Source organism: Prinia subflava, assembly GCF_021018805.1.
Source record: "Prinia subflava isolate CZ2003 ecotype Zambia chromosome W unlocalized genomic scaffold, Cam_Psub_1.2 scaffold_32_NEW, whole genome shotgun sequence".
In the NCBI taxonomy this organism is placed as follows: Eukaryota; Metazoa; Chordata; class Aves; order Passeriformes; family Cisticolidae; genus Prinia; species Prinia subflava.
Genome location: NW_026960609.1, coordinates 1,326,329 through 1,398,417, shown reverse-complemented (window position 1 = coordinate 1,398,417; position 72,089 = coordinate 1,326,329). Strand labels below are relative to the sequence as shown.

The following is a 72,089-nucleotide window of genomic DNA, read 5'->3' as shown; positions in this document are numbered from 1 at the left end:
AAAGGAGACCTTGTTCAGATGCAAGGAATGATGGACTCCGGGTCAAATGTAACTCTTATTCCACCACACAAATGGCCATCACAATTGGAGCTGCAACCCGTGGCTAGCAAGGTTTCAGGCATCGGGGGACGAAATTGGCCAAGAGATCTAAGAGCATTGTTCAAATGGAAGGGCCGGATGGAAAAATGGCTTGTTTATGTCTTTTTGTTGTTGATTCTGGTTATACCCTCTGGGGAAGACATGCCATGTCTCAATTTCGGGTTGTATTACAAATTCAGAAAAAAACGCAGGATTTTTAGTTGCGGCCACTGAAGAGCGCCCCATCCAAAAACACAATTGGCTGACAGATACTCCAGTTTGGCTGGACCACTGGCCACTGCACAAGCAAAAATTGAGGGCACTCAATGAACTCATGGAGGAGCAACTAGCTAAAGGTCACATTGTCGAAACTAACAGCCCATGGAATTCTCCAGTGTTTGTCATCAAAAAGGGGGGAAACACAAGTGGTGTCTCCTCCACGGTCTGCGAAAAATCAGTGATGCCACTGAGGACAGGGGGTCCCTATAACTGGGTATGCTATCCCCTCCAATGCTCCCCCAAAATTGCAATCTAGTTGTCATCGATATAAAAGATTGTTTCTTCCAAATTCCCCTAGACCCAGCCAATGCTCTGCAGTTTGCTTTCTCTGTTCCTTCCATCAATAGGGAAGCTCCCTGGAAGTGCTACCACTGGAAGGTTTTGCATCATGGAATGGAAAACAGTCCAAATAATTTTCAGTGGTTTGTTGCCAAAATACTGTCCCCAGTGCGTGCCAAAGCAGAAGAAGCTGTCATTCTTCACTATATGGATGACGTGCTAGTATGTGCCCCTAATAGTGACATGCTCGCAGAAGTACTAGATGAAACTATTACTGCTCTGACTGCTGCGGGATTTGAGTTGCAGCCAGAAAAGGTGAAAAGGCTGCCGCCTTGGAAGTACTTAGGGCTTGAGATTGCCAACCGAACAATAACACCCCAAAACTTGGTGATCAGTGATAGGCCTAAGACTTTGAGAGACCTCCAACAGCTGTGTGGGTCCTTGAATTGGGTCAGGCCCTGGCTAGGCCTCACTACAGAAGACTTAGCCCCCCTCTTCAATTTGTTAAAGGGGGGAGAAGAGCTAGATTCTCCGAGGGCTCTTGTTGTTGAACTCTGGAAAGACTGGGGACTAGAGTAACGTGAGACCAAACCAGTATGGTTTCCAGCACGAACTCTGCTTTATTCTGCGAGATGGCTGGTTAAGTACAGAGCAGATAGTTTACAGTAGCAGGTGCATTGTGATAGGCAGTGAGCATACAGAAGTATGTAAGCAATCTAGGATTAAGGTGGCTACGGAGATCTAGTGCCATTACTTCTATGCTGCGAGTGGCTATACCTTAACACATACCTAGTAGGAGATAAGGTTATCTGCTACTACGTACTCGGAACGTTCCGCGGCCTACTAGGCCCAGGCCTGAGGCCTAGTTTGGCCTAGTCTGGAATAGCTCAAATGGTATCTGTGAGCATATCATGCCCACGATACCTGAGAAACTCGGCCACAGTTCTCTCTTTTTCTTTTTGGGCTATCTAAACTGACGTTAAGGCACGGTCAGCTAATTTGCGCATGCATTGTATCAAGCAAGGCACTATTGTCAAAACTACTATGACAGCAATAAAGATCATTATACTAAAACGAATTAAATCTACAATCTACTCAGTGAGATTCCAAGACTTCAGCCAAGTGTCAAACGGAGTGTTCTCAACTACAAGATGTTTCATGTTGTCCCTCAACTGCGCTAACTGCTGATGTATTGACCGTGAGTGGTTTGATAAATTCATGCAGCACATGCCTTTAAACTCTTCGCATCTATGCTTCTGAGCTAAAAGAAGGAAGTTAATCGCGGCTCGGTTCTGGAGCACTGAATGGCGAATGCCACTAACATCTTTAGCAAGCTCACTTAACAACTTCGTCGTTATGTTAATCTGTTTTTTTGTCTAGTAGGCTAAATGTTTCAGTTGTGTGAGGGCTTGTGCTGAAGCAACTCTTGGGGCAAAAATGGATGCTGAGATCACGGCTGGAGGCTGCTATAATGTAACTTGATCTTTGCAGTTGGGACTTAGTTGAGACATACTGCGCTTGACTCGTTGAGCTTTCTTTGGCAAGCTTAGAACTTGGTGAATGTTAGGTGCGAACAGAGTTAGTTTGCTAAAATAACACGGTTCTCTGACACTGTTTTGAGGTACTGTGGACTACGCTCTATCTCTGCAAACTAAAAAGATTCTTGGTGGCAATCTCTTAGCAGCTGTTGTCAATTGCGTGACAGATCTGACCTAACTATTACAATACTCAGAGTAATTGTAATACAAAAGTGAATGAGGGGACAGCCACGTAGCGTGGCCTTTTAATTGCTGCTCATCTATGATTAATAGACTAGAATTCACTGCAAAGCGCCTAAAGACAAGACAATAGTTTCCTGGCACAGAACTTAAAAGATCAAGCTCTTGAGGTTTTGGACTAGCTGCTCGAAGGTTTCGCGCTATGGCAGCAGCTTGTGGCCCTAAATTACCTTTTGGGTCAATCCTGACAGGAGTTAAAGACTTGAACTCTGCCATGGAGGTCAGTGGAACTCCAATCAAGCAGGTTCTAAAAGGATTGGATGGCGTCGCTAGAGATAGACAAAAGGAATCTTGTTTAGTTTGTTTGGCCCAAGTAACCCACATGTTCTCCTTTGTGTCAATGTCAAACATTCTTGCTCTTATTTTTACTACTACACTGATTAAAACTAACACTTTCATGCTTAACATTTCACCCATTGTGAAAAGCACACAGTGTAGCACACAGGCTATCAACTTAAAACTCTAACTAATAACTTATCGTGCCTCTAAGTGTCACACAACAACAGTGCAATGATATAGTATTAAAACAGTCAATTTTTAGCACTCTCCGCGTCTTTTTGAGGTGCTTCAGGTAAGTTGTCGCTGTCTCTGTGAGTGTCACCGCCGGTTGGTATCTTTTCTTGTGGACACGCACGGGTAAAGCGACTCGGTACCCAGACAGGTCCTGCTTCTCTTGCAGAAACACACATATAACTGCGACCATTAAACAAGACTGGACTGGGTCCCTGCTATTCACCCGTTCGCATGTCTTTATGATATACGTAAAGTCTTGGAATTGCTTGTGGTCTCCCTTCTTTCACAGCCTGGTGGTGGATGACAACTGCAGGCTCTTCTCGCCCTTCTGCTAGGCATAAGTAATTTAAAGTGAACAGTACTTTAGATAAACGATTGGTCACATCTAGGTCATTGCCTTGCTTCTGCTTTGCGAGATACTCTTTCAGCGTCCGATGAGCCTGTTCTACAATGGCTTGGCCAGTCGGAGAGTGAGGAATCTCGGTAGTATGTTTGACTCCCCACTTTTGCAGAAACCTAGCAACTCGTTGTCTCACATAAGCTGGACTATTGTCAGTTTTGATTTCTGCAGGCACTCCCATCACCGAAAAGCAAACAGTCAAATGTCTCTCAACGTGCAGAGCTCTTTCCCCAGTTTGTGCTGTGGCCCAAATGAATTTGGAGTAGGTGTCAATAGTGACATGAACATATTTCAACTTTCTAAACTCTGGGATGTGTGTTACATCCATTTGCTACAGTTCCAGGGCTTTCATTCCTCGAGGATTCGTGCCTAGGCCAAGACCTGGCCCGTGATGACTGCATTGAGGGCAGGCACGCACAATCCCCTGTGCATCGTTCATAGATATTTGAAATTGACGACGCAAAGCTCTAGCATTCTGATGGAAGTTCTCGTGGCTGTTGCGAGCTCTGACAAATTTGCTTTCAGGAGGGACATGGGCAACGCAACTGACTGCAGCATCTGCCCGTGCATTGCCTTCTCCCAAACCATTGTTGCACTGATGACTACGAATGTGCATCACGCAAAAGGCATGCTGACGCTGTTTGAGTATGCTCCTCAGTCGCAGAAATAGTTCTCTGAGGCGCTGATTCTGAGTGGTCTTAATGAGTGTATCTTCAATTCTTTGTACTACTCTAACTACATACAAAGAATCTGACACCACATTAAGAGGTTCCTTGTTCTAGGTTTGCAAAGCCCAACACACTGCTCCCAGCTCCATGGTCTGCAAGCTGTCTCTGGCTTCACTGTGGATTAAATGCTGCTTCTATTCTCCTTGCTGTTTCTACACACACACAGCTCTTTGTGTCTTTCGGCCGGCATCTGTATAAACTGTTCTGCTGTCCACAGGTGTCATGGAACACAAAGGCTTCTCCAGCCACTGATGGCGTGCAATCAGAGTCTACATCGGACCTTTTGGCTGTCGGTTGTGAACCACACCTGTAAAACCTAACAATGCTTCTTGCAGCTCCACAGAATGTCTCAGTTTCCAGTCTAGATCTTCATTTCTGATCGGAACACTGATATCTGCCGGTTCTTCCCCATCGATCTCTAAGATCCTATCTCTCCCTTTCTTGATGAGCGCGGCAAGGGCTTCTGTTCTTGTCATAACACGACTCTTCGGCTGCACTGGCAAGAACACCCATTCAATCACACCAGCCGTCGATTTTAACCCAGACTGGTGTTCCCCCTTTTTCTTTTGCCATTGAAAGATGATGGCAAACGGACAGGCATCTGCGTTGGAGAGGAACAGTGACAGTGGCAGGTGTTTTATGCGGCGAATGCTTTAACTCCGTTGCAGCTTCTCTGATACTTTAACTAAGGCTTGTTGCTGTTCAGGGGTACATTGTCGAAGGCTACTGGCATTATTACTGTGTAGCTATGATAGAAACGGTTGTAAGTCTTCATTGGTGATTCCTACAATGGGACGAACCCATTGCAGGTCTCTAAAAAGTTTCTGAGCATCATATAACGTTGAAATGTTGGTATGTAAAGTAATTTTCTGTGGCCGGACTTGTGCACTCGTGATCAGCCACCCTAAGTACTTCTACGGGGCTGATCGCTGTATCTTTTCCGGGGCCACAGTCAGACCACGATGTTTTAATTGCGTGATCAACTAGTCTAAGTCCTCTGTGGGCAGAGGCTCTTTAGTAGCAACAAGGATGTCATTGACGTAGTGATAAATCATTGCATTGGAAAAACGCTGACGAATCGGCTGCAAAGCCCAATTGACGAATATCTGGCACATGGTAGGCGAGGTACGACTTCCCTGAGGAAGAGTTACTCATTCATACTGTTGTGCTGGCGCTGCTCTGTTAATAGATGGCACAGTGAAGGCAAAGCGCTGAGTATCTTGAGGGTGGAGTGGGATTGTGAAAAAACAGTCCTTCAAATCGATGATCACAATGTCCCACCCTTGCGGAATCATGGTCGGTGCTGGCAAGCCTGGTTGCAAAGCACCCATCGCTTGCATCTGCTCATTAACCTTACGAAGGTCATGTAGCAGTTTCTATTTCTCTGATTTTTTAGGGATGACAAAAATCGGTGTGTTCTATGGACTCACTGAGGGTCGAATGTGACCTGCTTCTAATTGTTCCTGCACTAATTGCTTGGTAATTCGCAGCCTCTTCTCTGTCATTGGCTACTGCTTAACCCACACAGGGGTATCTGTCAACTAGGTGATTTTTAAAATGGGTGGCTGCTCTGCAGTGGCCACTAAGGAAAATGCCGGTCAGTAGTCAAAACCATCCCTATTTGGGAAAGCACATCTCTACTTAGGAGTCTTAGAATCTCTTGATGCATTGGCACAACATATAGATGCGCCACAACCACTTGTCTATCTTCAAAGATGATCCGAATAGGATCTGCACTTATTGAGGGAACAGTCAGGCCTCCTACACCCACAACGCGGGTATAGGGGGATGTCAAAGGCCAATGAGAAGGCTAATGCAATTTGTTAATTAAAGATATGTCTGCGCCGGTGTCTGGAAGTGGTTCGATGCCGATAATTTCATCGCCTCGTTGCAGTTTCACTGCAATCCGTGGCCGCTCGTGTAAATCCACTGTAAGGAAAACACTGTGTCTCATAGAGCCAAAGCTCTCAGCTCCGCCTTCGGCTTCCGCAGGCTGCTTTTGGGACTGACGACGTGGCAGGATGTTCTCAAAGGGGATGATCTGAGCAATCTTGCTCCCCTTTGGGATTGTTACAGGAGGCTGCAGGGCATAAACTATTACTTTTAACTGTCTAGTGTAATTAGCATTGATGACTCCTGGCACTACTATAATACCCTGTTTGCTCGTGGAGGCTCCTCCTAAGATCAAACCTCCAGCTGAGGAAACTGTATTATAGATGGGTTCAGAGACATCAGTCGGGATTAGAGTGACTTCCTTATCTTGCAAGGTGACTTCTTCTGCTGCTGTTATGTCCACACCAACACTTCTCCACGCAGCAGGTCTGGTCTGTCTCAATGACTCTTTTTTGGGGTTTGGTGGGTTGAGGCATTGATTTGTGTCTTGGCGCGCTGCCTCGGCGCGCTGGTCGTGAAGTTTCCCTGTTTCCTGCAGATCTCTGTGGCATGAGTGTCCACATTGCAGTGTTGACACCAAACAGGCTTTTGGCAGGTCCGCCTGAAATGACCCATTTCACCACAGCGGTTGCACTGGGTCTTTGCCGCTGATTTTTTGTTATTAAAACGGTTGAAGGTCTTTCCCGTCAATGCAGCTGCGATAACATGTCCCTGTTGCTGCATTGCATTTTGCATTGCCGCTGTGAAAGCGGCTGTTTGGTTGGACTGTTCTGCTCTCGCTGCTCTCACCAACATTTCGTCTACGCCACAGCCTTGAGGGAGGGAGGCCAGGATGGTTTTCATGCGTGCGCTGGCGTTCTCAAATGCCAGAGAACGAAACAGGTGGTCTCGCACCTCGTCAGGCAAATCTGGGGCATCCCTCAATGCCGTAGAAAGACGATCTATAAATTGAGCAAATGATTCGGTGGCTCCCTGTTTGACGTTGGCATAGGATGGAGGCTTCTTTTTGTCTGGCACCAACAGCAAAGCTCTGTAGGCTAGTGACTGGGAGAGTTGATGGATTTCGATGGGAAAAGTCAGCTGTACATTCGTCGTGGCATAGGCTCCTTGGCCCGTCAGCATGTCTGGCTGAATCCCATAAAATGGATCTCCCACTATTTGATGCCTGTTGGCTTCCTCGGTTGCCAGGCGTCTCTACTCTCTTTCAAAAATGAGAAACTGAGATGGCGTGAGCAGAAGTGTTGCAATGTTAGAACTGTCAGCAGGGCACAAGAGATCAGCAGTGAAGATGTATTGTATAATACTTTTGGAAGCTTCTGCACGAATTCTATACTGACTAACTGTCTGCTTTGCAGATTGTAGTACTTTCTATTTATGTGGTTGCCATCTGGCAACGTTTTGCTCAATCACTACAGGGCACGCTATAACATTGGCTGCGTCAAAGTCTTTATCGAGGATGGCATGTTTTTTAACTTCGGCCTAGCGGTTCAGTAGCGGATCAGTTTGGTTGGCAGGCAGCGCCATCTGCTGGGCATTGGATGGCAACGCCTGCTGGCTCTGTAATGATGACAGAGGTTGTATGGTACATGGTTTCTGCGGGAAAGTTTTGGATAATTCAAATGTCTTTTGTTTCAGCTGACTTTGCTGGTTAGAGAGCTTAGCAAGCTCTGCTATAATTTGCTGCAGCTCTGTTGACTTCTGCGGCTTTTCTGGCGTTTGCGTCGCACAGCTGTTATCTGATTCTAAAGCTTCTTCTTCTGAGTCAGATTCTGGCAGAGGACAGTGAGACGCTCGTGGATGGGTGGCGGGTCTCACTGATGCAGGCTGTGGGGGCGCAGGGATCTCAGGTTGAATTGAACTCGCGTTGTTTGATCTGGTCATGGGCGCCGCCATGTTCTCTGTTTTTGTTTTTGTCATGTGGGCAGCTGACGTCAGCTCCTGTTCCGGTGGGGAGGGGTTTGGCTCCGCTCTGCTGGTGGCACTGCCTCTAAGTCCGCCTCTTGGCTGCGTTACTTGTGCCCGCCCTGCGCTGCTGCTGGTCTTGCCTGCTTCTTCTTTCGCTACGCCCCTCGGGTCTGGCGGCTGGCTCGTCTCTTCCCCCACGCCTTTCTCGCTGAACCGCGGCAAGGACACTTCTGGCCTCTCGCTCGGTCTCTTAACCGCATGGCTGGCTACGTTTACTACATCACGGAGGGAGGAACAGAGGGGGGCCGCATTCTCTTTCACCGGATGCGTGGAATTAATTCTGAAAAATCTCGCAACTCTGGATACTTTTTTCTGCTCTTCTGCTTGGGAAGGAACGGTCTCTGGTTCAGGAGAGCAAGGGGACGTTCTCTCTAATGCGGAAATCGCGGCTTGGGCAGCTCTGCGCTCCGCGGCAAAGGTTTGTAGCGTATTTATAATTTTCTTCTACGTGACGCCTAACTCTGAACAGAGTTTTGCGTCTTTTCCCTGTGAAACTACTGAGTCTCACAGTAAATCTCCGATCTCTTTCTATTCTGTCTCGCTAAACAAAAGCGAGGGCTGCTGTAACTTGCTTTTCTTTTTAGCCCATTGGGCCAGCTGATTTATATCAGAATCTCTGATCTTTTCGCCCCGTTTCGAGACAATGGACGCTAATAGCTGCGTGGCAGCTATATAGTCGCGTTCCGTGAGTGAATCTATCCGCGCCGCTGCTCTTACTTTCTTTCTACTGACAGCAGGTGGCACTGTCGCTGTCTATTCAATCTAATCAGCTGACGCTCCCCAGCCTGCCTCGGAATTCTGGACTGTAGATCGCAAGCGACACACACACGTCTAAAATCAAGCGAGGACTTCTAGCATTTAAGCTAAATCATACACAGCATTAAAGCTAAATAATCTACAGCATTGAAGCTAAATATCACACAGCATCGAAGCTTATATTTCATTAAAATCTAGGGCTCTGTCTCTAAGTTTCGGGCGCCACTGTTGTTGAACTCTGGAAAGACTGGGGACTAGAGTAACGTGAGACTAAACCAGTATGGTTTCTAGCACGAACTCTGCTTTATTCTGCGAGATGGCTGGTTAAGTACAGAGCAGATAGTTTACAGTAGCAGGTGCATTGTGATAGGCAGTGAGCATACAGAAGTATGTAAGCAATCTAGGATTAAGGTGGCTACGGAGATCTAGTGCCATTACTTCTATGCTGCGAGTGGCTATACCTTAACACATACCTAGTAGGAGATAAAGTTATCTGCTACTACGTACTCGGAACGTTCCGCGGCCTACTAGGCCCAGGCCTGAGGCCTAGTTTGGCCTAGTCTGGAATAGCTCAAATGGTATCTGTGAGCATATCATGCCCACGATACCTGAGAAACTCGGCCACAGTTCCCCCTTTTTCTTTTTGGGCTATCCAAACTGACGTTAAGGCACGGTCAGCTAATTTGCGCATGCATTGTATCAAGCAAGGCACTATTGTCAAAACTACTATGACAGCAATAAAGATCATTATACTAAAACGAATTAAATCCACAATCCACCCAGTGAGATTCCAAGACTTCAGCCAAGTGTCAAACGGAGTGTTCTCAACTACAAGATGTTTCATGTTTTCCCTCAGGCTCTGACGCAGGAGGCCCAGCAAGCATTAGAGGAGGTACAGTTAGTAATGTCAAGTCAGCAAGCCCATCGTTGCCAGCCAGACCTCCCATTCAATTTCATCATTCTGGGGAAATTGCCACACCTCCATGGGCTCATTTTTCAGTGGGACAAAGACCAGAAGGACCCTCTCGATCATAGAGTGGGTGTTCCTTGGTCACCAAACGTCCAAAAATATCTCCAAACCACAAGAGTTGATGGCCCAGCTGATCAGCAAAGCTAGGCTCAAAATGTGACTGCTAGCGGGGTGTGTGTTTACATGCATTCATGTACCAATTAAATTGTCAACTGGAAAGTTCACAAATGAAACTTTAGAGCAATTGCTCAGTGAAAATGAAATGTTACAGTTTGCTCTAGACAGCTACCCAGGGAAAATTTCAATTCATTTTCCTGGCCACAAATTGTTCATCTATAAATTTAATTTGATCTCAAAAGAAAAGCAAAGTCGTAAGCCTCTCAAAGCCTTGACAATTTTCACAGATGCGTCCGGAAGGTCCCACAAGTCTGTAATGACTTGGAAAGATCCTCAGACTCAACAGTGGGAAACAGATGTAGAGATAGTTGAGGGTTCCCCTCAAGTTGCTGAGTTGGCCGCAGTAGTCAGGGTCTTTGAGAAGTTCTCTGAACCAGTTAATATTATTACTGGTTCGGCCTATGTAGCAAGGGTAGTGTCAAGAGCTGAAAATGCAGTTCTCAGAGAAGTTTCAAATCCAGTCATTTTTAACTTGCTCTCAAAACTAATCCATCTAGTCTCCCACTGAGAGCAACCGTATTACATAATGCATGTAAGACCACACACAGATCTTCCAGGTTTCATCGCAGAGGGCAGCCGCAGAGCAGATGCCCTAGCCACTCCTGTGCAGCTAGTTGGCCTTCCTAATATCTTCCAACAAGCCAAGTTAAGCCATCAACAGTTCCATCAAAATGTTCCAGGCCTGATCCGCCAATTCTGTCTAAGGCGAGATCAAGCCAAAGCAATCATAGATACTTGTCCAAACTGCCAAAAGTTCTCCCTACCATCGTTAGGCTCAGGAGTTAATCCGAGAGGGCTTGGCAATTGTGAAGTGTGGCAAACAGATGTCACCCACATACCCCAGTTTGGAAAGTTTAAATACGTCCACGTTTCAGTTGATACCTTCTCTGGTGCACTTTATGCCTCAGCCCACACAGGAGAGAAGACCACAGATGCACAGAAACACCTTGTGCAGGCCTTCTCCACTTTGGGGATCCCCAAAATGATCAAAACTGATAATGGTCCGGCTTATGCCTCCAAGGAGTTCAGTAATTTCCTGCAAGAGTGGGGGGTTGAACATCACAAGGGTATCCTTTACTCCCCCACCGGTCAAGCAGTAATAGAAAGAACCCATCACACTCTCAAGAAAACCCTAGAACAACAGAGAGGAGATGTCAAAATCAACAGTCCACACCAACGACTTTGTAAAGCTCTTTTTACAATGAACTTTCTCAGCTGTTCATTTGAAAATCTCAACCCTCCTGTTGTCAGGCATTTCAACCAGAGTCAGCAGTTGAAGTTTGAAGAGAGACCACCAGTCCTGGTGAAAGACCCTGAGACCTGGAAGGTCCAGGGGCCCTTTGATTTAGTCACTTGGGGTCAAGGATATGCCTGCGTGTCCACCCCCTCAGGTTTGAAATGGGTCAAACCTTATGTTCCACCTAAAGAACAAGACACCCTAAATGCAGATTCACCTTCACCATCCCTACCCAATGATGTAGCTGTTGCTTCCTCTCAAAGACTATGCAAATGAAGTCAGGAACCTGAATCCTGTGTTTTTCCTGATCCAGAGTGTTTAATAAGTTCTTCTGATCAGTGTTAAACATTATTATCCTCCTTACATGTGTATGTTATTTTTAGACATACTCCTATTCCCCAAAATGAGGCCAGATCTCCTGTGGTTTTTGATCCTGCTAACGCTGTCATCAGCGTATGAACAAGAGCATGATGACTTCAGAGTGATGCCTTGCCTCAATTTATTCAGCAGAGGCCAAAGCATCTTCGATTCCATCCAAGAAATGAAGAACATGATTGAAGAAATTAAGCAAGAATCAGGAGACTGGCTGAAAAACATCTTTAGAGACTGGGGGTGTCCAGGGTGGATGTCATCAGTTCTAAAAGATATTCTAATAATTTTTCTCATTATCCTTTTGATTTCCCTAACCTTTAAAGTGCTAAAAGGAGTTCTAGCTAAAAGAGCCAAAAAACCATCTCCTCCAAATTCACTGTGGCTGCCATTGGAAGATGGTGGGAAGAGCCACAGACAGGAGTTGGAAGAGTTAGTTCTCTCTCTCTTTTCATTTCAAATTAAACAAAAAAGGAGGAATTGTGGTGGTAGGTTTTGGCTAAGCTGTTTTGAGTTCTGTATCACAATGGTTCTTCCCTGTTTCTCCCCGCTCGATGCATTGGGTGCTGTCCAGGCATGTCCCCCTTTTTGTACCTCTCCTACCCCTGCCCTGTCCCTAGAAGCTTCAGTCAGCTGTCCATCTTTCCCCTGACCCTGCCCTATCTTATGGAAAACCCCCTGTCCATCAGTCCTGGGACCAGTCACCTGCTTGTTCCACACCCCCCACCCCTCAGTTTTAAAAGCGGGCGTGGACTTTGTTCCTGGCTCCTTTTTGTACCCCCCTCTTGGGGAGTAAAGGTCTCTGAGAAATAGTATGAAAAAGAGTCTTCTCTCATCCTTGCTCCGAAGTCTAGGCACCGTAACACCTGTTGCCGTAGAAGAACAGCCTTGTTCTGCACCATTACCTGAACCTGCTGGCAGATTTGGGAGTGACTTTTGGCACAGCCAGGAGTCAGAGCTAGATGGGATTTTACTGGCTGTGTCAATCAGGAAATGAGAAAGAAAAGGAGAGGGAAGGAGGTACTCGATAACTTACTCTGTTGCAAGGGGATCTTTTTCTATAAAGCAGCTTCTAAGTGTTCTACATGCAGGGGAGAAAAACATAAGACCCTGAAACTACATCTCAGAGTAGGAAACACAAATAATCAATATCACATCCTACATTAGCAGCAGCTCCTGCTTTTACCACTCCTAAGCACACAGTGTGCCAACAGACTGCTCTTCACTGACCTACACTGCTTATCTTGCAAGTAAGTGGAAGAGGGAATTTCCATTTACCGAGTGACTCATCTAGTGACTCCGATTCTTCACCTGCTCCTAGAGACATCCATAGAGATCCTAGATACAATGAGAAAGAGGCCAAAGTCCCAATGCATGTTAAGAAACCTCATGGCCCACTATGGAGTCATGCCCCCTTTCAGGGGTAAATTTCCCTGGGTTGGGTCCCTAATGAGGTAAACCCCAAAGATTTCTTACCTTCTTAAATGCCATGGCCCATGCTCACATGTACTCAGCATAACAGGAAACAAGGCCTGCACCAGCTCCTGACTGGTCCCATTGTACCAAAACCACATCTATGGTTTGATGAGTGAGGCAGAACAATTAGTCTCAGCATTTGGAGGGTTATAGAAAGCAGTGATGAAGAAATTGTCATCCGACTGCACTGTTTCAGAACACCACAGGATTATCCATACCCAAGCCCGAGCACCACAGTGGGTTTTCTTCAGGTACGTTCAGCTGAAGCACCAGGTAGCAGCTCTAAGGTCATCACTACTGTTGAACAGCAGCAGCTTTTGGAAGAGATATGGAGCATATGGAGAAGGCGAGTTTTCCTGCTTCCTCTGTTCATGCTATCTTTGCACTGCACTGCCATCAGAGAGCACCTCCAGGTATTAACTGATCTCTTTCTCCACTGTGATTGCAATAAGTTCAAGGGGTTTCAAATGGAACAGGTTAGGTGTCTCCCAAAAATCCATCTTTGCCTGATACATTTTCCCATCTCCGTTTAGTAGCAACACTTGAGTTTTCCTTTTTTGTCCACAGTGCGTACCTCAGGAAGCCCTAATGCAGACATGTGCCACAAATCCTTCTCCAGCCACCTTCCATTTCAGGATCCTCACCAAAATCTGAGCTACCTCAGCTCTGACAAATTTAACACCCTTTAAGCAAATTCAGTGCAGAACAGGCAGTATCTCCACAAACCAAGTAAGTAATATTCTACCATTTTGCCTCAAAACAGCTCAGTCTGGTTATAAATCATGCTTTATTGGATCAGCTTATGCTTAGGCACCAGGATTATACCTAACATGTCTGAAATACTATGTCACCTGCACATACCTACGAGACTTTACATTGAATATTGACTGGTGTGCTTCTACTAAAAAGGCCTTTCATATGTTTTACCTGTTCTAGAATAGTTATTCCAGGCAAGGGCCATAAAAGAAAATTCTGAAGTCATTACTTGGGTATCAATGCTTCTATCACACGTCGTACACCTGTATGGAGTATCCTTACCCAAATTGCTATTCACCAACCTTTCTGTAACTGAGAATTTTTCACCCCTCAGCGTTTTTCTTGAGTCCTAAAAAGGTGATCAATACCTTTACTGTTTTTCAGTGTAATACACAAGAACCCTTATAGGAAAAGTTAGGTCTGTTTTCAAGACAGGCAATACTTTAACCTCATGGCTGATGGTATTGATCTCTTAGTCATCAATTAAAGCCCTTCATCTTATATTCTCAGGAAATATAACTATCACTGACAAGCTAATTGTGCAGTTCTGTGGGCTATGTTGAATCTCAAATAAATATTTTTGCAGGTAGATTTTCTAGACCATTGTATTGTAAAAGACCATTTATTCTCCCTAGGGAGAGCCACCCTAAATTTGCCTGTACTGTCAACATGAAATGGCTGCCATAAGTCTTGCATTTGTACTTTAGTGTAAAACTTTTGAGACAATTTTTATCCAAGCTGTGTTTTCAAGTAAGATGCAAGAACAGGCACCTATCTTGCATCAGGTGCTGCAGTTCACTGACAAACATGCATGAAAAATTTTTCTAGTCTAGTCTAATTTAGTTTTCTATGGTTTTATACTTTACATCCATTCTACACTAGTTGTGCCATAGAGCTCAAAGTCAGTAGCAATTCCATCTTTCTAAGGAGAGTTATAAAAAAAGACAATATTAAAGCTCCATTTTACCTAGTGTTCCTGATGATACTACTCCATTAAAAAACATTACTTTAGTCCAGGCTTAATTGAAAACTATTCTGTTGTGGTTTGTTTGCTTTTGTTCTGGCTTGTTAAGGTTTTTCCTTTCTATGATGTAATCATTAAGAGTTTTTACCCTCCCCTTTATATGTCAATCCTTCCTAATCACCTCCCTTGATCCTGAAAGTTCCATGCCAATCCTCATACCCCCTCCCTGATTTCTTGTCCATCATTTGATGTACCCTTCCCTTCTTCTAGAAGACTCTAAGAAGGGCATAGAGTGATAGGCTGGAAAGCAAGGGTCCCTTCTCTAATCTACCCTCAGTGATTATCCTTACTGTCTGTTATGTACCCTGTTCCCTCCCCAGCCTTTCCCCATTGGCTGATGAGTGGTTCCCCCGCAGTACCCTCCTCCCTGTAAAAGGGGCTGTTGGCTCAGAGCCTGGGGTCAGAACCTCTCTGCACAGCCTCTGCACAGTCTGTACCCTCTGGGTCTAGGGTCTCTCCGGAGACCCCATTAAAGACCTGGACTGATACCACCATGCAGAGTCCTCTTTCAGCCTTTGCTTTCTCCTGACAATAGCCTTCCCATGCATGGGGTAACGGCTGTAGCCACCCCTCAGTACCCCAGGACACTGAGGACTGCCCCCAGCTGACGCTGTGCCTGCTAGCCAGGGTTCCCGACCAGGGTGATCGGGAGGCACAGTCTCACTATTCTTTTCCTGTAGTCTTTCACATTATTTTAGGTATTTGAAATAATATTCTTGATTAAAATTAATTCAGCCGTGCCTCTGAAAAAGGAGTCTTTCCTTTTTCTTTCATTTCATATTCACAACCTAATTTTAGGAGTCCTAAAATAGGATCCTTCAGGAATCAATGGACCTCCACAGGTCAGCCCATTCCAGCTCAAGATAGATGTCCAAGGCAGATGGGATAAACAGCCCTCTGGACACATACATCTCTTTCAACTATGTACAGCTGTCATGGTTTTTAGACAGATAAAAGAAGGCAAGATTAAACGCACCATAACCTTTGATCAAGATCTATGCACAACACATTGAGACGGGGTCTTTCTAGGTTGCTTGCTTGAACAGTTTGTAGGTCTTTATTTGTCCAGCATATATTTTACAAAATTATACAATCTCAAAATCTTCTGTTTGGAATGAAAAGAAAAAAAATGAAAAAAAGATAGAATGTGTACTTCTAATAAAGCTTAATTTGAATACATATCAAAGCAGAACTTCATTGTAGACATGCTCGACGTTAGGGAGGAGCTGCCTATTGATAGTGAGAGGATGGTGTAGCCTTGCCTGTAAAGTTAAGGCTGCTCTTTAGATCTTTCTAATTTCAGTCTTTCTACTCACAACTTTTTTGTAGTTTTGTTGGTATGTACAGAGACAGCCACAACATACACTTTTTAAACAGCTGGACCAAGGAAAAAGAAGAACACTTGTAAAAAAGTTTTATGCAGGGCAATTATCATCAAGAGTTGTGAGAAGGCCCATGAGTCAGGCAGTTCTTGTGTCTATACCATGAGAAACATTTGCCTTTATTCCTGAGTGTCTTGGTTTGGAAAGACAGGTATCAGTCAGGGAAAACTGGAGTTTCCCTTGGAATGGAGAATGTAAAAACCCCCTCCCTCTAAATTATTACAATTTTGCAATTAGGAGCTTTCAGGCAAAAATATGGGAAGAGGAATAACAGCTCTTTACTAGGAATATTAAAATGCAAATGCAGTAATACAAAAAACCACAAGCAAGCAAGCAAAAGTCCTAGAAAACCCTGATGGAGTCAGGAATAAGACCTGACACCCTGTCGGCCAGGGTGTTGGAAGCAGTCTAAATAAGTCCTCCTGGAGTGACAGATGTGGTTCTGTTGGAGTAGAGATGATCCTGTAATGGCAGTGAGATGAGACCGGTCTTCCCCAGAGAATCCAGTGGAAAAGAGGATGCTTGGTGTTCCTACAGCTCAGTTTTTATCTTGGTAGGAATGGCTGGCTCCCCCTCCACTGGGTAGAGCATCTCACAATGGGATGATGTAATGTGTCATGTCATTGGTGAGCCTTAATGGCCCATTAACACAAGATATCCCCCGGAGGGTGGACAGTGGTGGAAGAGATAAGAAACACTGCCCCACCTGGTTTCAACAGCTGGCCTATTATCAGAAGGCATCTGCCCCCATCCCCTCTGGAGTTACAAGAGATAAAGGAAAAAAAAACATCTCCCCAACTGGTTTCAACAGATGAAATAGAATACACATTTTTTTTGTTACATAACCCAAGACACTGAGCTTTTAATAAAACAAGTAAACATGATTCAAACATTCTAACATATTTAAAATACCTGTATGAGTGACAAATATTTCTGGAAGAAACAGACCCCGCTGCCAGAGTGCTTTTAATTTAAGAAGTAAAGTGACTCTAAAAACCTAGGCAAAAGCAAGACTTCAATTTCTGTGAAAGCAAGTTTAATTTTGAAACACATAACGATGTAAGAATTCAAGGGAAAATGGCAGCTAGTTTAAATATTAATTGTATTAATGAGAAGAGGGCAAGAATCTTGTCTTCTAAGTGGTTATGACTCAATTCTTCTAATTATAGCATGCACACATCATAGTTCAGTAAAAGAAGAATATAAAGCATCCTCTGGATGGAAGATGCTCAGATATTTGGTGAGCCAGTAGCTGATTAACAGGCAACAGAGCTCATGTGGAAAAAGGAAAATAAAAAAAGTGAGCCTATGTCTTTTCCTATTTATCCTGCCGTAAGCCACAAACAATTCAGCTACTGTCAATGAAATCACTTTATCTTTGAAATGGCATGATGGGGGCAGAACCAATTAAAAAAATCCATTAATTAATTTCTAACTTCATTCAGCTTTCAAAAAAAGAGTACAATTTTAAGAAAACATACACACAACTCCATACTCAAAATAAAGCCAAAAGTCCATTCCCAAAGACATACTCTTAAAAAAAAAACAAACCAAAAAAAAAACCCACCAAAAACCCCCCAAAAAAACAAAAAAAACCCCTTCCCAAATAATGAAGCTCTGAAGTGCAGCCTCTAAAGTGCCAAAGTATAGTTTGCTTTTACCCAGCAGCAGTGGGGCAGAATGATGTGTCCTGTGATGGAGCAGGACCTTCCCATCACCCTCTAGCCCCTAGCTCTGTGTCAAGAGGCCATGGGGACCTTACACGACTGGTTTGCTGCAAGGGCTCCCAGAGATACCCTGTGGGTATTTTGGATTGCACAAAAGCTTCCAGGACTTGCAGAGAAGGCTGGAGAGATGAAACTGTCCCTCTCCAGCAAGCAGAGGCTAGTTCAGATCACGTACTGTATTTCAGAAGACTTCCCAAGGATTTGGACAAAAGGAGAGAGCAACTATTGGTCAGCCTCAGAAATGTCAGTAGGAGAAACAGATGGCCAAAAAGATGAAAAACAAACAAAAACAAAGACTGTTTTTCTGGAAGGACTTTTGCAGATGAGGTGGGACCTACATGACTGAGAAAGCATTGGGTGAAGGCGTGGAGTTTCATCACTACTAGCTCTACCATGAAAGATTTAGGGGTTTTGATTGATTAGTCAGAATTCTGTTCTGCCTCACTCTTATTTTGTGCCACTCCATTTTTTTTGCAGAACTTATAACTGCATCCATCTCTTTGCTTTGAGGTTTTTCTTTCTTTTGTGCATGTTATCAGTAACCTTTCCTTTAGGCTTTATTACCACAGATTTTGTAAGAACCTGAAGCACAGGACAGAGGGATTTGAAATGAGAGCAGGATTTTGAATGCAAAGGGTGACTGAGTACAGGGCTGACTGAACACTGCTGACACCAACTCCAACAGAATCCTCATTGCATACAACACTGACTCCCAAACCTTTTGATCCCTGGGATATTAGCTCAGTTGGTTGGAGCATAGTAATAATAACACCAAGGTTGTGGGTTTGATTTTCACATGGGCCATTCATTTAAGTTCACCTGAGGGTCCCTTCCAACTCAGAACATTCTGTGATTCTGATATTACCAGTCTTCAAACTTCTTTGTACAGCCAGGTCTAGCTGATAAATACCACAATCACTGTTATTCCTGAACATCCCTAGCTAGATCGCTTACCATCAATGATTTAAATATTTTCCTAAACCAGTCATACGTCTCACTCCCAAATACTGACAGCACACACAGTACAGCTGAACAACAGGATCTACAGTACAGCTCTACAGGATCACAGTCTGGGGATTTGCTCTGTAGAGGAATTGTTTGCAATGACTAACCTGTCAGGAACTGAAGATGGGTTTGCTATTGGAAATGACATCCTAAACACTGCTCTTTGAGCTCAGAGAGGGAAACAGACATACATACAAAGGAAACGCTCACCAGTCTTAGGAGAAGTTGTCTTCATAAAAAGAAGTTTGACTCCTTCTTTATCTGACTGGGCCCTGTTGAAGTCAGAAAACATTTAAGCAGTCAGCACACGTTGGTCATCCAGACAAAACTCTAAGATTATGGTCCTGAGGAGGCAGCATCTACTCCAATTTAAACTGGTAGGCTTAAAATGGGCTTTGCATCAGGTCATGTGGTAAAACATACCTTATATCAACATCTCTGAAAATACCTTTCTCTTAAAATATGTAATAAATCAAGTTTCATGACTCCAGGTTTAATCTAGGACTTCACAGAAGAGGTACATCTGGGGGAAATGGAGTAATATTTTTTCTGTCAATGCAAGCCTTTTAGCCATGTTGAATTGCAAAGAAGGACCACTTCAGATGTCCAGGGAGTCAGGGCTACCAAGTAAATTAGCAGCCTAAACGTTGCTTTTGGTCATAAAAGTGGCTACTGCCAGGCTCAGTGGTCTTTAGTTTGTATCTTCCAATGAATCTTTCTCAGTTTCCCTCTCCTCACACTCCTTATGCTACTACTATTTCAACGGAGGCTATGCCAATGGTGCAGTGGAAACAAGATGGGGCAGAGGAACATGAACAAAAGAAGGGGGATGGGAAAAGATGAGGGGATAGAGGAGAGGGATCAATGGGGCAAAAAGTGAAACAAAAAGAAAAAATACTGGGCCAGTGAGTCCTGTGGCACAGCATAAGCTGTTTATCCACTTCAAAAGGATCAATTGCAAAACAGTTGAGAGTCACCACATTTCTATCCATTCTGAAGCAGCTGCTTATCATGCATATAGGTCTACAATAACTGCAAGTGCAGCACTTTCAACAGGATATTTCTCTTTGGGGTGGCAATTGATTACTGTGTTTAAATAAAGATCAAAGAAAATCCTATCCAAAATCTGCTACATTTACAAGTGCCCCTGATAGATCTCAAAGCAATGAAAAGGATTCAACCTACTGTTCAGCACCATTCTCTTGTCTCTCTGGAAGAAGAAAAAAATTTAAATTATTTTGATTGCTGAAATTCAAACCCCAAACATTTAGACATGGCTATTGCAGTTGCTGGCAGAAGGCTCAGTTGCAATTTTGCAGTATTGCATTAAGTTCATAAACACAAACAACCAGTTTGAATAATAATTGTTATTTTTCTGGTCATCTATGGAAGTGAACTGATGTTGCTTGTACAGACACTTCTGGAAACCAGGGAGAATGACATTTGACTGGTCCAAGAGCACAACAGAAGCACATTTTTCCCTGCAGCTCCCAAATCCCTGGGCACAGAGGATGTGAGCATGAGATGGTTCTCGAGTACACAACAACTGAACTAAAAGATACAGGGTAAGGGGACTGAGGGAACAAGGGTGTTCCTGAGGCTGTACCCCCTGGGGGTACAGCCTGGCTTGACATCTGAGAACAGAATTTGTCACCCTCATCGATGAGGAACAGGTTTGTCTCCAAAATGAATCATATGCTGAATGTATTTTATGCTTATGTGCAAGTATGAGCAGATGGAACTGGCCAGGGAGTTACATCAGAGACATGGAACCAAATCCATGGCACCAAGTACAGGGGAAGTGCACTGGCTAGATCTGGGCAAATCCTACAGGAAGCACTACAGGTATCTACTCTATCTTCCAAATGAATTGGCTAATACAGTGCCTGATTACATTTGTGCATAGGGAGGCTGGTAAGGAAATGTTCTTTATCTCATATCTTTATCTCGACTCTGAATATTTGGTAGCTTCCTAAGTAAGGATCACACTTTCCTCTGTTTATCTGGGTCTGTTTTTCCATGTCATTGGCTAAACTGGTTCTGACACTCTGTTTGTCTTGGTTTACAGCTTCAACACCCTATTGTGATTTTGTATTTCCAAGGCCTGGTGATTTCACAGTTCTGCACAGGTCTCCTAAATCATGCCAGCTCACAGGGACAGAAAAACCACAGTCTGGATTCAGATCTGGGTTTTCACTTAATGGAAATTTACAGTTACCTATGGCCTACTTGGGCAACCCTGAAATATTTGGCAAATTGACTTTGATAGAACTATAATCCATTATCTTAAGTATTTAATGGACAGCAGAGAAACAGATACTGGCTTTAGCTGCTCTGTCAAAATGACTATTTCTGAAAATACTGTTTGCTCAAGGATTTTGCTCCATGCACATTATACTGTAACTGGAAAATTTTACTCATGCATCATGTGCAAGTGTGTGTGTATGTATCAGGTATATCCCAAAAGAAAACATTGATATTTCTTTGCCTGTATCTAGAAGAAAGATAAAATAAATGATTTTGTTGAATATCTTCAAATTTAGTTTTCACTGTCTATTTCTGATTGTGTTAGCACAGGTGTTTTTTAGCTCTTTGTAGCTGCAAAAGCATGAACAAAAAGCTTTACAGCATTATATATTCTCCAAAAATAATTTTTGCTCACACTGGTCTTCCTACTGATTTTGAAAATGAAGTATTAGTTTCCCACTTTAGGCAAAACACAAAATACAAAAAGTTTTCCCATCAGACTACCACAACAGTGATGGTTAAGGTAATCCAAAAGAGATCTTTTATTAATAAAAATCACGTTGATTCCCCCCCCCCCCGAGAAAGCAAACCAAATACCTGGAGTTTTCTTCTGGCATATTTTGTACAAAGCCACCAGTGAGAAGACAGAGAGGGTAATAACTATCAGGGTGATGACAATTGGCAAGATAACATCTGCAAAAGAGAGAGAACATAATTTTGGCTGCTGCCTCTGACTTACATTGCCTCTGTGTATAGGTACTTGCACACACTAAGGTGAGAGGCACCTCCAGCTCCACTTCACCAAACATTACCCATTTCTCTAGAGAGGGTAACCTACTGCTCCTCTTATTCTTCCTGCAACCACTGAGCCCCAGGCATGGATGCTTTGTGGAGGGAAGACTTAGATTTCTTCCTTCTCCCACCCTTACTCCATCCCTGACACTCATGCTGCCCTGTGGAACTGGTTTCACCCTTTTTTCAGTAAAAGAACAAGGTTTCAGCACCTGCTCCATTGGGCCTATCATAATTTTGATGAAAACACTCATCATTCAACTGTAGTGTTGATGACCTCCAAAGTTTTTGCGAGCAAGTCATGCTCTAGAAATAATTTTTTTAAACATGCGATTTATTTTTTCCTCTTTTTTGGGGAAAAAAATAAACAAACTCCAAAAAAACCCAACCCTGTCTGAAATTCAGCAACTGAAGCGATTATTGTGCTTTTAACACTGTGCACCCAGAAAGACACCAAGGATTTACATAATTCAGTAACATTCTCCACAGCACTTACAACCAGGGATAGAAAATGCAAGATCTTTTAAAACGAGGACATTTCTTTCTTTTTATTATTTCCCACCATCTGCCATTTCCTGACAGGTTTCCCAGCCAAGAAGCAAAAAAAGAGAAAGAATTATGTAATGAAGAGAAGCTTTCCCTGGGAAATATAGAAGTCCAGATTCTCCCTTTTTATCATTTCTCTGGCAGCAACCAGCCACATTCAAATTCAGCAGGCACTCTCCCGCCTGCTGGCCTAAGCCCTGTGTCAGGGAGGCTGCATGCAATGGCTCTTGATGCAATTAATGTTTAATATTCATGTAGATGTGTCTGTGCATCTGTGGAACTAGAGGGAGACAGTTTACAGTGGGAAAACATCAAACATATTTTGCTTAGTCAGTACTCTGGGTAGGAAATAGCAAAGCTGCAGCAACACTTGCCCCAGAGATGCATAATCTTAAAATGAAAGATTAAGTAGCATGTGTCACGCAAATACCAAGTACTTAAAAAGTCTGCAGAAGACTGCCTCCTAGACCTTCTCTCCCATGGCAATGTGAATAATATATTCATATCACACATTCACAGCAATATATTAATATAAGATGCACAACATGTATATGAACAACTTTTTTATATGTTCCTTTGTGTCTTCTCTAACAGAGGATGACTTTTTTTGGTGGGTTATTTTCAGTTTTACCACTCTGAATCAGTCCTTGGGAATAATTGTGCTGCTCTACAGTGAGAGCAATGTCAACTTACTGAGCTCTGTTTCTCTTTGAGAGGAGTTTTACAACCACCATTTATATTTGGTTTGTAATAGGGCCCAAGTCTGATAAGAATAGAAATAAAACTGCCAGTTTCATTTGTCTGCTACTCCTATCACTCATCAAAAGCAAAACTGATCAACTGAAAACTCAAAAGCCAGACAACAGAGTAAGAATACTCACTAGAATAGCTGATATCACTCCCTGTCTGAGTCTGGTTTCCAGAACTGCTTTTAGGACTTTCAGAAGTTGTCTCTGCAAAAGAAATAATGCCTTTCAGGTAAACATGTTGTAATGATCCGATGGATGGTTGTGATGGTTTGTTTTGATTTAAAAGTGCAAAAAGAGGCAATGAGAACTTATTTTAAGTAAAATCAATGTATCTTTTACTGATACCCACAATTTGCGATAGAGGAAAAAGGAAAGAAAGAGAGAGAGAGAAAAGAGAAAAGAGGGGGTTACAGCTGCCAACAACAGACGTGAGTCCTCGTGACACGGAGCCAACAGACCACCTTCGCAGTCCTCGTGATGTGCGCCAATAGATCCGTCTTGTCTGCCGGGGAGATCTCAGAGGCTCTCTTTTTCAGGGTGCTTATTATAGTCCTTTTTCGAGGTGAGAGGCAACAGGCCAAGAAGGGGGGAAGACCTCATGAGTGTTGCAGGTTTTCTCTCACAAAGAAGAAGCAGGGCAGGCTGGACTCAGTGGTTCAGCACAGTCAGTCCGGAGCAAACACAGCTCCGCAAACACAGCCCAGATACCGTGATGTTACATTCCCCTGTGGGAAGTGACAGTCCCATTGTTTCTGCATGGGTCTCTGAGGGGACGCCTTGGTCCAGTGAATGCACCCACAGGGAGAAACCTGGGTCACACCTTAGTCAGGCCAGAACTCCTGTGTTGTGGTTTAGGGTCATTGGGGTCTCAGCCTCTGTCCTTGTTCGACAGTCGGGAGGCAGATGGAGGGATCTTCAGACCAACTCTTACGCATGTATTGCCAGAATTCCCCAAACAACTCCGTCTGAAAAATTACCCTCCCAAAACAACTTCTGTGTCCCCAGTTCTGGTGCTTCACTTGGTGCTTCACATCTATATTTCTTCTCAATAATACTTGGATAACTTGGCAAGAGGGGTGGAAAAGTTTATCTAGTGTGGCCTAAAGAAACATGCACTTTGTATGGGTGCAGATTGCCCAAGGATCCTCTGCTTGTCCACCTATAGGTTATGAGCTACAAACTTTTTCAGTTTTAGGAGGTTATGGTACTCTTCAGCATTATAAGAGAATTTTTCACAAGTAAATAAACAAGAAAAAGGGTGAAAATTAGACCTGTCTCCAAGAGAAGAAAGATCAATTTATTTCACTGCTAATTAAAAAAAAATGCTAAGAGGAAGTCTGAAGAGGTGCAATATTAGTAGATAGCAAGTTTCTTGAGTGTTGTTATAAAGGAATGTGCCTGCTCTCTGCCCCATTTGGAGAGAGCAATGTTGTGAGCCTCTGGGACATTTTATAGGGCTGGGTTTAAAGGAATGCATTTCTACCTTCAGGTGCTAATCTGAATTTGAGTCAGGTATCAACAATCCAAAATATTTATTACCTTACTGCACACAGCCTATGAAAAAATAATCACTGAACTTCCAGAGAGGAAACAAAATGCAAACATTGGCATTTCCTTAGGTACATTATATAGCACATGGAATTGCATTCCATATTGGATGGAGGCTTAAGTAGACAAGTGCTCACTGCCACTGAAGGAGTCGACCGGCTGGACAGATGTGATGCAAGGTCAAGCATTTCCATTGCCTGGCTAAACATCAGAAGTGGCTCTCAAACAAAGGTGTCTTTGGTCTTCCTGAGGGAAAGGTGAACTGTTAAAAAAGGGTCCTAGCAGAGGTTATAGCTCCATATATAAGTAGTGAGAACATGGTGGCAGCCGCTGAGGTTTTGTTGGTCAGGTACCTACTCACAATCTGCACCTGTAGGATTGCATGGTTCTTCTTCCCAAGAACAGAAGAGGGTGTTCCTCAAATTGTAGGGTGGAAGCTATGAAATTAAGTCATTGAAACCAATGTCCTATGGCCATTTTGAGGTCTAGAATAGAATTTTGTTCTACTAAGTCTCTGAAAGACATGTTCCTATTTTTTACAGTACTTATAACTCTAATCCATGGAGTTACAGTAACAAATAACATCTGTTTGTCCCAACCATGTAGGAATTCCTCTTCCTTGCAAAACTGATTTTAAACTCATGCTCACTATTAAAAAATGTTTTGGTGGTTGTTTTCTTTCCCCCTTCCCCAATCTTCTACCTTCATTTGTCTGGACACAGAGAAGCCTCCTGGAGAAAAATGATCACTTACTAAGTGCTTGTGTGGTGCCTAAACAATACAGTCATAGCTAAGACATTCTGATGCTATAGTGCAGGAAACAATCATTGTCCAAGACTTTATCTCTGAAAAGTCACTATTTCTTTAAAGCAGTTCTCTTTCCCTTGCTGCCTGCATTATCACCCCTGCTGAGGGATGATAATGTAAGGTTGGAAACTGAGCCATCATCAAGTGACTAAAATAATTCCTATGCATTCTTAATTCCATGTGATTGCTTCAGATTTCCTCTCATGGTTGCTTTTCCCTGAGATTCTCCTCGGGGTTGCTGTTCCCTGAGGTAATAAGGTTTTCTCCCAAGGTTGCTGTTCCCTGGGAGTTTCCTCGGGGTTGCTGTTCCCCGAGGTAATAAGGTTTTTCGTCTTCTCTTTGCCCTAAGTGTTTCACACCGAAGGTAGAGACGACAAGCTGAGTCCGCCAGTGCATGTTTCCAAGGTTGTTTATTCTTCATTATCTCAGTTCTTTCTCAGCTCTGCCAGGTCTCCCTGGCAGGGTACCTTATCTTAGTTCTTTCTCAGCTCTGCAAGGCATCCCCAGCAGAGCAGGACACGCAGCGGACTGGGCGGATCAGAGGGTCCTGGACCTTTTGTACCATTCCCCTGATCCAACCACCGTCCAAAATGTACTTTTTATTTACAGAATCATACCAATACTTACTACCTATGTTAACATGTCATTTCTACTCTAAACCAATCCTTGAGATCCAACTCAGCAGAAAATTGGGGACGAGAGCAAGAACAAGGAGCACGGGCCACTCCCCAATTCCTCCATCTTGCCTCTTCAACCCCATATACTGAGAATCCTAGATTCTACATTTACATTCTATGATAAACTAAATACTACTTATTTTGAATTCTCCCAGCTTGTGATTCTTCATACAGTGTGGGCATTCACTCCCATGACCAGGGATCAGAGGCAGTGTCCTCCTGGGCTCTGTGTGAGGCTGGCTGACCCCCTTGTACAGATCCCAGACCCCCCTGTCCAGTCTCCAAACCCTCCAGGGTGGCCAGAGGGATGTTCTAGACTCCGACAATTTCTCAAGGAAATACTACTGCCTTTTTGTTAACTTATCTGGTATCCTACATGATATACAGGGCAAGCAGGCAATTATCACAGCAATGACTTACCCTGGATACTGACTGGAAATGTCAACAGAAACAAACTGCACTGAAAAACAAGAATGCGTATTCCTGCATTTGTGCAGGAGATGTTTGTCTCTCCTCAGGAGAAAAATTGAGGACTGAAATCCACTGGTTTATTTTATTTTTTTTTATCTGTTAATTGAGCAAGATGTGAGTAATTAAAGAGAGAAAAACCCATCGGTTAGCATTTTAACTACTTGTGACCATCAATAAAAATATGACATCTGAAAAGAAACATTACTGAATAAAACAGAGTAAGGAACAAAAACCTTAAGCTCATTTCTCCACTTCTTTCATTAAAGTTTTTCACAAGTCAGCCCCTCCTGCCTTGTTTGTCTGGATCTGGAAGGTATTTTCTAGTTACAGAATAATCTGGGATCAGAATAAAAATGAATTGGAGAAATACATCCACCATGGTAACAGGAGGGCCAAGATTTTGCAGGCAGCAGCTGCAAGAACTGCAGGGACCAGTACAGAAGAGACTGCTTCCTGATAAGCCCAGACAAAGGAAAATAGGACAATACAGGTTCATTAGCACAGGAAACTTGCCTTACTCTGGGACTTACTGCTTCTCTCTACAGGATGAAGAACAAGAGCCACTGACAAGAACAAGCTCCTTGGTAAACACTCTAATTATAACAGCTTCCTATTGCACCACGTAATATGCCAGGCCTGATTTTTTCTGTGGTCCCACCCTGTTTTCTTTCCAGTATCTGCTAGTCCAACATGGTGTTCAGTTGAAATCACAGCAAAATTACTCGGTGCTACAAGTTGAATGTCACTCTTTCACTGCTCTGCACTGTGTTTCAGGTACATTATTCCCCAGATCCTTCTTGCTCCCTGAACATTTCCTTTCCTCAGGCTGTCCTTCTCCCACCCCACACCAGCTTTTTTCATCAGTGTGCATAGGGCAACCCCTTCTATTGCTCTTACTTGTTGAATTTGAGACCTCATGGGAAGGCCTGCAATAAAACAGAAAGAATAGGTTTGTTAGTATCTGTTTTAGATGTCCAGAGTCTTCATATCATGCAAGCTGGCAGAGTCTAGAAACATGCTCAGTAACCCCCACAACAAATGCTGCCTCAGAAGTGACATGCTAACACCGTTCCAAGCCCAGAAAGTCTGAGCTGTAAAAGTCTCCAGCCATCCTTTAAAGATGAGAGCAGAATCTAAAGCCCAGCCTATGCTAGGTTGTTATTCTGCTCAAGAGAAGAAAATCCTGAATTAATTGATACATTCCTTAAAAACTCCTTCCAAAACTGAAAAAGTGCCTGGGAGTGAATAGCTGACATTTAACTGACAAGTAAGCATTTTAATAAAAGAAACTGAGACAGATCTTCAAGAATCACAAAACCCTTTCAAAAGAAATCTTTGTTTATTTTCTTGGTGCTTTTGGCTAGCAGACTGCCAAGCAGCAGAAGCAAGAGGCACTGGTAATGAGGAAGAAATTGACCATACAGAGCTGTGCTAGTTTGAAAGCAAAACCAGTGAGACTCCAAGTCAGAAATACAATTTAATAGAGAGAGAACAAACAACAAGAAAGATAAAAATAAAATAAAAATAAAATAAGACAAATGCAATAGTACAAACGACCACTGACAGAGTCAGAATGCAAACCTGACACCCTGTTGGTCAGGGTGTTGGAAGCAGCCCAAAGTAAGTCCTCCCAGAGTGACAGTTGTGGGGCTGTTGAAGTAGAGATGATCCTCAAGAAAAGGGTTCAGTCGTCCTCTGGGAATCCAGTGGAAACAGACTCCCTTGGTGGTTGGGACTGCTGGTTTTATCTCAGTGGAAAGGCTTTGGCTCCTCCCTCTGGATTCAATGGAATGAGGTAATGTTATCAGTCATGTGAGAGGCCTTAAATGGCCCATTCACAGGTGATGTCCCTCAGAGGAGGATGGGTAGAGGAAGAGATAAGGAGGCACTGCCATATCTGGTGTTATCAATTGTCCCATTAACAGAAGGCATTCGCCCTCTTCCCCCCCCTAGAGTTACAAGAGATAAAGAACAATATCTCCCAACCGGTTTCAACAGATGAAAATAGAATACACATTTTTGGTTACATTTTTCAACCCAGGACAAGAGCACTGGGCACAATGCTTACTGGCTCTACTGTCAGCTTCCCCCAGCTACCTACTAAGTTTTTGGTGCACAACAATTTTTTTTTTGTTACCATGCTGCTTTTTCTGCATGTCTAGACTGTGGCAGGTTTGGGAATTAGAGTGGCTGTGTCCTCTGTGTCCCAGTTGTGCCAGGGTGGGGGATCACCAAGGCAACATCATTAAGGCAGCTGTACTTCCAGGCAGGCATTAAGCCTGTCCCCTCACTGCCTAGGTTGCAATGCTCCTCTAAACCAGTTTCCCCAGGGAGCACAAATCCACTCTTTTACCCTCACTACACTTTCTGTGCTGTGGACTGGTGCTTTGCACAAAGACAGCTCCTACCAGCAGAGCTGTAGCAGACATTGCTCTATTGCTGTAAACATACTCTTTGAAAACCAGAATGCTGCTCTTGTTTTTCCTTCTCTCTACACACAATTAAAACCATGGGTCACTTCAGCCGCTGGGTTGCAAATAACTGCTTTTGCTAATGGTACATGTGACAGAACTTAAACTGCATTTTAATCACAAACATCCATGAAAAGTGTGTTTAGGTTGAAAAGCTTAAGTACTTAAAGTCAACAGTAAGAGTTCTTCTTGAACATATTAAATATTTGTTATGCAAAGTATCCTGAATGTATAGTTACCTCACCCTGGCTTCCTAGAATGGAGAGGAGACTGTTTTCCTAAGCTTTTTGTCATCTCATCAATCCATCTGCAAACAGCAATATCACTGTGCTCTAAGAGGATCTCTGTGATGAATCATTAGGCAATGTTTACAGCATGTTTGGGCAACATTACCAACAAAACCAAGCAAAAGCCTTCAGGAAGTTAATAAATCACTTGTCAAAGGAACAACACACAGCATAGAATGCAGGAGGACACACATCTGGCATTAAGGAAATGTCCAAATATGATATGATTGCTTATTACCAGAATACTGCCTTCAGCCTATAAGGTGTGGGATGCCATGATAAAAATACCATGTGATCACACAGCATGTGGGCAAACTAGCAAACTGTAAGGCCCTGTGTGTTCATATTCTCGAAGAAAGGCAGAAGACTTTGTAAAGTCTTACAAATAGGCCACTTCTCTATGAAGTCACTTTGAACATTGTCTCTCAAGTCTGTGGAACTTTCCTTTGAACGAGTTGCAACATTATAACATAATTGAACATTTTCCTTTACATTCACTCTTACAAACAAGTTGAAGCATCTTGGATCAAATTAAAACAAATAAATAAGTTGAAAAAGCATATGAAGCCCAGGACTGATAGCCAAGTTCACCTCAAAGACTTAATGGCTTTTCAAACTTGAATGCAGGTGACATAAGCACAGGTGACATAAGTCTCTACAAACAGGAAGGGCTGGGAGATATGAGCTTCAGTACCCACTGGCACAACCAAAAGCCATGCAGCTGTCCTGGCCAGACCTTGCCTCTTCAATAAACCCAGACAGCAGAAATTATCCCAGGAAGGAAACATGACAGCAGCCACCTGCCCTCTTTTTCTGGGCTTCTGTTATTTTTTAAGAACTGCACACACCTACACACAATAAAAGTACCAGCATCTTTCCAGAATGTATCTCACCCAAGTTTTGCTAGAGCATGAAAAATTAAATTGGAAAAATCTCATGCCTTCCTCTCTCTTAAATGGTCTCCAGCATGCAAGCAAGGCATTGGTTCACCCTCTGTTCAGAGATTGCTCAGTCCTGCCACACAAACAAAGCTGTGCTTATCGTAGCGATTCAGCAGGTGCTTTCAGTTTGTGTTTTCTAAATAACCATCCAGTGCCCTTTTTGGTGTGGGCTCACAGGCTGCTGGTCTCCAGAAAGAGGACAGAAGGAAAAGCAGCATTTCACTTGGTAACAGTTACTGTAGTTGCTCTAGCTGCCTGTACAGAGCTTGCTACCTCCTTTGGGGCTGCAAGCAAGATGCTCTGCATAAATAATCTGGGAAGATTTCCAGATTCATCATGAAAAGTGAGGTGTGCAACACTGGCTGTGCTGGGTTCCTCCTTGTGCAGTAAGGAGGACAAGGATAAAAAATTTGGCTCATGACCATGGTTTGATTTGAAATTGCCTGCCTGAGTCAGTTCAGCACTGGTGAGAAGCTTGACAGATGGAGAGAGACCAATAACTAAACTCTCCCCACTCTGTTCTCCAACAGCTGCTACCTAAACAGCCTGGATACCCTGCAGTTTGCTACTTCTGGTTTTTGGAGTGCAGTCACATCCAACTGTGTTCACTGCCAAAACAAACACATTTGGCTGATTACTCAGAGGGGATATATCACAATATAAATCAAAGCAAAATTAAAAACTTGAAAAAGCCTTTCTTGCCTTGACCACACCATAGACCCATAATAGTGCTAACTGAGGCTTTGCTATATTTTCCATCTCTCAGAAACTTCTGTTTTCGTGTGCCTCTCTTTGTGAAGGAGCTGAAGATACAGTGGGTAATTTTTATCTAATATCACTATCCAGAGTTCCTGCAGTTTGTGTACAGAAAGATTCAAACTACTAGTCTTACTCATAAAAATTTTTCTTAGGGAGATGCCTCCTGTGAATCAAGTGAGTAGGATTTATAACTGGAGGAGTGCAATAAAGATATCAATAGATGAAGCAGGTTGATTCATCTGACAGTTTATTATAATAGATCATTTAATCTTACCACCCTGCTGGGTGAACTTAAGCTCATCCTGCTTTATGGATTTTTTTTTGTTGTTTAGATCACAGAATAAAAAGCCACAATACTTGTAGTTTCTCAGATGTATTTAGACTCTGTCACAGTGGACACGGGAAGAACTACACGAGGACACGCTGGTGAGTGAAGCAGGAAAAAAAGGCGAGTTTATTTACAAAACCCAGTTTTATACATTTCTCATGGTGCCTGTGGATTGGAGGATGGAATTCCACCTCTCAATCCACGTTGGTTGAGCTAACTGTCAATCACATTTCTCTTCCTACCTAGAAATATGTAAACAATAAAAGACAGTTAGCAAAACATGGCCAGTGTTTATAGTAGAAAATGTGATAAGGTGAAATTTCTGACTCCAATATGAAGAATATAACAGAAGGCTTAAAAAGGTCTTCAAAACCAAAGTGACAAGACTCTAATCCAATTTTTCATTAATTAAAAAAAAGGAGAAAATTAAATATTAGCAAGCAATCCTCTGTGAAGGTGGAGAAGGAGTGGGAGGTATATTCTACATGACAGTTAAAGAAGTGCATGTGTCAATGGCATGCATGCAGGTTGCTCTCTGCTAAAAATAGTCCTTATTGTCTCCTCTAGCCTGGGTGAGCACTATGCAGCACCTCCTCTGTGGCTGGTGCTTTCTATCTCCTTTAATACAGCAATACTGTTCTCTGATGCTCCTACATGTTCTTTCCCAGGCTCCCCCACTCAGCTCAGTTGCTCTCCAGCTCTCTGTAGCACTCCTCCCACATCCTGATCTTTTGATATGGATGATTGGAAATTTCTCTGCAAAATGTGCTTTCTTCTTTTTCTGCATCAGGAAAGGAGACTTTCACCAAAATGGCATTAAAAAAAAATGGAAGATGGTCTCAAAATTAAACAAATTTAGCCAGCTGGATTATTTTGGTTGGGCATACCAAATAAAAATGTTCTGGTTTGGATCCATTTCACATTAATTTGTCTTCCTCTGAGCTCCCACATAGAAGATGTGGCTCAGATACCTCCAGCTTGCAAGCTATTGTATCCCCCAAGGACTGCAGCCTTGGCACAAACCAGCCCCTGCTCTGGTGAGCAAAAGGCATCCAGCCCCTGAATGTGAAATTCTGGAGACCTAGAAATAAATAATCTAATGGCAGTGTGAGAGGTGGCATTTCCTCTAGTCTCAGTACAGGATGAAACAACTGGCTGCACACTTGCATTGCCTTAAAGTTATTAGGGTGCAGCATATGGCTTCCCCTGGGTCTGAGCAATTGCATAGAGAAGAAATCTGTTTACAAGGAACCACGACATTTTTTCTTTTTTAACACACACAGAGAATAAGGGAGCAAGGATGGTCTAAGGCTTAACCATTTGGGATAGGCTACATAACATGTCAGGTGAGAAAGGGGATTTCTTTTATATACAAGCTTTAAGGAAGAAGCAAGGAGCTGGTGCTGTGAGGAGACAGGAAAGGTGATAGTGTGGAAATCCTGGTACCGGCAGAAGTGATTTTGAAATGGCAGTTTTATGGGAACTTGGAGCACTGGCTATGCCAATTGTTATAAATGCATAGCAAATCAAATTAATAAAAATGAATTTTAATAATAATTTACAAAAAAAAAATGGAAACAAAATTTGCAAAAACAAAAAAGCCACAAAGTCAGTGTTGATCCCGGGATCGGCACTGGGTGAACCTAGCTTTGGCTTCTATCGCACCAGAGCTCCCCCATTCACAATTTCAGTCCCAGCAGGGTCAGTTTATATACAGTTTTGGCTGGACAGGGCATTGCTTCATACTTCTTTGTCCTTTTTCAACTCTTTTTCCATATTCATGAAATTCTGTCCTCACTGCCGGACAGTTGATTGGATTTCTGAGAAGAGATGAATACTTGATTCGATTTCGGGGAATCTTGTATTGGGATGCACACCCTGGATGATGAAGTCTAGATCCATATCGAGCGGTAATTGTGGGTCGTGGTCGAGTCCATCTCCGGAGTGGGCTTATCTCTTCTCGTAGTCACCCTCCTTTCTGTTGTAAATCCTGGTCCTTGCCCAAGTTTGACCAAGGGCGTTCACAATTCTTAATCCTTTTACTTTATTTCCAAGCCTGGGTGACTGCTACAGTATTCCCCCTAAAACGTGGCTGAATTTATACCCTCGATACATCATATTACATGAACATGGATGCTTATACATTTATATTGCATGAACACAAATTACATCATATATTATACCAATGATACCTAGACTGACTGCCCCTGGATAGCTGGGTTCTTTCTGTCTCAGCCAGGCAATTATAGTTCTGGCATCTTGGGTAGTCTCTGAGCTCAAGAAGATTTACTGGTTTTACAGCAAACTGAGTAAGATGATGACTTTTGCAAACAGACCCCAGGAAGGTTGTAAAACTTTCTTGACAAATTTCAAGTGTAAAATGTAATTGTATACACAGCATAGTCGGTTGTTGCAGTGTGTTTTTATAGTTTATTCCTGAGCCCCTGGTTCTTCCCCTGCGTTTCTCCTCCCAGCTGTGTCAATTCTTCCTCCTCTCCCCACCCAGGCCCCTGCCAATCTCCAGAACCCTGTCCATCAACGAAAGGGGGTTTCCCCCCTCAGGGGAATTCCAGAAGAGAGCATCAGTGAGTGGCAGATTTAAAAGATGTCCTTCACCTTTTGGGGAAGGTATTGGGCTATCCAGGTATTCTTCTTCCCTTGAGACCCCCCCTCCTCCCCTGCTTGGTTGGTGAGTTTCCTGCCCCTTCCCATCTCCCCTCCCCCCAATAAAACCTACAGGGACTGCATGGCCCGGGGTTCTGCAGGTGCTGTTTGACTGGTTCAAAGCCCATGCTGGGGCTTAAACTCTGGAATAAGAAACCCCCCCCACAGTCCCAGCTTCTTCTTCGCCTAGTCCAGTTTCTCGGGCAAGTAAACATCAAGGGGAAAGCGGTCTCCTTTTCCCAGCTTCCTCAAAGGTCTGCATCTACCAGCCACCATTCCCAGTTTGGGACAAGACAGGACAAGAACTAACATGTGGTTGGGGTGTTGCTGCTTCCAGCCACTGAGCCAAGAGAGGTATCTGTGGGTAACCGCAGCAGCTGTCTCTCTGTGGTGTCAGCTGGAAACAGCAGCCTGAGGGGTCCCGTCCCATTTGCGGTCAAGCAACTCCACAGTAGGTAATTCAATACACATGATGCATAGTCAGATATGCATTACAATTGAATATTAACCTGGAGAATTTACCTGAGTGAAAGACCTTTTAATTAAAAATGTTGTAATTTACTCTTTTATTGCAGTATAGCAGTAGTGAGGTTTCTGTACTATGCCTATATTTGCCAAAAGACATGAAACCTAACAGGAAAGTCAAGTAACCACAGGTCACAGTATATGCATTATGGGGAATGGGCTTATTAAAATAATTGCAAAGACTTCTCTCTGAATCGGTGGCCTTTAGTTGACTTTAACTTCCTTAAAGTGCTTATGTTTTTTGCATGCTTCTAAGCATTTCAGTGCATAGTGAGCATGATATTGCTCCAGTTTTATATCCAATCCTATCCTTTATGAGGAAAAATCATAGTACACACGCATGCTTATCTCCCACAAACACAATCCAGGGATTGCAAAAATAGACTTGTATCCCTTGGGGGATGTTAAACATTACTGTTAATAACAGGGATATGCAAACAAAGACAGTGTCCTTGTTGGATTTGCACACATGTAGCTAAGAGTTAGTACTAAATGAAGTGAAGGCCCAAGAGACCTTAAGGAAACCTCAATAAGTGTTTCTTCAAAACCTAGGAAAGTTAAGCCAGCTAGAAGCATAACAAATGATCATTCATATGACCTGGCATCTGCATTCACCACAGTGTTTCTTAGTGAATGCATACACCAAAACACACCTGGAAAAACAATAAAACTGGACTGGAGTTGGGAAGAATTAATGTATTTTTGACCTTGCATGCAACCATGTTGTACTTTGAACAACATCATTTAATTGGTAATGTGCATTAAATTCCTCTCCAGATTTTTTAATAACTGCAAAAATTATAGCTGTTTCCTCCTTTGTCTCCTCTGCTTTGCAGACAGGGAATTTATCTTGATGACCTCCTCTGACAGTCAATGCTATACAATGACCTCACACAGCATATGTGAAGATTACTATTATCACTTGTAATTTATATCCTCCTATAATGACATCATGTATCTCAACTGAATGTTTGGAAGTTCTCCCATCACTCAACATAACTTCAGGGCTAGATAACATGGACACAGTGTACCCTGCATGAATAAGATGTGGTCCTCATTCCAGAACAATGCACAGCAAATGAAGAAAAGACTCAAAATTATTTGCATCCTTTTACCTGCTTGTATAGAGACAGAAAGTGTACATTTTTAAGACTTACCTGAGGTTCCAGAAGCAGAAGTATTTCTTTCTGGAGAGACCGTAGAAGAAAAAGACAGACCTGTAGTAGGTGGAGCACCCAAATTCTCATTTTGTGCCAGTTGTGTTCCACTTGCTTGTGTAGCTGGAAATGAGAGAGATTTCAGGTAAGAGGCACCTGCACAGACGTCTTAGATCCTGGACCATCCTGCAGACAAATGTTCTGACCATCATAGAAGCGACTTAAGGTAAGAAAGCACTGCATATTCTGGTAACTGCCTCTAAAGGAACAAACCATCCCTATGAAATTGTTGCTACTGGCATAGCTGAGGCACCTTCAAAGCACATTGTAGCAAGAGAAACAGCCTCATATCTGTGCCAGCAGACAACCCAGAGCTCTGAATTGGGACCCTAGAATAGTTAGATGTGGTAAGTAGGGACAGGCACTCAGAAGATCTCGGGATGTAGGGAAAGCGGAACCCTTCCCCCCTCACTTCCCGTGGTATGCAACCCCCTAGCCCCAGTAATTTTCCATTCTGTTACTAACCCTAGTTAGATGACCATCCCTAGCTACCATCCCCCCTGTGACGTAGCATAACGTCCCCCAGACTATATAACCCCACGGTGTAACATAATAAACGCCATTTGACCATCCACCACATTGGCGTCAGTGTGTCAGTGGCCCAAGTGACCCAGGTGGGGCTGGGTTGCCATGCCGTTTTCTTGGGACCAGGTCGCCTGTCTTTCATCAGAAGGCAGCAGTTAGACAGTGTTTCACCAAGAGCAACATGAGCAGAAGAGAGAAGCTCAACTTACTGCCCTCTATATTTTCCTTCATTTTAAAATCAATCAATTAATCAATCAATCAAGCTTCAGTTACAACTGTTACTTAATGTGATACTGTATAAAGTTTAAGGATTACAATTAAGCAAAGAATTAATTATTTCATTCTGTGCCGTTAAGGCCTAGGAAATAACATATCCCTGAATATTAATGTATGAAAAATAAATTGTCTTATTTCTCCTCTCACTCAGTCAACAGGAGATCAAGGCTATTGTGTCAAGATTTACAGCCTAAGGTGAGGCCAAGACAATGGTGCAGGGCATGACCTGAGTCCGTGGAACTGAAGGTCATCGAATGACCAGAAATAATTTAAGATATTCCAGCACTGCCCATAATTCCTACATCTGTACTCAAACTTCAGAAGAACAGGCAAAAGAGTGTCTACTGAATAAAACACAGAGGTGCCCAAGAGTAACCTTATACTTCCTGTCTGATATAAATCAGAGAGGCGACTGAGCTGTAAACTGTTTTCAGTGCCTCTTCATATGAATTTTAAACACAGGAATGAAAACAACTTTAAGACACGTTTCAGTCAGAGAGCAACATCACACACATGCAATATGAAAATCTTGAGGAATGCTTCATCACTCACTTTATCTAGAAACTGATTACCAGTTTGGTCCCTCAAAGAACTCAAAGCTCCCTATTCTAAAACTACACACCTTTAATTTGGCCTTTCCCTTCCCCTCCTGTTCATTAAGTGCAGCACCTTAGAAAGGCAAGTTTCAAAAATCAATAAGCTAAGAAAGAGTGAGCTGAAGCCACTGGAGTCAGGGGATTCATATAATTTTGGAAACTGAGAGAAGCTGGGCAGCCAGGGATGGTGTCTTTCAAGGTTGAGGCATGAAAATGATGCAAAACAACTTAAGTGCCTTAAACTTTCACTGGGATTCTAGTGATGAGAAGCAGAATTTCATGTCAGCTTCCTTCAGAAACTTCAGCATTGTACCCCTTCAATATAAAAGTCTAATCAGTAGAGAGGAGTGTAAAAAGCCCCTCTACCTCATTTTTTACTATGGTATATTGCAAGGATCTGGGAATGTTAACAATTCCTACATTCTCTCCATGGAAGCTTTGAATCAATCTTTAGAAGAAAACTTTTTCAACATTTGATTTTTATTGTTGTGGCTTCAGACTCAAATTTTATATGTTGAATTTTAAAAATGGAAAAAAACCCAAACTGAGGTACCTCCCTCTCCCTATAAGATGCGGAGGCTTGTAGCAGTAACAGCAACTATCTTGTGGTCCCCTTGCCATAGGTTAGTAAAGGATTGCATGGGAAAATGAAAAGTAAGTCAGAATAACAGTGCAGGGACACTCAAACACAAATATGCTTTGTGAATACTGCAAAACAATCAGGTGTGTGGGAGAGAGGAGTAGTGAGGCAGCCAGTTACCCTGTAACACCATAGAGGGCTGTTTTCCCATGGGGATCATTCATTCCATGCATCCTATCAGTCCTGGCAGCAACCCAGCCTCGGGTGCTCCTCTTGTGTTTAGGAGCTGTGAGAACAGATTGTTCTCAGGAACACGGGCTGTGCTCTGGGTATGCTTTGGCAGGGGATCGGGAGGGGAGGGATGCTGGCATTTCCATTTTATTTATTTTTTTTAATTTAGCCTGGGTGAGATTCTCCCAGGGACCCAGCTAGCACCAGGTATGAGTTACACCTTTATCTAGGGCTTGGCATAAAGCTTATTGCATTTATTTTGCCAGACTGCAGAACAGGCTCAGTGCTCTGTGTGTCAAGGGGTAAAGTAGATGTGCTACAGGGCAAAAATCTGTGTGCCAGTTTTCACCGCTTCCAAGATGGAAAACACAACCTGGAGGGTAAGGCTCCCTTAATTCCACTGCAAGATTAAATCCTAGCAACCCAATTCTCTGCTGACTTGTGGCTTTGAAGCAGCTTTTAAGCAGCATCCAAGTCTCACGCCTCCTGCACAGCACAGGCTCCACCAGCAGCACATTCAGCAGATGAGACAGCTTCTGCACCAAAAGCCTGTGGGAACAGAAGCATCCATACCCAGCCACTGCTCATGTACTCAACAGCATGGAACACTTGCTGGAGATGTGCCTTTTAGGTAAATCCTGTAACTCGTAGCTGTGCGAGCTTTAGTTGGGTCTCAGCAGCAGGAAACCGCGCAAGCCCTCGCTGAGGTGCCCTCGCTCCGTGCAGGGACAGGTGGGAGGCTCAGCGCGGGCTCGGTGACTCAGCCCTGCCATCCCCGCTGACACATCGCTGCAGTAATTCATAACGCCTCGCCTCAGCCAGCTGCAGCGCACATTCCTGCCCGCTGCCAGGAGGAGGCCTGGCCTTGCAGAAAAGCAGCACAGTGCAGAAGGGCGGCTACAGCAGCTGCTGCTGCTGTAAAAGCATCATCGGCACGGGTTTGGTGTTAACAGCCGATTATGAATAAAAATGGTAAAGGAGTGCAGAGTGTAAAATAGCTGTCCAAATGGGGATGATTGCTGCAGCAGCAGAACTCTCTGGTGGTGATGTAGCTGTCCCTGCTGATATTTTGGTAAGATAAATGGCAGTGTGTTAACACGTATTTGGCAAAGGGAGAATCAACAACTGGGAACCCGAACCTGCCCTGCAAAGCTGCTGTCTGAGCTTCAGGAATTTCCTTACTCTCTATGCTTTGAAAACCCTTCATTTTCTTTAACCATCTGAAATTCGACACATCCTCACTTGATCTTAGCGTGGCTTTCTACTTAACCTATGTATAACCCATATACATTTTGGTATTTCCTGACAGTACTTTAAATTTTCTTTACAGTAAGCTGCTACCTAGTTAGTTTTGACGTTGTAAGATGATGCAAGTAACCCACAAATACCCTGCATATACTCTGTGCTCTGCAAAGAATGTAGACATCTCTATGTGTGTTGAAACCTTTCTTGACCAATAAATCAATCAAGGAAACACTTTTAAGGGGTAAAATGAACTCCACCCAAACCACATTAAAATACTGTCACAAAAGCTTTCTTAAATGGAAGACTAAAGCTTTTCCCTTGAGCTAGTATTTTGAGCATTAACACATATACAGGCCTTGCCCCCATAATCAGTAGCCTGAAAAGCCATTTGCAATAGTGAGCGCACAAAAGCTTTGAAAAATCCCATTGTAGCAATCCCAACTATATTTGTGCCCATTCAGAGGAACGAAAATTGGCTAGGGAGGTAACCAAACAGATCTCAGTTTTAATGTTTACATCCATAGTTGATTGCATGTGCTGTCTGCAACTTCATGTTTTCTGCTAAGCAAAACCCCAAAGTATTTTAAAATACATTTTTTAAAACTTCTCTCTACATAAAATGTCTCAGCAGCCAACTATACCCAGTGTTTACCTATAGCATGTGCTAACAAACTGAGGAAAACTGAACAACACCTGTTACAAGAATGCTTTTCTGATAGCATTCCTGAAGTAAAACTTACTTTATAATTACCAGTAGTTTAATAAAAAAATAAATACATCCTCCACTGTTTCCCTTTGTCACTTTTTAATATTTAATATACCACTGCACCATAATATATCATCATCCAAGAAAGTGGCATGAGATAACTCAGAAACACAACAGTCAAAAATCCACTCTTATTTGTCACATGACACCTTGAATATTGATCTTACATAAGATGCTTGCACCATGTCCAAGGGAGGAAGAACAGAAATTTTTGTTGCATTTCATTTCTTACACTCTTTGATAACTTCAAGTGTACCAGGATATGAAATCCTGATTGCAGATGCAATTTTCTGTGGTGTGACACTATACATATTCTTGTTTTAAGGGCCTGAACTGCACAAGTGAGGTCACTGATTAATGTGAGCTCTTGGATTTGACATCTTATACTGATAAATAAGAAGGCTAAGGAGACCAGTCTAATGTTGGCTTCTAATAAAATGTCCTGGTTTGAGGGGGAAGTGAGTTTTCCAGGAAGTTGTGGTCAAACCAATCAGTGGTCAGGTTTGAATGCTCGCACCTGGAGTGTCCACTGAGGGGTTGGACACGTCTCTGAGAACACAAGGGATTAAACGCAAGGACTTCCAGAGGGATTTCCTTTTTTGGTTCTGGTTTCAGAAGGGCACGCATCCTCTCCTCCTCCCCTGCACAGCTTAGAAGGCTGGGGGGGGGGGAGGGAAACCATGCGGCCAGGCTGAGGTAGGCCGGTGCCCCAGGGGGAGAAAAGAGTGAAAGGGACTGGAGCTGAGGCAGCCCCATCCAGGATGGAGGGGTGGAGAACTGTGGAGATGCCTTCCATCCCCATTCCCCTCTCCACCCTCCCCTCCCCCCCCCCCGCAAGAGAAATTGCCGCTTCGCAATTGATATTGGCAGCGGCTGGCAGCAGAGAAGGAGCGAGGGGGGGAAAGGTGCCCGGCTGCGTGGGGGAGTGCCCCAGCCTGTGGCCCTGCCAGGAGCCAGAGACATTTAACTCTTTCTTGGCAGAAGAAAACTTTTTCCAGACATTGATTCTCTTGGCTGGTGGTTTGAGAGAAGAGAGAGAGACAGCCTGGGACTGAGATGTCAAACGAAGATGAAAGGAATCCCAGATGGGCAGAGATGAAGAGGAGTGGCTTTTTGGGCTGGACTTTTCTTGCATAATGTTAGCCATAGACTGAACCTGAATCCTCCTGGACATAAATAAGACTGTATTTGGGTGGAAGCAGTTGGCTCGAACCAAAGACTTTGTGGCAGTGATTTGCCACTATAGGAGTGGAGCGAACAGAGAAGAGAGGAAGAGGGTGTGGTGGTGCCCTCTGTCTTGAGGGATGAAGATCTCTGTTCTTGGAACCCTCAGCCCCAGGGGTAAATGTGGGCGGGACTTCTGTCCCAATATGAGAAGATGGCTGGTTTTTGGTACTTGGCCAAGCATCTTTAAAAGAGCCCCATATGCGATTTTGGTCCATGGATGGTGGTGAGAGCACTGGACATGGAAAGGAGGGTGTCACCATGGCAGACTTCTCCAGGCGGTGCCATGGGTGACATGGGAACATGGGAGGGTGGACCTGTGTTTCCTGGGGGGCAGTCTATGGTGCGAGAGAGACTCCTCTCTCCCTTGCTGAATTGAAGATTGGTTTTTTTGAGTGATGATGACTTTGATTGGGAACCCAGGGTTTTGGTTTAAGCAAGTAAGGTGGAAGGCAACGTGTAAGTGTTAAAAGTTGAAGTGTGGAAGGGTGGAAATTAGGGGAGGACAAGAAATGTTCTGGGAGATTTTAATTTCTGTTTTTTGTGTGTTCAGGTGTTTTTTTTTTTCTATTTTCTGTTTTTATGTAGTTTAATAAAGTTTTCTTTCTATTTTCAAGTTTTGGGCCTGCTCTGCTCTGTTCTTGACCACATCTCACAGTAGTTGTTAGGAAAAACATATACTCACGGGTGCACTGGCATCTGGCCAGCGCCAACCCATGACATACAATAAACAGGGCAGGAAGGGAAGCAGGAGAGATTGTACTTGTGGCCTGAAGAGGAAAAGAACATTGAATTTTGAAAAAAAATAAAGGACAAAGATGTTTGCTAGACTTCAGTGTATGGAGCACTGGGCTTTTCCTGAATGTATAATAAAAGGTGACAGCAGCCACAGAAACTGCAGCAGAGACAGGAAGCCCTGTCAAATCTCAGTTGTGTGAATGCAATCATTTGCTGAAGATTTTAGCAGGGATTGAAGTAGAGAAAGGGATGACTTCCATTACAAAACAACAGAGGTGTCTGCTTTTTATTAAAAATCTGGTATAGCAAAAGTAAATTTTGACTTAAATTTTGAAATAAAGGCACCACCAATTTCTGCCTCAGTTTCACACAGCCAGTGTAAAAACAGGGGGAAAAGAGTGCCAGTGAAAAAGAAAGAGACAGCAGCCATCTTTCTTCTCCTGTCCATTTTGAGAGCAGGAGTGTTGCTGTGCCTGTGCTGGCTTCAGGAAGTACAGCTCTGGCAGCCTGGTGCTGCTGCCAGGGTGCCAGCAGGGGCTGGAGCATGCAGTGAATGAAGCCAGGGACATCCTGCTGTGCCCGTGCTGCAGTGGAAACGCAGGGATGGCTCTCACCAGCAGCCGGATGGTGGCCAAGGGGTCTGAGGGCTTTCTGCAAGGCTGGTCACACACACAGAGCCCCGGTGCCATGTATTGTCCCAACACCAACACCTTGTGCCCCATCCCACTCCTTTCTGCTGAAGCTAAGGCTATGATTTTCTGGAAATGTAGATCAAAATTTTGTCATAAAAACCCCACTAAAATTGGTTTTCACATACAGATATTTTCAAGGACTTGTTTTGCATTAAAAGATGATACGATTTTTTTTTTTTAATGCATGGCATTTCCAATGTCCTGGACATGCTGTCCCAGTTTTCCTTCTTACGAATGGGATTGAGAGGCGGGAAAAACCTGGTTTTAGGTTAATTTACCAAGCATTTTTTTTACCACAAGTTTGGGGGGAAAGAGGGGCTTAGCTCAAATGAGGAATTTTAAAACCAAATCTCAACACAAGCAGCTAGGGACTGAACTCTAGCTGGTGGGAAAAGAATGCAAGAGGAATGGAAAGGAAGAACATTGCTGAAAGCTTCTTGCCCAGTCCCATCACACCTCCAGCACCAGTTTTCCAGTTCAGAGCAGTGGCTGGAGCCAAGCTGCACCGGCAGGCATGCCTTTCCTCATTAGCTTTCCTTCCCCCCACCGGGAGCTCTACCTGTTGCCTAGGTTTAGTTCCAGGTGGCTGTGCTGCTCCGGTAGCCACAAGCCAGGAACCTCTGCCAAACTGAAAGGAGCAGGAATTACATCTGTAATGCAACATGCCATGCTGCAGGCTTCTGACAGGCCTGAAGTGCCACAATTGCAAGTTTTAAGAGATTCTTTGGGGCCTTTGGTATCACTTTGAGCAGCTCGTGCAATGGCCAGGCTGTGTGTATTCTGTGACTCATCGACAGTGGCATTTAAAAGCCAAGCCAAAACCCCAAAGATCTTGGGCTGAGAATCAAATCCCTCCTTACACAACACACAGCGGGAAAGCTGCATCAGTAGAAAATGAAACCATGAAGCGAAAGGAGAATAGATCTCCAGGAAACTTAGCAGGCTTGAGTCCATGAGGGGTGGTTTTAAAGGAAAATTTGCACAAAAAAAGCATGCAGCCTGCTTCACAGGAGTACCTTTTCAGACAAATAAGCCAAGGGAAGAGAAGTCCCATTCTAATAATTCGTAACAGTTCAGTATGCTGTAAACATCAATTCTGAATGCATTGGTGTACCACTGACTGCAGAGGTAAATATCTGGAGTATTTTTTAAATTTTTTTAATCAATTAAAAAAAAATTGAGTTCTCCAAAGCTCTGGTTTATCAGAAGTCTGGAGCAAACATTTACAGTGCATATCATAGACAAGGGAGACTGAATTTCATCTTAAGTTTACTGACTTCCTAAAATTAACCCAACTACTTGCTGGGTATGTGGGTTTGATTTTTTGTTTGGTTGGGTTTTTGTTTGGGGGTTTTGTGGGTTTTTTAATTTGTTTGCTTTTGTGGGTTTTTTCTTTTTTTTTTTTTTCTAAAATCCAATCTGATATTCCAACACACATGTTATTCTGAAGATTTATGGGAAATAAAAGTATCTCCTTAGATTAATGCAGAGTAATTAGTACCACCTCTCTTTCAGTACTATGACTTGCAATAATATGAAACATAATAAGAATTGTGTTGTAACACATATAAAAATAAGAAACAAAGGGATGTTGTTCTGACACCATTTTAATCACATAAAATAATTTATTTTTTATTTCACACTTAAAAAAAAAAAAAAACAAACAGAGAAGAAAGTAAAAAATTTAAACCCTTCCAGATATATCTCTCCCAGTCAAACTAAAGGCATAATATTCTTTGTGGAGGATTCCAGGGCAAGCTTCATTAAAGATATATAATATGGTAGGATGAATAGCTCTGCTTCCCCAAACCACCAAACTACTCTTTTTGACCTCCTTTTACTGTTTTGCAGAATTTTACAGAAATGTAGCATTGAATGACTCAGAAATGGCTCAATGAAGTTACTTACTGTTTGTTGTGCTGAGACTTGTACTTGCTGCTGAAGTCACTGCTGGTGGTTGTTTTGTTGTACCTTGTGTTGTTTGTGATGTAGCACTAGGTGAAGAAGACGTGGGGCCTAATACAGGAAAAACATAAAATTTATTTCCTCAATTTTGCAAACATGTATAAAACACACCTACTGACCTTGCAGACTAATTTTAAATTATCAAAATTTAAATTCAAGATCAACAGGGGCAGGGCCACATTGACTGCAGGGAAAGCCACTCCCTGTCCCACACGTGGTCATCCCACTGCAGACAAGCCTGTGATAATGCAGTTGGAAGGCATATCTTGGAGCTTCTTTTAAGCCTGACCAGAAGGAAACTTCTGCACACACCTGTAAGGTTTCACCCAAAAGTACGCTCCCTGTAAAACAAATTCCCAAACCAAGAGGCACTTCTGCCTAATTTCCTCAATGACCACTAGAACAGCATCAATTAACTCAGAGATTTTCACTTACTGCTTGTGATGGTTTCATTTGTTGTCAGCACTGGAGCTGCCAATGTTATTTGTGAAATTGTCATAGTCACAGGTCCCACTACTGCAAGAAAGGCATTCACATCATTATGGAATTATTTTATCATGCCTAAATAAACATCACATTCCTCTAGCCATGTTCTCTTACCAAGGCAGTGAATTTCTGTTTAAAGGCTGGCCCTCACAGAGCTTTATTACCCACACATTTTGAATGAGGATTCAAAGTACATATGGTTGGTTTCAGAGGGGAGATTTGGCCAGTGAACAACATGCAATTGCTTACTGAAAGGTAGCAAATGTACCTTCCAGCCAGCCCCTAAAGGAGAGGCTCATGATCTTTGGGGGTTATACAGAAGTGCTTGGCTTGACTTCCAAAAGCCATTGGAAGTGAGTGGAACAGAGCCTGGTGTGGATGGATGGGTTTTAGACAGAGGAATGGGGATAGGAATAACAGTTCTTTACTAGTATATATGACAAAACAACAAACAAACAACAACTACAGCATTAGTAATAAACAGAACCAAGAACCTTGAGGGCTTTCTTTCACAAAAAGCCCGGGGCAGTTTGATCTCAGTGACCCTGCAGGACTCCAAGAGGCCGAGCTGGAAGGGTGGAAAGTCCCGGGCTGGTGGATGAGATGAGGAGCTCTGCACTGGTAGCTGGAGCGGCAGGGGTGTCCCGGCAGGGCTGGGCAGTGCAGGGCCACAGAGTAGCAGGAAAACCTCAAAGCTCCGAAGAAGCAGCGACGGTGGGGGCAGGGCTGGAGAAAGCGAGCTCAGAATTCCTGGGTACAAGAGCAGATGACGGTAGATTTCTCAGGACGACATGGAGTAATGGCTGTGAACTCTTCCTGCAGCGAGGGGCAGCTTGACTGTCCTCCTTGATGCCAAAAAAGCAAGAGAGCAACTGTCCCCCCAGCTCTGTCTTTTACCTTTCCCAAAGCTCGGGTTATCTCTCCTCTCTGAGGGAAACTCCCAGAGACTCAAAAACAATAGGTGTAGCCTTGTGCTGCCATGTCCTTCAACTACTCCCTTTGTTCTGCCTAAGTACTGTCATTAAGGTTTCTTAGGAACTTATGGGAAAAAATTCTGTAAGTGAAAAAGAGGCAAATCTAACCCCCAACAAGTGGTTTTTGCGATCTCCTCCTCTCCTTGAATACAACCACAGCTTCTCTGAGCCTTCAGGGTGAAGGATTAGCTAAAATAACTGGCCACAGGAGTAAGCAGCCCTTCTCCTGCCTTGAAGTAACAAAATTGTACTAGCTCCCTGGCTAGTACAAGCACTTAAGGAGGGCTTTTCAGCATCACCCTGATCCCAAAATGTGAGAGGAAGAGGAGAATCCCCAGAACATGGCTCGAGAAGTGCCACATTAAGATACTGACTTTCCCCATTGCCCTCAATGCAGTGCTCCAGCTGTTGGGGCTTTACTGCCATAAATGATGCCAGTCTTAAAGTGTTATTACTAGGTGGCTCTTCAATATTACAAAACAAATCATCCAAAAAAGAAACTTCAACAAACAAAAAGCTAAATAATTTCTGTCTCTACTTACTGTGTTGCAAGGTTGTAACATCATAACTCAAAAAGTGGTTTTGGCTTCAAACAAGATTTTCAGTCTTATTGCAGCGGTGTTCATATTTTTCTACTAAAATAAGTTAGCGGGTGTTGAAGGGGGTAAAAAAGCTGCACTGGCTCAGAAACAGGCATTTCTCAACCATTTTAGATTGCTGTGAGACAAGTATGGGTACATTTGTGGAGGAATGGATCAACTCCGTAAGTGAATGGGAGAGGAAAATGGCACAGGCTAATCCCCATGTGCTGTCAGGTTTGAAGCGTGACATCCTGTCAGGCTGCATTAGCATGCTGTAATACAGACATGCTAAAAAGAGTCAGGACAGCATATCAGTATTCTTGTGTGACTCCATTCATGGTAATATCTGCTGGCATTCTCTCTTTTTTTGGCTACAGGGCAGAACAGCCAGTTTTGTTCCCTTTGCTCAGTGTACTGCACTCTGATTAACATTTCACGAGCACCACCAGAAGCCTGCAAGAGCCACAGATCTAACCTGGAAAAAAATAATACATAATACAATTACAGGGGCTCTGCAGAAATGTATTAAGGTCTAACCAGATGAGCCCTTACAAATCCTCTCCAAGCAGTGTGTTACCAGCCCTCTTGGCACCTGCATGTTTCTAATGGGTCTCAGCCCCTTCCCAGTGGGCCCCACTTTCTTGGGCATATTTTCTAGGTATGCTGTTGCCTCCATAATGCCTTGTCATAGCACATGCTGGCCCAGTTTGACATGGGCATATCCTATATAAAATTAAATGAGTCCCCTATGGGCCTGCTGCTGCCCCAGCTCTACTCCCCAGAACACATGGACACAGTCACACCATGCACAGACTCACGCATACTGCATTTAAAATAGAGGTTTTCTTGCCATTTGATTACCCAGTCAGAGTAATGCTTCATAGACTGTTATGATTTTCGGACAGCACAGAAATAACAACATGACTCTCCATGATGGTAAAGATGAGAGCAAACTTTATTCCTCTAAATTCTACTTTTATAGAGTAGTTCAGTACAAAGAACATGATTGGTTATTCCGTGTCTACACCCTTTAGTAAACATTTCTTTCCAGTAAACATGTTGGAAAAAACACCACCTGCAGATGGTTTCTCACTTCTCAAGGTTTGTTTGAATTCCTCCTTAAGATTTCTCAGGCTAACATGAGAAAGTTGCTCGTCTGCCTTTCACACAGACACTGGCAGAGCCTGAAGCCTAAATTCAGACCAATGTCAGGCCTACATCTCCCCCTTTTAGTTTTTGCTGAGGGCAGAGTCTGTGTCTGTGTTCTCTCCTGCAAGGCCCTTGCAAGAGAAAAAAGACAAACATGACACCAGAAGTCCCTTTAGTAATCAAACAATCACTAAATAGAACTTCCATTGGGCACCGACTTAAATGGTCAGGGAAGTTCTCTGGCATTTGGTGTTGACCCTTCACAACCATGTCCATGCACCAGCGTCAAGCTTAGCTATTTACTAATTCTAATACAGAGAAAACCAAAACATCATCAGCCTGTTCAAAAATGGCATTCTAATTCATCAAGATCCATCACTCTAGGAATCATCCTTTCAGATAACAAGGGGTTTTCCTGCCTTTTAGCAAAAGATGGTGGTCCTTGCATCACACCTGCAACAACAAACTGGTTTAATTTTCCAATTATTTGGACAACCTGAGTTGGGCACTTTTTTTTTTTTTTTAAGGCAAAAATGCATGCGTTGTTTGAAGGGGCAGAGACCCACTGCAGGATGTGCAGGATTGGACCATCATTCACTCAGTTGGCCAATGATACCTGTAGGATGTCACCAAGAAAAAAAAAGAAATAATAAGAATGATAAAATTAATAAAATATCAATAGAGAGACATCTGACTCCAAAAAATTTTACATGATCCCAATCACCACAAAGGCAAAAACCACAAAGTGAAACAACAGCCCTTAATAACTACAAAACATACACCAAAGGCATGTGAAATATTACCTAAAATACAACTACTTCTATGTAGGAAAATGTAATGAAACAACATCTACGATAAAATTAAAACACATGAAAAGGAAAGGGTCCATTGAGCCAAGATGTTGATCGTTGGCATCACTGGATGTCTTCTTGAAATCTGAAGCAGGGAGTGACATGAAGAAGATCAACGAAAACAGGATCATGCTGCTGACACAGGACTTTTGTTGTCTCCATAAGTTCCAACCACATGGTCATCTCGTTGCAGTCTGTGTGATAGCCAGAAAGGCTATACAGTGTCCCTTTTCAGTCCTCAAAGGTGATGGGTAACAAGACTGTTGAACCTGCTAATGATAAAACACAGGCACATCTCCTTAAGTTAACAAACTTGTCAGGCTCCACTGCCCTAAACTGACAACTTGTCAGACTCCATTGTCTAAATTCAACATCCATGTCTCAGAATTATTTTTTCTTCAGATTCATAACATAAATGTTACACCATTGCATGTTATCTTTTTGCTAATAATTTTCATCGGCCCAGAAACTGCAAAAGCTGAAGTGCTTCTTTTCCAGTGACAACCTGTAACTCCCTCCCGGGTGAGAGGCTCAAGTTGACCTCAAAGATCAATTCAGCTATTATATTTAAAGGTCAAATTGCTGAGTCAAATAACTCATATGTAATTTCTTGCTAAAACATCTGGGCAAACAGGCAATTCCCATCCAGAGAGAGCCAAGGCATGGCCGGTGCCCAGCTCTAACTGCAGAGGAATCCCTTACACCAATTTAGACAAGCTTCTTAAAAATCTTATAATAAAGACTAATATAATAATTGACACCTCCTAAATTTGTCAGGGTAGAGATGCTCTGAGCTCAGCAGGCTGTTGAGATGGTCTGTGACCAGGATTGGAACTGCATCCCAAACAGTCAGGACAGAGGAGGCATTCTTACAAACTCAGATAACCTTGTCTGGAAATCTGAAAATATTTAGAAAATCATGAATGCAAAACTAGCATAGACAGCTAGAAAAAAAGGAAAAATTCTTGGGTGACAGGCAATTATAGACAAATAGCAAAGTACCTAAGAAGAAGAAGAAGCAGCAGCCGGCTATAGAACTGTGATAATAACTCTATCATATCGGTGAATTCACATTATATAGTCAATATATCATCAACAAATATCTTAAAAGTTGAGATAACACTTAGAACTCATAACTGATAGTTATAATATAGAATTATTAATAATACTTGTGTTATCTGCAAAAGGCAACAAAGGCTGCTCATTTGTTTTTTGTTTTTCTTTTCATTTTCCTTCTATTATGAACAGGCATTTAAAGCTCCAATTCTATTCACTGGAGATGCCTTGAGAAGAAATGTTTTGAGGGAGGGTGGGAGGGAAAAACCCAAACAAAAAATCAACTGTCCCACTAAAAGGAAAAGCTTCTGTTTGGCTCAAAGGCGGCAGAGCTATTTGGCCCTGCCCTGAGTAGGGCTCTGGGAGCTCCAGGGGCCCCAGGGCCCCCTCACATGGCTGCAGTTACACGGGGATGGGGAAAATCCAAACAAACGAGGCCCCCATTTCTCTGTAAAAAAGAACTATACCTTAAATTTGAAACGAAGCAACTCCCACAGCATAATAAGCTGTCTAGAAGCGGCAAACACCCCCTCATGCCCTATTCGCAACGCTGCTCGGTGCACAGGGAAGGAGGGGGGAAGCGAACCCCGCTGCTCATAGCGGGGGGGAAGGGGGAAAAGGAGCGAGGAGATGGCCCCGGTCCTTCCTATGACGGCTTCCTGTGCAAATTCATGCGGGAAGGAAATGAAAACAGCAGCAGCTGTCGTGAAGTGTGTGCCAGCGAGGCAGGGGCTGCTGCCCCTGCTCTCATCACCACTTCACGCGGCGGGGGAAATGGGGAAGGGGCAACCGGGTGGGCTCGGCCCACCCCTGCCGCTGGCCCGCCGCTGCCTCTTTCGAGCAGAGAGCCGGCAGCCCCCCTTCACCGCCCTGGGGGGAAGGGGGGAGGGATGAAGCCGCAAAGCCGGTCCAAGCCGCACATCTCAGCGTCACTGCGCGGGGAAGGGAAGGGACCTGCGCGCCCTCCTGGCCCACATGCCTGCGGGAAGGGGGGAAAAACCAAGTACGGAAAAAGTGAGTGAGAGAGAGAGAGAGATTGCAGCCGCTGCCAGCGCTGGAAATGGCGGTGCCACAGGTCCGGAGTGCCGGCCACCCGCCGGAAAGCTGGAGAGGAAGGCAGGAGCCGATCCGCCTGCAGCATCAGCTGCCAGCTTCCCTCCAGGGCACGGGTCTCCCCTCTCCCACCGCACCCGCGAAACCATGGGGGTGGGGAGAGAATTGCGCGTAGGGAAAACAGAAACCGGGGGGGGAGGGTCTGACCCCATCCCACCGCCACTGCGGGGAGAAAGAGGGGGCTGGACACAGCAAGAGAGAGAGAGAGAAGGCAGAAAGATCGAATCTGCTGCCACGGCCTCTGTCTCACTGCACCCCCCACCCCTGCCGAGGGAAAGAAACAAAGTTAGAACACAGAGAAAAAAAGAAAGACAAACCCTAAACTCACACAGGCAATCATAAAAAACAAGCACAGGTAAAGTTAAAAGCATAAAACACTCATAAGGTGAACTTTTTGCCCTGAACTCACACAAGGATACAGAGGGGATTAAAAGTTTCAATCCCGGTCCCCACCAACCACAGGCCAGGTGTTGGGCCACGCAGAGGAAGGAAGAATCGTTATGTCACACTCAGGGTCCGGGAATCCAACCAGCTGTATCTAGGATGGGCTGGCATCTTTTAAAGTCATGGTAAAGACCAGTTGCAGTGGCTGATAAAGCAGGAACCGCTGCGTAGCCATCCATGATATGAAGAAAAGAGAAGGAAAAAGCCAAGGAAGTGCCTTTTCTGCCGGCCGGGAGAGATGGCTTGCAGACGCTCACTTTGATCTAACCCAGACAGAAGCAGAAGAAGTCGGGGGGGGGGGGGGGGGGGTGCAAGAAGCTGTTGGCAGCGAAGAATTCCAGAATTTTATCCAGGGAGACCTAAAGGCAATCTTATTTCCCTAAACGGCAAGCATTTTTCCACCTCTTCATTCTCATTATGTGCTGCTGACAAAGCTCCTGTAATCCCCCACACCACAAGGCCACAGCACTAGAACAGAATGTTTTTTCAACAGTGCCTACATTTCATATGGTTTTGTTTTAACATATCTCAGTAGCTACCATGTCTGTAATGCCAGCTAAATGTACTAGCTGGCCAATCAGCTCATTCCCAAACTCACTCTTCCAAGACTCTAACAGCATGACTTTGTAGGAGGCTCATTGCAATACTTAGATTATTCATCCTTTAAAGGTGTTCCATTTAATAACCATGTTGATAGGCCACGGTTTCCTCAAAACTAAAAAGAAATGTGAATATAAGTCACAGTTTTATTATGACTCACTATTTGTTGATTTTATCACAGGTTAGAGATACACTGAGGTAAATTCAATTAACAGAGTACAATAGTGTTATGAATTGTTTTCTTTAAATGGTGAATAATTAGGTATACTTTAAAAATAAGTTGAAAACATTCAAAAATGTTTAAAACTGGACAGGATTGTGGGGGGGGAACTGTTTGATTAAAAGATATGATAGAACTAGTGGCTTATTATGCTCTTATTTGCAATGTTAAATTGTAACTAAGGATAATCCTATGGAAAAGAATTTTCACCGTTAGAGACTGCTGATAGACAGAGGGACAGAAATCTTTCATTTTCTGCTCATGTCAGGTTGGCTGCAGCCAATGGAAAACTAAGTTAAGTTACAATTGCTTGGTTATTTAGCAAATTGGAATGCAGTGATCCCTTTGACATGAGAGCACATGGATGTAATCTGATGTAGGAGTAGTCAAAATCTACTCAGCAATTGTTCCCACACAGAAACCCCTGCCATTTGCCGTGTTTGCTGCAATACACCCAGCTAAGAGAGCACAGGCAACCTGTGATGAAGCACCTGTGTGTCTGGAGAACACACGTGGAGCTAAAAGGCTCTCAGACACAACACTTTGCTGAGTAAAGGGGGGGTGCTGGTGGTGGTAAGAACCAGAAAAAAAAACCAAAACAAAAAAACCCCACAAACATGTCTTAAAGCAGATAATAAGGCAAGAAGAACTCCAGACTGGGAGAAACATAACAAGAGAGGAAGAAGAAAAGGGCAGAAACAACTAGAGACAGTAATATAGGGTCACAGGGAAAATATGAAGGAATTAAGAAGAGATCCAAGAACATGTGACACATGGCCACAAAACCAAACTGAAAAGAGAGTAACTGTTGTGGCTTGTTTGGGTTTTTTTTCCAGGTTCACAGAATTTCCATTTGTTGTCTTTTCTAGGTTGGATTTAAATAGTATATTTGTTCTAAAATGAAAGCATCGGTCTTCAGATTTTGAAATGGATGAACTGAAACACAGAATTTACTTTCTTCTTTTAAATTCAGAAGGAGGCCTTGAATTTAGACAGGACTGACCAATGACCACAATTGTCCTCAGAGTGCAGCTTTTGATGTAGGCTTCAGTCTCTCAGATCTGAGCTTGGAGTTCTCATAACCTTTTCTATCTCTCATTATTTTTACCTTTACACTGGAAAGATGAACAGGTTCTGATCTTGTGTTAATTAAGTGCCTGTTATTGCAATAATCAGGACAGAAAAAAAAAGGAATGATTGCATGTTTGTTGGGAAGGATGAAGTAGAAAGACCTTGCAAATATGATGGTTTAGATTCTGGGAGTATGAGTTCAGCAAGCAAGATAGAAATGAAAGCAAGCTTTGAGATTTAGGGCGCGGGGCACAGGGCCATCGGCTAGTGAACAACGATGTGCCAAGCTGAGGGCCATCTCCCTTGATTAAACAATACCCTTCTGCTTGCCTTAGGTAATGGGACATTTCTATTGGCTGTATGTAAATGTTATCTTGTATTAGATTGCTTGGTCCAACTCAGACTATTCAACTTGGAAAGATATTTATTGTACGGTATTCAGAACCTCGTCCTCTTTTCCTGCTCTCCTGGCCTGCTTTAGCTGTGCCTAGCAGCTACAAGCAAGGTCCTCACAATAAACCACGTGCTACTACAGTTGCTTGGCTTATAGAGACACTTTGTCACTGACTGCCGTCACGGAGAAGCTCCTACACGTTATTATAGCATTAGTTCTGTTTATACCTGTCTTGGGTTATGTAACCAGAAAAAAAAAGGTGTATTCTATTTCATCTGTAGTAAGCAGTTGGGGGATAGTTTCTTTTTTTCTTTATCTCTTGTAACTCCAGGGGGGAGGACGGTAGATGCCTTCTGATAATACACCAGCTGTTAAAACCAGGTGGGGTGTTGTAATTTAGGTTTAGGGGGGTCCCCGGGGAAGGTTCCCCGGGAGCCCCCCGGGCCTTATGTTCGTTGGTATTTGCATGCAGGCAGGCAAGGAGACTCCAGACGGTTGGTGAGGTGCTGATGAGATGAGGGTTTATTTGGAGTTCGACCCCAGGAAGGCAGCATGGTCACTGAGGGAGAGGGGGAAGGGAAGGGGAGAGGGAAGGGGAGAGCAGCGGAGCCTCCGGAGGCCTCCAGGGCAAAGAGGACGAGCCCACTTCCCCCTGCACTCTTAACAGGGAGTTTTGAAGTGGGCGCGGTAGGATTCTTCAGCCAATGGTGTTACAGAGACACAATACTGCAGGGAGGTTACAGACTTGGGATAAACCATACATTTTCCAGGGGTGAGCCAGAGCATACCATTTCAGTAAAATGCAATTCCACAGTGGGGCAGTGTTTCTTATCTCTTTCATCAACTTTGTCTCCCCCTCTGGGGGATATCTTCTGCAAATGGGCCATTAAGGTTCACCAATGACATGACACATTACATCATCCCATTGTGAGATGCACCACCCAGTGGGGAGGAGCCAACCATTCCCTACCCAGATAAAATGGGGACACAGGGACCCCAGATCATCCTCTTTTCCACTGGATTCTCAGAGGAAGGCTTGACTTATCTCACCGCCACTTCAGGATCATCTCTACTCCAACAGAACCACATCTGTCACTCCAGGAGGACTTATTTGGACTGCTTCCAACACCCTGGCCGACAGGGTTTCAGGTTGTATTCCTGACTCCGTCAGGGTTTTCTAGGACTTTTGTTTGTTTGCTTGCTTGCTTGTTTTGTATTTTTTTTTTTTTGGTATTACTGCATTTGCATTTTTAATATTCCTAGTAAAGAACTATTACTCCTCTTCCTATATTTTTGCCTGAAAGCTCCTAATTGCAAAATTGTAATAATTTAGAGGGAGGGGGTTTTTCATTCTCCATTCCAAGGGAAACTCCAGTTTTCCCTGACAGATATCTGTCTTTCCAAACCAAGACAATACCCTACAGGATACTACAGGTCACAAACCACAAAGTTTAAAACACCACATGAAACAGATAAAACTGAATACCAAAGCAAAAGCATTTTTAAAGATTACTAGCTTGTTCAAAGTATGTATTGATTATATTCATTTCACGAATTACTGAATTAAATGCTGTCTGGTTTGGCATCAATATCTAACTTTGAAAAGAAATTATTTTTGTGGAAAAGTCACTATTGTTACAGATAACAAGTGGAATGGCCTGTTTGACATTTCTTTCACTTGAAATTACACTAGATAGACAAAACCATATGGCTGAAATCCTTTCATTCAGATGAAGTACTTGGTCCAGCTTCAGAAGTGTGTTAAGAAGGATGTGAATTCCTGGCCTTGGGGAGTTTGCAGAGAACCATAAAAGTCATCAGAAGTCTAGAGAAAAATGACCTCTCAGGAAGGATTGCAAAAATTGCATTTGTTCAGCCTAGAGAGGGAAGGATTAATGGATGGCACAACAGCAGCAGTCAGTAGGTGAGGAGCTGCAACCAAGACAAAGAAATACACTTATGTCCGCTGAAGTTTGAATGAGAGGTAATGGACAAGGGAAATTTGGACTATAAACTCTGCAGGTATTTCAGTGCCTGTGTCAAACTGTTGGCATAACAGCCAGAAGCTGGTGGTTTAATCATTTTGCTGATGAGGATGTAATATATTCCCACTCAAAACTTGACCAATGCTCTATAGGTTGTACCTGGGAATGATTACCTAAGAGGTGTCCTGAGAAAACCTGCACATGATAATTCCTTGTTTCAAGGTTATAAAGCAAAAGCTATAGGTGTTTATATTATGTTTGTCTATTATGTATTATCATCAAATTGTTGGTGGACGGTTAAAAATATAATTTCTGTATAAGTTAACCACGAGGTTGAGGTATGTGTGGGGGGAGGAAAGTAGAGAACGTACAACTGGAACTTGACGCAGCTCGGCTTTGGAACAAGCATCAGCTTCTGCAATCAGCTCTATGCTATTGTAATGACCGAATCAAGTGTGACTGCAACTCAGGGGATAATTGAGAAGCATTGTTTTAACCAAATCAAGTGTGGATCAGGGTAGAAGTGTAAGTATGATTTAAGATAGTAACTAAGGAATAGGATAATCAGTATCTAGAGGTGGGGGTTAGTTAACATGTGTATAATTTAAACTATAAAAATCACAAATCGACTCTGTATTCCTCGGACACCAGATTTGGGTGTATCATCACCCGTGTCCCGTGCGCTTGAATAAAGAACCGCATATGATCGCCTTCGTGTAATTATATGTTTTTTCCTACGCTAACATTTTTGGCGACCCAGATGGGACCTTGTGGGCGCAGCCAGGACCCCGCGACCCGATCACGCTCCAGCCGGCACCGGGTGATTTCTCGGGAAGCCCATCGGAGCCGCGACCCTCGCCACTCACAACGACCCCTGGTGAGAGGTAAGGTTCTTTATTCTCTGGTCTGGGGGCCTGCCATTAAGACGCAGCGAAAGCTATGCTTGGTTAGGCAAAAGGAATTCCTGGTAGTATTGCCTAAGCAGCCGTCCGTCAGACATCGCGAAAGCGTTGCAAGTTCGGCATCTGTGGTTTTTATGTATCTCTAATATAGAGAAACTAAAAGGGTTAAAAGAGGTTTTAGGCAGCAATAATGCCTCTATACCAAGTTCTTCTCCTTTGGGTTGTTTGTTAGCACATTGGAAAGAGAGGAACTTCAGTCAGGAATTATGAAAAGATAAGTTAATTGAATATTGTAATGTTCACTGGCCAAAATATGCTTTGCCTGAAAATCAGAAGTGGCCGAAAAACGGGTCTTTTGATGTAAAGGTTATTATGCAACTTAGATCGCTTTGTACACAAGATAGAAAGGTAGAACAAATACCATATATCGACTTATTTCTGTGCTTGCTTGAGAAACCGGTTTTGTAGCTTGACAAAATAAAAGCAATGAAGCTTGAAAATAATAAGTGTCTGGCTTGCGTCCAAAATAAGCATTGTATGGAACATGCAGTTTTAAGTGAAATTTTAGAGAAAAAAAGAGATAAACTAAAATCAGAATTATTAGTATCTCCCATGGCTCCCGGAACCACCACAGCCCCCTCAACACCAAGTTCTACCCCGCTCACCCTGACCCCACCTGATTCTCTTACACCCCCCTCGCTCGCGCCAGCACACTATGTTTCACCCCCACCTTTGTCTGCTGAAGGTAATTATCCTCCTCTGCCTGTGCCTGCCCCTCCTCTGCCTGCTCGGGTACTTGCCCCTCCTCTGCCTGCCCAGGTGCCTGTCCCTCCTCCGCCTGCTCAGAGAACCCCCCCTTCTCCACATACACCTGTTCAAAGCTATCCTGCTCCCCCGCCCACACCCGCTGAAAGATTTATCCCCCCTCTAACACCAGCTCAAAGGTACCCTCCGCTCCCACCTACACCTCCTTCGCCAGCTCCTGTCCCGTCTGCCCCCCTGTACCCCCCCCCCGCCAGATTCACCTGTCCAGGATGTGATTGTGAGGCAGAAGCAAAGGGGGAATGTGAAGAAGACAGATAGAATAGAAAATAGTGACAGTGAAGTAGATGAACTAGACGCCCCAGTAGCTCACCGAACACGAAGAAAACTGGCCACAGAGTGGCCTCAGGCAGGAAAGAGTATATTAAAATCAGGCAAACAAAAGAGAACGATTATTGCACCACTAAAGCAAGGGGTGGGAACTAATGGACCCATCTTTGTAAAGGTACCCTTTTCACCTGCTGATTTAGTTATATGGAAACAATCAGCCGGAACGTATAGAGAAAACCCAGATAAGGTAGCTCGTGTGGTTAAGATGATAATGAAAACTCAGAACCCTGATTGGGAAGATATTCATGTGATATTAGACACTCTGATAGATGAGACAGAGAGAGATATGGTTCTTCGAACAGCAAGAGAAAGAGCTAGAGAAGATATACGGAATAGTTTAGTGACAGGGACACTAGATTATAATTTTCCCACTGCAGACCCAGAGTGGGATGCTAATGACCCTTCTGGAGTAGATATGTTAAGGCTAAAGAGATATCAAGAGTAGATTTCAGTTGGTGTTCAACAAGCAATACCTAAGAGTATGAACTGGTCTAAGTTGTATAAAATTCGACAAGAAAAAAAAGAATCTCCCACTGCCTTTCTAGAAAGACTTAAGGAAGCAGCTAGAAGATATACTGATCTTTAAGTAGACAGTAAGCAAAGAAGAACTCAGCTTGCCTTTATTTTTCTAAGTCAAGCACAAGAAGATATTAGGAAAAAGCTACAGAAACTAGAAAGTGAAGAGTTAAGAAACTTAGATAAACTCCTAGAAGTTGCCTAGAAAGTTTATAATAACAGAGACAGAGAAATTGTCAAGAAACAGAGGCAAAGCCTTTTAGCAGTTTTACAGAGACAGGGGCAGAGACGTAGTAGAGGTAGTCGTAGCATTAATAGGAGTAGCTTTAGCAGAAGTTCTAGTCATGGTAGATTAAGTCAAATCAGTGTGCGTATTGTCAGATGGAGAGACACTAGAAAAGAGAGTGTCCAAACCGGTTTAGCCAGAATGGTCAGCCTCAGTTAGACAGCATGTTTAATCAAAGTAGTGAGCATCAGCTGGATGGTGTAGCCAGGGTCATGGTCTTAAATGAGAGGGAGCCAAGATCAAGAGAGCCCATGGTGACTTTGCATTTAAAAGGAAAAGACGTAGATTTTCTCATTGACATGGAGGCCACACATTCTGTACTAAATTATCTTGAGGGGCAAATCGGAAACAACTCTGCAGCGGTCATTAAAGCCACAGGGAAAGAAGAAGTACAGCCATTCTTGCAACCCCTAGAATTGAGCTTTGAAGATAAGATCTTGACCCATAAATTCTTATACATGCCAGACTGCCCAACTCCGCTCTTAGAGCGCGATCTACTGGCAGCACTGGAGGCAGTAATTACTTTTGAGAATGGTGAACTCGTAATGAAAATTCCGGAGTCTAAGACAGGAAAGATTTTGATGATAAAAGAAAAAACAATTTCTAAAATTCCCAAAGAAGTAGAAAATGCAGTAATTCCCTCTGTCTGGGAAACAGATGTACCTAGAAAATCTAAATTGGCACAACCGGTACATGTAGAGTTAAAAGAAGGAGCAAAGGCTGTACGAATCAAACAATACCCTATAAAACCAGAAGCACGACAGGGAATAGCAAAGACCATTGATAAATTTTTAAAATATCGAATTCTAGAAGAATGTAAATCAGAATACAACACCCCAATTTTCCCAGTGAAGAAACCCAATGGTGAGTATAGACTTGTACAAGATTAAAGAAGTATAAATGAAATAACAAAAGACATTCATCCAGTAGTTGCCAATCCCTATACATTGTTAGCATCCATAAAAGAGATATATAAATAGTTTACTGTAATTGACTTAAAAGATGCTTTCTTCTGTATACCCCTTGACCAAGAAAGTAGGAAACTATTTGCCTTTGAGTGAGAACATCCAGAAAGTGGAAGAAAAACTCAGCTCACCTAGACTCGATTACCGATGGAGTACAAGGGGTCCCCCACTCTGTTTAGAAGTCAACTGGCAAAGAAACTGAAAATCTAGACCAGAGAAAAGCAAGTACCAAGAGACCAATATCTATTACTCCAGTATGTAGATGACATTTTGATTACAACAGAAGAAAAAATGACCTGCATAAAGGTAACCATTGAGATCTTAAATTCATTAGGAATGGGAGGGTATAAAGTATCCAGAGAAAAAGCACAAATTGCCCAACAGACTGTGATTTACCTGAAATGTAAAATCTCACAAGGGCAGAGAAAACGGGGTACTAATCGTATTCAAGCTATCTGTGCTATTCCAGAGCCCCAGAATCTACACGAGCTGCGGATCTTCCTCAGAATGAGAGTAGTGTCGCCTGTGGATCATGAACTATAGACTGATTGCAAAACCCTTGTACGTGGCTCAGAAGACGCAGCCATTCACCTGAGGCAAACCACAAAAAGAGGCCTTCCAGAAGTTAAAAGAAGCACTGACAACTGCTCCTGCTTTAGAGTTACCTGATCTGTCTAAAAACTTTCAGCTGTACGTGCATGAAAGGCAGCGACTGGCACTGGGAGTCCTGACCCAACTACTGGGAAGCTAAAAAAGGCCGGTAGGTTACTTTTCCAAACAACTCGACAACATAAGTGCCAGATGGCCTTCATGTCTGCGAGCAGTAGCATCTACCGTGCTGCTGATACAGGAAGCCAGGAAGCTCACGATGGGAAGACACATAGATGTCTATGTGCCACACATAGTAACTACAGTCCTGGAACAAAAGAGAGGCCATTAGCTCTCTCCAAGCCGGATGATGAAATTTCAGGTAACCCTGACTGAGCAAGATGACGTTGCACTAAAAACAACTAACCTCTTGAATCCAGCTCTATTTCTAGGTGCAACAGCCGAAGAAGGTCCATTACAGCATGACTGTCTAGAAGTCGTCGAGCACACTTATTCAGCAAGAACAGATCTGAAAGATGTCCCCATAGATCAACCAGAGTAAGAACTCTTTACAGATGAAAGCAGCTTCATAGAGAACAGAGCCAGATACGCGAGATATGCAGTAACTACAATTGATGTAGTAATAGAGGCAAAATCACTACCACCTAACACGTCTGCACAAAGGGCAGAACTAATCGCATTAACCAGAGCTCTCGAGCTGAGTGAAGAGAAGACAGTGAATATGTGGACTGATTCCAAATATGCCTTCGGAGTAGTGCATGTACACGGAGCTTTATAGAAAGAAAGAGGACTGCTGTCCTCCCAAGAGACAAATATTAAACATCAAGATGCAGTCCTACAATTGATAGATGCAGTACAAAAACCTGAACAAGTAACAATCATGCACTGCAAGGCACATCAATCAAGCAACTCCAAAATTTGTAAAAGAAATCGAAGAGCAGATTGAGCAGCCCGTCAGGTAGCGCGAGAAGTACAGAAAACAATGGCGTTAATACCATCAAGACTTAATATCTCTCAATTTAATTTGCCTCCCAAGCCAAAATATACAATCGAAGATGACAGACTAGCACAACTGCTGAAGGCACAGAAGAACGCAGAAGGGTGGTATGTAACCGCACAAGAGCAAATAGTAGTACCTCCTTTAGTAATAAGAGAAATTTTACAAGTAAAATATAATGAGTGTCACTAGGGTGCAGAGGTGTTAGTAAAGTGGTTAAGACAATACCTAATCTCAGTACGGATGCAAACAATGGCCAAGTCAGTAATGTCTAAATGTGAAATCTGTCTGAAAAACAATCCCGTAGCTAGACGACAGGCACAGTTAAGCAGAATTCGGATAGGAATAGAACCAAGAAACTATTAGCAAGTAGATTTTGCAGAACTGCCAAGAACTCAGGGATACAAATACCTGTTAGTAAGAGTTGACACGTTTTCCAGATGGCCAGAAGCCCTTCCCTGTCGCACAAACCAAGCAAAAGAAACAGTTAAGTAGTTATTACAAGAGATCATTCCCAAATTTAGGGTGCCCCTAGGGATATCATCAGACAGAGGCCCACACTTCATAGCCACAGTGGTACAAGAGGTAAGCAAGTTATTAAGAATATCTTAGGACCTCCACACACCATGGAGACCCCAGTCAAGTAGGCAAGTAAAGAGAATGAACCAGACACTGAAGAGGCAGATCAGTAAAATATGCCAGGAAGCCAAAATGCAATGGCCACAAGCTTTGCCGATCGCATTGCTGAGGGTTCAGATAAAGCCTAAGAGTGAGATGTCAGTCCTTATGAGATATTGTATGGGAAACCATATGAATCTCCTAACCCCAATCCAAATGTTCATGTCACAAAGAAACAAGATGTGTATAATTATGTTCTGTCCTTAGGGAAAACTCTAGCTCGGCTTCGAAGTGTTCTCGTGTAGAACAGACCACTAGCCCTGGAAAATCCAGTCCACAACATCGAACCAGGAGATGAAGTATACATCAAAACCTAGAACGAAGAACCACTAAAAAAGAAGTAGACTGGTCCCCATCAGGTACTGCTAACCACCTTTACAGCAGTCAAAGTAGCTAGAGTAGAACCCTGGATACACTACACACGTGTAAAGAAAGTCCCTCGTAGAGTCCAATCGTGAGCTGTAGAAACTTTTAGACCAACAAAACTGAAGCTGAAACGTCTGTAACTGTTCAAATAGTATTAGTAACTGTGCTCATGCTCTTCTTGTAAGTAATGTTAATTTCATAGATACTAATGTCACCAGTAAAGATTGCTGTTACTTTAAGATAGAGAATACAGAAAAGTCAACTAACAACTCTTCATTCTAGAATGAAGAGAGAGATACAGGCAAAACCACAAGTAATAGAAATTTCTAATGAAATTCGAGCTAAAAATGTAATAATTAGATTGGTCAGAGACTTTGCCAAAATGCACAATACCAGCAGAATAACGGCCTGTCTGCCAATACCAAAGGCAGCAGGGGACCCAGCAAGCTGGGGAATAATAACGTCAAAATTACCTGAAATAAGAGAGAACAAAACATTTAACTGTAAACAAGTACCAGAGTCAAAGGTAGTGGTCAGAGAATACTAGAAGATAACAGAAAATTCCTATATGCAACCCATGAGAAAGTCAGAGTGCATTCTTAGTAATGGCAAATTGAAACAAATCATAGAGTGGTGAGTTAAAGACCAAGACCTTGCAAAATAGCAATGTTAGTTTCTACACTATCAAAAGATCAGAGACAACACTACAGAGAGTGTTGTAGTGTAGAAATGTGAAGAAAAAGATTAGAAAAGACTAGAACCTTAGGACAGTACATAGTCTATGAGCATCCTCCAGAAATTTCAATATATAGAAAGCACACCCTGGTGCATTAAATAGAAAAGCTCTAAAAATGAGACAGATCCCACAGTGACGAGTACTGGTACTAGCAGTCAGAAAGAGAAAAGAGACAAATAAAGTAAGTTACTAAGTATGTAATAAAATTTATGATTGCACCTCTGATAATCTAGAAATAAAACAGTAGTCACCATTGGCAGTAGCCTTACGAATTAGTTGTGCCTGCAGGAAAATTAAACACAAACAAGGCAAAATAGATTCCAAGATTATAGTAAGATGTAGCAAGAGTACAATTCGAAGTCCAAGACCGTTTGTATAGGCAATGAGTGATGGCACATAGACAACACACTTGCCTATAGACAAAGAAGTAAGAGAAATCACCCTAGGCCTTCCCACTTTATGTCCAATTTAGAAAAAATCCCCATTTAACAGGAGCAGTGAACCCTTGCAAATAAAAGCAAAACGAGATGTCTCAGAAGACAAGAACCCAGATGACACTTAGAAAGAACCCTCTAGTGGAGTAAAGATTGAGTGAGCCCTAGAATCCTTGTTTAGTCCCATTGCAAATTATCGAAATAAAGAAATGCTATATAGACTCACAAGTCAAGTAGACAGATTAGCTAAAATCACACGAGAGAGATTTAAAGAACTCAATGTGCAATTACAAGCCACCACCAAAATGACCCTGCAAAATCGTTTGTCTTTAGATATGTTACTTTTAAAAGAACACAGAGTGTGTAGATATTTAGAGACAAATTGACCATTGCTGCATCCACATCCCAAAAGTAACTGCAGATGTAGAACATGACACAAGTCAGTTAAAACAAATAGAGCATGAAGCACAAAAAGAACAAAAAGATTTAGCTACCAGCTGGTTAAGTAAAATCTTTAAAAAATTAAGATAGAATGTGAGTTCATGGATAAAGTCTATCCTTGAAAATCTGATAATTTTACTAATTATATTTTTAGTAATTTGGTTAGTTTACAAAATCCTGAAGAGAGAGATACAGAAAAAGGCATCTAAGAACAAGACCATAATGAAAGCATTGGCACGGAATCCAGCACCTTCAATCCGCAACAACATCTCAGACAAAGCCTATGACAACAGAAGATTTGAAGATAAACATCCAGTATAAACTCTGAAGCCTAATAGACTGTATTAAGTGAAAGCATTTACACTTAGTATATTAGAGTAAAAATACTTTCAAAGGGGGGAATGTTGGTGGAGGGTTAAAAATATAATTTCTGTATAAGTTAACCACGGGGTTAAGTTGAGGTATGTGTGGGGGGAGGAAAGTAGAGAACGTACAACTGGAACTTGACGCAGCTCGGCTTTGGAACAAGCGTCAGCTTCTGCAATCAGCTCTATGCTATTGTAATGACCGAATCAAGTGTGACTGCAACTCAGGGGATAATTGAGAAGCATTGTTTTAACCAAATCAAGTGTGGATCAGGGTAGAAGCGTAAGTATGATTTAAGATAGTAACTAAGGAATAGGATAATCAGTATCTAGAGGTGGGGGTTAGTTAACATGTGTATAATTTAAACTATAAAAATCACAAATCGACTCTGTATTCCTCGGACACCAGATTTGGGTGTATCATCACCCCTGTGTCCCGCGCGCTTGAATAAAGAACCGCATATGATCGCCTTCGTGTAGTTATATGTTTTTTCCTACGCTAACAAAATCACAGAATGGTTTGGGTTAGAAGGGACCTTAAAGATTATCTAGGTCCAACCTCCCTGCTGTTGGCAGGGACATCTTCCACTAGACCAGTTTGCTCAGAGCTCATCCAGTGTCGTCTTGAACACTTCCAGGGAAAAAGCATTCATGGCTTCCCTGGGCAACCTGTTCCAGTACCTCTCCAGCCTAATTCCACTCTAATTCTGGTAAAAAATTTCTTCCTGATATCTAATCTAAACCTAGTCACTTTCAGGATGTTTTATTATGGTTTTTTGTATGACCCTGGGCCTTTGCAACTACACACAAGTCATGGAAAAGTCAAAGTTGATTTTTTGACTTCTGTTTTTCCACACCATCAGGAATAAATAGTGATCCCTTTCTAGCCCATGATAATCCTGCCAGCCCTCATGACCATGAAAGAGCCTCCTGTAACCACTGTTCCAGCAGTACCTATGTAAAAACTGTATAGTTCATAAAAAAAAAAAAAAAAAAGGTCCTTTTTTGAGAAAGTGATAGCTGTCCTTGTAAGAAAATCTGGTACTGATCTGGGAACTCGGAGTTCCCAAGAAATAGCTGCTGCCTGACAACGTACACAACTTGTGTACTCTTACCTTGGAGCTCTGTTGTCTGTTACCTTTTCTCTTGTTTAATGCTGGTTCATCTCTACATTCTCTTATCTGATCTTTCCCCAGACCCAGTAGTCCTTGCACTTCTGTTCTCACCACTCATTTGTCTTTCTTTCCAGTGCATGACCATTTACCCTAAACCTTGAGATAAATTTATTTTTTCTTTTGTTGTGCATCTTGTGCAAAGGTTCATACATTATCCAAAGAACAAAAATACAGATGTACTGTTAGAAGAGGTTTAAGTGCAATTTTAACAGCATTGTTTGAAAGTATCAATTCCTTTCTTGCTATTCGAAGATAAAAAATGAAAATATCTATTAATGAAATACTCCAGAAATTATTTTTTAGGAAAAAAGGAATACCCGCCCCCAGATTTTTTTTTTCGGAAATAATTAATTTTATAGAAGTAATACTGTTTCTAATGCACTTAATCTGTAAGGACTAGCACTTAAGATTTCTTTCTATAGTCGTATAAACTAGATTTCAAATGGGAACCAGGGTTCTGATGTACTCCTGTGAATGGCCGAAGCAGATAAGTTTGTAGTGAAGGATATTAAATTAAACAAAGCCATTTGCAAACTTCATGAATTTGAATTAAACTGAAAAAACCCCACAACCTTCACGTTTTCATATTTCTTCAGTATGCAAAGCAACACTCAGAGTGTGGCATGCCTCACACATACCTTCAGATGTGCCTCTAACAGGACCTGCACACAACCACTCAGGCTGTGACAGCCCCTGGTGAAAGGAAAGCTGTGCCCCCAGTAACAGCCCCATGCTGGGTCGCTGCCACTTCACCATCATCAAAAGTCAGAATTGCACAGTGTTTTTCCAGCCTAGTCTCACAATGGTTTTGCACTGCTGCAAAAGCTCTTAATGCAGCCTCCTGCAACATAAGCCATTTTCCACCTCAGGATTTTCTCAGCTGTGAAATTCTTACATTGGCAGCTGGAAAGACAAGGTGGGCCCTGAACAAAGTTACACTGGCCATGTTTGAGGTGAACCCCTGTGAGGTGTATTTAGATACTACAGGCAATGCTAAAACCATAAGGCAGGGAGAAAGGACACATCCTTTGCTGCCTGATGCCAGCCAGCTGGAAGTCTGTGATTCCCACTGCCTAGGGAGGTGGGAAACCACCTCCGGTTTGCCAAGCTGTTACCTTCCTTTCAGTCATGTCTCTCTTCAGCAACAAACCAAAAACATACAATACAAATCCTACTCGTGTAGATCTTACATTTAAGGTCAACTTTCTACTTCTCTGTCGCTCTGGTCCTGGTTTGCAGAGACAGCCTGCTGCAAAAGAGTGGGAAAAACTTACAGGCATGAGCACAGGGGAGGTCACAAAGGCAGGGAGAAGAAGCTCCTGGGCCAGAGACACATAACACTCTCTCTGCAAAAGGCAAAACCATTTGAAAATAGGTGAAAGAGATGGACATTACATGGACATTAGGGAAGGGAGAGCATAAATGTAAAGCCCTGTAGCTGGAAAAGGAGACAAGGACAGGGCTTCTCCTGCATGGCATGGGAATGGGCAGCAGCAATTGGGGCAATGTGGGATTTGGTTTCTGCAGAGGAAACATAAACTGGGTGGGCTGGAGGCAGCCAGCAGCAAGAGCTGAGGGAAGGAAGGAAATGGAGGTAGCTGCCACAATTTTTCCAGCAGGGAATAGAGAGAGCAGGAAATGCAGCTTTGGTGCCAGCACTGCCCCAGAGCTCCTCCTCACTGAGGTGTGGGGCTAACATGACCCAACACTAGCAGAGAGCTGCTGGGAATTACCAATCCCCAGGCAAAAGGCTCCCACAAAGCCTGCTCACAGCACCCAGCAAACTGCTCATGCTTAGGGACCTGCTGCACAGAGAAATATTGACAAGGCAGCTGCCAAGAAACAGCCTCAGCCAACATGGCTGTAGGTTGTTGAGGGCTCCTCTCCTCAAAACATTAATGAGAAACGTTGGATGAGTGCCCCCGTGTTCCTGAGCATTTGAAACAACCCAAGCACAGCATGATTTGCCTCTGCATGTGTGGACGTAGAAATCTGGGCACTTAAATAGCCAGTTTAAAGGGTTATTTTTATTGCCTTAGAAGAAATGCAAACTCCCTATCAAAGGCTTTTTAATCACAAGCTTTCTCAGTGTGCCTTCTGCTCATGTGAAGCTTGGTGGATATCTCAATTACTGTGTACTACAGAGGGATGAATACATTGTTTGCACTTCATAGAACAATAAATGTGCTCAGCATGCTCATCAGCACTCCAGCCTGCCTTGAATGAAGGCTCCAAGCTCTGCACTTCTCTTTATTTAAACCTGTTAAAACTATTTAATAGGTTTTAATTAAACCCTTTAAAGCTATTTAAACCACCAAATTGCCACCCTTCGATTGAGATATATTTGTTTGTCCATGTGTAAGATAAAAGGTCGGAGTTTCTAAGGACTATATTATAGTACAGAAAATGAACTGCCACCTCCCTCACCCGTGTGTTAGTCAAGCTAAATAAATTTGAAAAACATCCTTAGTGGGTGTAATTTTATATAGAAAGCTTTACACATATTGTGCATAGCTGAGCAGCAGAAGAAAAAGAAATGAAGGAGAGCCCCTTTCCTTGCAACAGGAAGGAATAAGAGTGTTGGTGCAAGTCACCCCCACCCAGAAGGCAGAGAGAAAACTAATGCTTACAATGCTTTTTCCTAAACATGTTATTTGCAAGCCTATTTTTGTTTCCCATGAAAGAACACATTTGGGTAGGGCAGATAGAAAACAGCCAGGGCAGAACCTGAGCCCGGGTCAGTCAGTGGCTCTCCTTTCCAATGTGCTGCAGAAGTTAGAAAAGTCATATAGCTCTGTGCTATGTTTGTGACCCAAGTGCATCTCCAGCAGCATGACTAATTGTATAATTCAGGAAAGGGTCACTGCAGTGTCTGCTATGATGTATTTATTTTTAGAACATCTGGGATCAGCCTAGACACCCATTTTAGCCACACCCGTCCATGCCACTGTTCCTGACAAAGCTCTGAAAGTCTCTGGAACATCAAAAAGCAGTTCCTGTCAGAAAACTCTGTTGAAACACCATAAATTTCTTCTATAATTAATGTAATTCCATGCTCAATGGTCCATTGAGACTCTCTTCATCTTTTCCACACTGTCTGGAACAAAGGTTAAATGGTACAGAATATCCCAAAGGAAAGGCCCCAAATGGGCTTTGCAAGCCCTGAGTGCAGCACAGTCTCACTGGAGTTACTCTATATGCAAGGATGAAGGGTAGACTTGGAAAATATCTCATTTCTCTAATTGGCACATAGAGCTGATGAAGACCTCCTCGTCTCTGTCTTGCCAAGCTGGTGGAATACTCATGTTATTCTGAATTTCTACCAGTCTGATACAACTGCTAAGATCAGATGCAAAACTCAAACTCTTTTCTTACGAGCTTTATGTAACAAAGAATTCCTATTTAAAAAACAAAGTTATTACTACAAAGAGCACTTGAAACAGTGTCAGCACTGAGGACTTATCCTATCAAAGAGCAGTGGGAACTGCTGCATTAGCCACGCTGGCTCCCACTCTGAGAAACAGCTTCCTAGTGGAACAGAGTGGCCCACATTCAGGATGCTCAGGCCTGTCGAAATCCCAGCTCCAGTCAGTGCACTGGGAAGCCATGGTGGGCTGGGAGCTGATCCCATTATGCTGGTGAACAGCTGTAGACATCCCTTGTACTTTTATTGGCAATTAGAGCAATTGTATTCCCCATGACAATTACAACTATTACAATTACAGTTGTGAATAAGCTGTTCTATTCCTACACAAACCTTTCTGCTCTTCTTCAGCCTTGCTCCCATGAATGATCAATCCCCACTTTCCATTTTGCATCTGGAAACAGCTGTTTCTGCCAGCTCTTGGAAATGCAAGGTGAAAGCAATTAGGGAAGAAGCAGACAGTGCATTACAAGAAAGCATCTCTAAGCCAGTAAGATAAATTGTGTACTAGTTCACCTAAATTCAAGAGCATTAAGACATGCCAGCCACATGACTCCATTAGCACAGGGAATGGCTTGCAAAAGGAGTGGAATTCTCCAGAGCCATTTGAACTGGACAGGATAAAATGTGCAGAGAACCAAAAAAACCAATGTGCACTGGGAGGATATTTTTGCCTCTAGTATGTGTGCTGTGTCCTTTCCTTGCACATCTCAGAGACTGGGTTATTTGGCACAGATCTTGAGTAAGTCCTTTTTTTTTTTTTTTTGCATGTTGGAAACTAGTGAGTTTATGCAAGCCCAAAAGTTTCTTAAGTATATTTGCTGTCTTCTGAATAACAGAAAATATATTTATGAACTACTCTTATAAGAAAAAACCTTCCTAATGAGAACCTGAAATCACTGCTGGAAGAGCCTTTCTGGGCAGCCAGCCCTTTGGTGTAGCTACAACTCCCAAGGGTTATGTGATGTGAGTCAAAACAGAGGATGTCCAGACTCCATCTGGACTCCATAGGATGTCCAGAAAGCTCCATAATTCAAAGGATTCAGTAGTTTTCAGAAAGATTTTAACAGTCCTGTGCAAGAATGAGTAACAACAATGGAATTGCACACTGGTACCAAACACTTCCTTCAATACACCACAGATTTCTGACTTCATGAACATTTGTAGGGGTTAGGGGCAGATAAAGTTTGACAACTTGGCAGGAGTTTCAGAGTGTCTAGAATTCCTGGATAAAGAAAACCCCCAAATTTTTGCTTTTGTGTACTTTGAATGACCATGGAAGCATTAGCCATGTAGCATGTTGTCACAGGTTGGAGCTGGCCAGATGCCAGTGCACTCACGAGTGTATGTTTTTCCTAACGAACTACTGTGAGATGTGGTCAAGAACAGAGCAGAGCAGGCCCAAAACTTGAAATAGACAGAAAACTTTATTAAACTACATAAAAACAGAAAATAGAAAAAAAAAAACCTAAACACACAAAAAACAGAAATGAAAATCTCCCAGAACATTTCTTGTCCTCCCCTAATTTCCACCCTTCCACACTTCAACTTTTAACACTTACACGTTGCCTTCCACCTTACTTGCTTAAACCAAAACCCTGGGTTCCCAATCAAAGTCATCATCACTCAAAAAAACCAATCTTCAATTCAGCAAGGGAGAGAGGAGTCTCTCTCGCACCATAGACTGCCCCCCAGGAAACACAGGTCCACCCTCCCATGTTCCCATGTCACCCATGGCACCGCCTGGAGAAGTCTGCCATGGTGACACCCTCCTTTCCATGTCCAGTGCTCTCACCACCATCCATGGACCAAAATCGCATATGGGGCTCTTTTAAAGATGCTTGGCCAAGTACCAAAAACCAGCCATCTTCTCATATTGGGACAGAAGTCCCGCCCACATTTACCCCTGGGGCTGAGGGTTCCAAGAACAGAGATCTTCATCCCTCAAGACAGAGGGCACCACCACACCCTCTTCCTCTCTTCTCTGTTCACTCCTCTCTTACAGTGGCAATCACTGCCACAAAGGCTTTGGTTCGAGCCAAATACATCCACCCAAATAGTCTTATATTCAGGAAAATTCAGGTTTAGTCTATGGCTAACATTATGCAAGAAAAATCCAGCCTAAAAAGCCACTCCTCTTCACCTCTGCCCATCTGGGATTCTTTTCATCTTCTTTTATCATCTCAGTCTCAGGCTGTCTCTCTCTCTTCTGAAACCACCAGCCAAGAGAATCAATGTCTGGGAAAAGTTTTCTTCTGCCAAGAAAGAGCTAAAAGTCCCTGGCTCACGGAAGGGCCACAGGCTCGGGCACTCCCACACACCACTGGGCACCTTCTCCCTGTGGGGAGCGGGGGGAGAACGGGACGGATAGCGGGGGGTTGGGGAAGGCACCTCCACAGTTCTCCACCCCTCCATCCTGGATGGGGCTGCCTCATCTCCAGTCCCTTTCACTCTCTTCTCCCCCCGGGGCACTGGCCTACCTCAGCCTGGCCGCATGGTTTCCCTCCCCCTCTCCCACCCAGCCTTGTAAGCTGGGCAGGGGAGGAGGAGAATATGCTTCTCTCCTGAAACCAGAACCCAAAAGAGGAAATCCCTCTGGAAGTCCTTGCTTTTAACCCCTTGTGTTCTCAGAGGCATGTCCAACCCCTCAGTGGCTACTCCAGGTGCCAGTATACAACCTGACCACTGATTGGTTTGACCACAACTTCCTGGAAAACTCACTTCCCCCCTCAAACCAGGAAATGTCAAAAGCTGCCCCTCTCTACTGGACATGAGACCAGGAGTTTGGGTGTAAAATATTTGAATTTCACATTTCTTTGCAGAGTAATCATCACCCTTTTTTGCCATTTTGCCTAGAAATATTTGGTGATATTTTTGCGTCTATAACCTTTGGATGAGCTTGCAAACACCTATATTTACATCATCTATACTGTGATATATAACCCATGCTGAAATGAGGAGGAGTTTTATTTCCATCTGTCTAGGAATGACAATTTCAAGCTATCCTCACAATGGGATAGATAGCATTCATATAATAATGTTTAGAAGGTTATCAACACTGTATGTCAAATAAAACCTTAGACTCAGTGTTGAGCATGAGAAAAAGTAGGAAAAGTGATAAAAAATTAAGGAATATATGGGGTTCGGATCACTTCAAGTAATTAGTATGCAATGGAAAGACATCTCAACAAATAAGTATTTTTCAGAGGAAAATGATGCAAATTGGCCAGGAAGGTTAGTAAATCTCCTGGCACTGTTTTCCTCAGAGCAACAAAAATCCAAAGCTTTTGCCATTCTTATCAGTTGTTGCTTCAGTAGCCAAATTTCTCAAGCCCAAAACCAACATTTATCTCCTGCTAAAGATTATGAAAGAAGAAATCTGAAGGAAGCATAAACATCTCATTAATATCATCATGTTAATTGATTTAACCCTAAAGTTACACTAACACTCCTCAAACCA

General features: G+C 43.0%; 1 protein-coding gene across 1 annotated transcript; it reads right to left on the bottom strand.

Moving 5' to 3' along the window:
• Positions 1–18,337: 18,337 nt before the first annotated feature.
• On the bottom strand, positions 18,338–47,522 carry LOC134565045 (endomucin-like). Its single transcript, XM_063424411.1, has 10 exons — positions 47,519–47,522; positions 45,095–45,175; positions 44,603–44,710; positions 35,758–35,884; positions 27,527–27,555; positions 23,259–23,330; positions 21,637–21,732; positions 19,978–20,002; positions 19,003–19,064; positions 18,338–18,369 (listed from the first exon to the last, which is right to left on the bottom strand). Exons 1-10 carry the CDS (start codon positions 47,520–47,522, stop codon positions 18,338–18,340), a joined length of 636 nt encoding a protein of 211 aa, XP_063280481.1.
• Positions 47,523–72,089: the final 24,567 nt, after the last annotated feature.

Bases quoted from the DNA above. Each gene is read 5' to 3' on its own strand.
- LOC134565045 (XM_063424411.1), bottom strand. The intron at 27,556-35,757 runs GTCTTAAAAATG...GTTTTATTGCAG, and splicing joins GCTTCTGGAACCTCAGGTAA to GCCTTCCCATGAGGTCTCAA. The intron at 23,331-27,526 runs GTAAGAGCAATA...TTTCTTTTGCAG, and splicing joins TGAGGTCTCAAATTCAACAA to AGACAACTTCTGAAAGTCCT.